General features: G+C 39.1%; 1 protein-coding gene and 1 non-coding gene across 3 annotated transcripts; one reads left to right on the forward strand and one right to left on the reverse strand.

Moving 5' to 3' along the window:
- Nucleotides 1–18,368: 18,368 nt before the first annotated feature.
- Nucleotides 18,369–31,202, forward strand: LOC131251528 (putative disease resistance protein RGA3). Of its 2 annotated transcripts, XM_058252285.1 has the most exons (3): nt 18,369–21,240; nt 29,783–29,845; nt 30,800–31,202. In XM_058252285.1, exons 1-2 carry the CDS (start codon nt 18,440–18,442, stop codon nt 29,820–29,822), a joined length of 2,841 nt encoding a protein of 946 aa, XP_058108268.1. In that variant the 5' UTR covers nt 18,369–18,439; the 3' UTR covers nt 29,823–29,845; nt 30,800–31,202. The 2 variants fall into 2 exon arrangements, with proteins under 2 accessions (XP_058108268.1, XP_058108269.1); XM_058252286.1 differs by lacking the exons at nt 29,783–29,845; nt 30,800–31,202 and adding an exon at nt 23,114–24,547.
- Nucleotides 31,203–49,291: 18,089 nt separating this feature from the next.
- On the reverse strand, nt 49,292–49,398 carry LOC131252370 (small nucleolar RNA R71). Its single transcript, XR_009174394.1, has one exon. It is a non-coding gene; the product is annotated as a small nucleolar RNA R71 (small nucleolar RNA).
- Nucleotides 49,399–62,839: the final 13,441 nt, after the last annotated feature.

Here is a 62,839-nt window from a genome sequence, read left to right on the forward strand (position 1 = left end):
GACGTCAAACCACCATTGCTCCCAAGGCATAGTCCTGACGTAAACATCATTACATAAATCATGCTGGGATCGTACATTGCAATGGACCTTAGGCACGTCCCATTGGGCCTTAAATACGTCAAATGGGCCATATCATATGGGCCTTGTATTCATCAAGTGGGCCACATCACTGGGCCGCACCAATGGGCCTTATGTGCATTGCAATGGACTATAAACTGTGGGCTTTAGAACGTATCAAATGGGCCTAATCTTATGGGCCTTATGTGTATCAAATGGGCCACACCAATGGGCCCCAAATGCACATCAAATGGGCCTTAACACATAGGCCCCAATATGTCTTAATGGGCCTTAAACCATGGGCCCTTAATACCTCAAATGGGCCTTGACCCATGGGCCCATAATACATCAAAGTGGGCCTCAATTATGGGCCATAAGTAATGAAATGGTCCTCCCATGCCAATAAAAAAATATATATATATATAATGTACATACAGTACATATAATATTATATATCATATAATATTATATATATATGTATATATATATATATATATGTATATATATATATATATATATATATAAATATATAAATATACTCACGCACACACCACACCTGCACGCACCACACACGCACGTGCCCATGGGCCCACCGTCCCTGGACGGTGGGGAAAAACACAAACATCAAAGCTGGCCCCACCGTCTGCCTGGACGGTGCCCAAAACACATGCATCATTGTGGGCTCCATGTGGGGCCCACCCTAAAGTTTACATTCCATCCCACCCGTTGATAGGGCCACATAGGCCTAGATGAAGGGTGGACACAAATTTCCACTCGGATCCAAAACTTCTGTGGGCCCAAAAGGAGTTCCAACGGTAGAGTCCCATTTCCCATTGTTTCCTTTGATGTGGGCCACCCGAGTCTTGGATCAGTATGATTTTTGGGGTGGGCCCACGTCAGGTAGTGGCCCACCCTATGAACGGTTTAGATAGCATATAAACACCAAGGTGGGGCCCACGGCTACAGCCCGCCCGCTCGCCCGAGCGCTGGTGCGCAGGCAGCGTCCCTGCTGCCGCCTGACACAGCAGCGTCAGCTGCTGTGTATATTTTTTTTGATTTTTTTTTTTTTTTGAAAATCTAAGAATTTTTATAGGTGGGGTCCGCGTCAAGTGAATCCACTCCGTCCATTGTTCTTCTATGGCTCACTACGAGCAAAACAAGTCCAATATTGGACATGTTCCAACGTACAACCCATTAGGGGAGGTTTCAATGGTGAAAACCACCTTTTGGTATGGTATGGCCCGCCTGAGGGTCTGATGGATCCCACCTCCTGGCTCAACGCTTAAAATCGTCTTAGGAAAGGAATGAACGGCACGGATTTAATACATACATCAAGGTGGGGCCTACATGAGTGGACCACTCCAAGGCCAAAAAAAAATAATATATTTATGTTTTCCCATTTAAACGTCCAGCGTCCAGGGACGCTGGACGGTCTTACCATTTGAGGTGGGCCTGTTCAGGTGGGCCACCACTGATGAGTGGCATGGGCACTATACTTATAAGGTGGGCCCCACTCAAATAAAATACTTACTACATGGTGGGGTCCATTCAAGCAGGCCATACGACCTTATAAAAATAAAATAAAATAAAAATAAAACAAAAAGGGAGAGATATAGAGAGTGAGACCGTGTGATGGAGGGACCCCGGCACTATGGGCCCTCCCTTGCACTAAATCATACATCAAGTGGGTCCCATCTTATGTGGCCCATTAAAATTAAATCCAACGGTGGAGATCCCTTCTCCACCAAATTAAACGGTCTAGATGACCCTAAATATACAAGAAAATAAACATCATGATGGGGTCCATGGAGAATGGCCCCATCATGGAATGATCATGATGATCCAAGTGGGCCATCGGCCACATCTTAGGGTCCAAAGTGAGATCCAAACCATTGATCGGTTGGCCTCACTTGGCCCATCTTAAAAATATGAAAATCTACCCTATCAAGGCACCCACCACTTGATCTTCTTGCTCCCTAGGCCTCCTTAGCTCCTTGTACTACCCTTTGATGGTGGAAGATGGGAAATGGATGGTTGAGATGAGAGATGAAGGGGTGGGAAAGGTGGACCTCACAAATAAAATTTTCTCACCATGGGAAGACCATACGTATGGGACTTGCTATGGGAGAGTTTGAATGAGAGAGAGAGAGACTTGTAAGGGAGAGAGAGAGAGAGAAGGAGATGGGTGATGGAGTGATGGGGGATGGTTTGGGTTGAAAATGGTAAAAAGAGGTATGGTTGTTGTTGAAATTTGGAAAAGAGGAGTGGTGAGGTGGAAAGAAGGGTGGACTTTTGTAAAAGGTGGTGATGGGTTGATGTACTTGAGGTATGGGGTGCTTTGATGGTTGATTGATGGGACTAATAGTAGAGATTCCCTCGAAATCCGCAACGCGCGGTGTTTCTTCGGAATAAACGCTGATCGGCATCTTCTTGCCTGGGTATCGGTTCAGTGCGCAAGTCACGGCGTTGGAACCGTGGCGACGACGCGGTCACTATGATATATCTTTCAGACCAAGCCGACGTCGGTGCACGGGACCTGGCTTAGGATCGTGCGCAAATACCGAATACGGTGCGAAGGTTACCGGAATTTGACCGGAAGGACCGCGGAAGCTAACGGAACAGTACGGATTAGGACACGGGTCTTACAATGGGCCTCACTCAAGAGCTTAATACACATTATGATGGGCCTCACTCATGGGCCACATATACATCAAGTGAGTCGTATCTCATAGGTCTAATATACATCTAATATACATCGCAATGGGCCGCTCACACGGGCCTAATATACATCAAGTCGGGCCTTATCATATGGGCCGAAAATATATCACAATGGGCCACATCCCATGGGCCTCGAATTCATCACAACGGGCCTCGGTGATCGGAATCGGTCTCAATAATCGGCCTCGACAATCAGTACCGATAGTTAGCATCGATAATCGGCACCAACAATCAGCATATAAACGATGGACAGCTGATCAACCATAATATAAAGATCGGCCCATGGCCATGGTTATATCAAATCGGTGAATGGGGCCCACTTATTTGGGTTAACCCACCTATAGAATAATGCAAATGGGCCTAACAAAGCCTACGGGAAGGTCACAATGAGGACATATAACCATCATTGCACGTCAATGTGGACATCTAACCAACATTGCTCCTAAGGAGTAGCCTACATAAGGGATTCATATACAACGTAACGGCCACACATACATCACATTGGGCCTTGAATGCATCGCAAGTGAGCCTCAGATATACTTCACAGGTGGGCCACATACCTGGGCCTAATACACATCACTATAGGCTATATCACATGGGCCTAATATACATCACTATGGGCTACATCACATTGGCCTAATATACATCACTATGGGCTACATCACATGGGCTTTAAATACACAATAGGTGGGCCCTACACTTGGGCCTCAAATATATATAACAGTTGGGCCTCAATGGATGGGCCACAAATATATCAAGATGGCCTAATCACATGGGCCTCATATATATATATACATATATATATATATATATATATATATATATATCGAATAGGCCGCACCAATTGGGCCTTACATACATTGCAATGGGCCATAACCCATGGGCCTTGCATACATCACAATGGGCCTCATAACATGGGCTTTATATGTATTAAAGTGGGCCTTAACAACGGCCTCATACACATCAAAGTGGGCCTCAACAACGGACCTCATACACATCAAGGTGGGCCTCAACAATGGGCCTCATACACATCAAGGTGGGCCTCAACAATGGGCCATAAATATGGCAAGTGGGTCACATCACATGGGCCATATGTATATCAAATGGGCCACACCTAAATATAAGTGGTGATAAGGATTTCCACCATAAAAATTCCCAAGGGTTTAATGGTGGAAATTCAAACCACTGTTTCTTTACGGTGTGGTCCACCTGATCAAAGGTCTGGACACATCACGGTGTGGCCCGCCGTTATGTATTTGAGATCCAATCTATTCATAAGCTAGCATAGAGATAAATGAAGTGAAAACAGTATTAACTTAATTAGAAACTACCATGGCCCTTAGAAGTTTGAACGGTGGATGTCGTTGTCCACTATTTGAATGGTGGGGTCTACCTGAACTTTAGATCTGACTCATCCTTTTTCTCATGCCATAAAATGATCTCGCAAGTGGTTGGACGGTATGGTTACAACACATGCGTCATGGTGGGTCCCACCACCCAAATAGCAGGCCGTGTAGATAAAACACATACATCCCTGTGGGGGGCCTGCCGAGCTCACTGACGTGCAGCCCATTAGTGGACAGCCCACCTGTTTTGGATGGGTCCCATGTAGGCAGAGGTGGATAGCACACGTGCTGCCCTGCTGCATTAAAAGACAGAGGTGGGTCCCACGTAGGGCCCACCCTCACATACCATATCTATATAATATATAATATAATATATATATATATATATATATCATCTCCATTTAACGTCTAGGCCCTTGGATGGCCTGGATGGTCACATACATCAAGGAGGGCCCTGCACGTGGGGTGTGTCCCACCATCCAAGGACGGTGGACGGTTTGGATAGAACACATAGATGATGGCGTGGCCCATCTGGATGGATGGAGGATGGGGGTGGGTCCCATGGACCCCACCGTCAACTCACACTTCTCTGTTAGCCACCTTCATTAGGGAGTCGTACCAAGACCTCACGCTGAAACGAGGTATCTTTCACTCAGTCTGCCACGTGAGCTATGGATGGGTCCCACTATTCGGACGGTTTGGATCTCACGTGGGTCCCACAGAAGTGCTTACATCAATACGGCAGCTAGCAGTTGCTGCTCCAATAGAGCAGGTGGGTCCCACATAGGGCCCACCACCATATGTATATATATTTTCTATAATATAATATTTATATATATGCAAACGTCCAGGCCGTCCAGGCCTGGACAGTTACGTACATCAAGGTGTGCCCCCCCCCCCAAAGACGTGGGCCACAACACATGGTGCACACATATAACATATTATATAATATATAATATTATATTATATAAAAAAAAACCAACTAGGTAGCCAGATAGTACACCCCAGCGTTAGTTTACACTTCACTACTAGCTACACCTCACTGTCATTGCACCCTCCACTGGTGCCTGGACGGACGGTGTGGGTATGCACCTTATCAAGGTGGGTCCCACATGGCCCACCTGTTTTGGGTCAGTTTAATATTTGTGTTTCCCTTTCATCCGGACCTGTGTGAACGCCCGGTCATGCAAGCCCCAAAAAGGGATCAAGGTGGCCCACTATTTGGATGGCATGGGTAAAATACACACATCATAGGTGGGCCATGATCATAGAGAGAGAGAGAGATCGAAGACAATGGAGGAGCCCCGCCACTATGAGCCCCTCTTGAATACAAGCATACATCAAAGTAGGTCGCACCATATGTGGCCCTTAAATCACAAAACAAATAAACAACAAAATAGAAAATGTGGGTCCAAGATCACCCACCGTCCACTCCTTCTTGTTCCCTTGGCTTCATTTGCTCCTTAGCTTCGATCCTAATGGAAGAGATGGGGTTTGGATGGTTGAGATGGGAGATGAGAGGGTAGAAGTGGGCCATACACAAGGTTCTCATGGAGGCTAGAAAATGCTTGGACGTGGGATTATTTTTCTTATGGTTTGGGTTGCTTCGAAAAGAATGGAGAAATAAGAGAGAGAGAAGATCGGATGGAGTAATGGATGGGAGAGAGAGGGATGGGTGGTGTAAGAGTTTGTTGACTTTAGGGGTAGGTTGTGTAAGAAAGGGTATGGGCTTGTGTAAGAACTTTTGACTTTAGGGGTTGCTTGGGGATGGGTGTGAGGTGATGGTGTACTTGACATGTACTTGACCCTTGATGGGATTGATTGATTGATGGATGTGACATTTCGTAGAGATTTTCTTGGGTTTTGCAATGCGCGTTATTTTCCTCAAACTGAACGCGGGCCCACATCTCCTGGCCAGGGTATCGGATCAGTGTGCAAGACACGGTGTTGGAACCTCGGCGACGGTGTGGTCGTAATGGTCCAAGTCTCGGATTGAGTAAACTTAGGTTTGTAGGACTCAGCTTAGAATCACGCGCATGCGTCGGATAAAGGTCAAAGGTTGCCGGAATTCGACCGCAGAAGTTGACGAGACAGTACGAACTAGGATACGAGCCTTACAATTGGGGTGTTGAAGAGGAGATCATTCATCACACCAGATGATAAAATGTCAAGGTCCTTAATGAAAGATTCCAAGTGAAAAGCTAGAGCGGAAGAAGAAGCAACCATGGTGATGATTTAAATAAGGGAAATCGGGAAGTATTTATACTAGTTTAGAGGAGAAAATGAGAAAGTTAAGGCACCAACTTCAGAATTGCTTATGTATCGACTAAGGTCTGTATGCATTAATGAAGATGAAATCATGACTCCTTGTACAATACGCTTTTATGCGATGTGTTGCATGGATAGCTTAGAAGCGTGAGCTAAAGAATATATCTTGATACAACATCAGTCGAGTAGAATTAATGGAGAAGCAAAACGTGGATTAATGGTCAGTTGCGTTTATGATATCAAACAAAAAAACAACGTTGTCGTCACCTTTTCATCAAAGGCAAAGCGATTTGGGGGGCAATGTTGTACCCTGATTCTAGCAAAGCCAATAGGGAAATACCATGTGGCATTGTATAAGAAATAGGAAGTTGATAAAAAAGATCTTCAAATATTTTGAGCACTTTTTAAGTGTTTACAACTGGCGTAAGTTTACCTTTAAATGTCAGGGGATGGTCAACAAAATGTTATGGTCAATATCCAAGAAGTGCAGTCTAGCTATTTAAGATATAAAATGCAACCGGGGTAGTAAAAACAAAACCTTGGTCGACAAGAGTGAATCAAGTAGCAGAGAGGCATTTGGAAGAAGAAAGGTTGCAAAGAGAAACACAACAAGAGAATGATTTAGAAATATGCCTTTCGACTACCGTAACCATTGCAGTAATGGAAGAAGGATTTGGAAGAACAAGCTACCTTAGAACTCTATAAATAGCAGAGGAATTTAACATAACAGGATATCACCTATCTAAAATACAAACCAATAACAATTAATCAAATCTATTAATTTATCTTTTATCTCAGCTTATCCTAGGAATAACGCTAATTCTTAGCTATAATATTTAATTGTAATCTAAGTATATGCTCATATGTTGGATTTATTCTTTATCCAATATCAAGAAGTTCTTTTAAGAGACGCATTCTTGTCGTTGCTCCTATTGATCGATTGTGAGTTTTTCTTTTGTGTGATTTGCACCATATTCTGAAAGTCTATTCTTGTGGAAGGCATAAAGTAGCCCATCTTTGGAGGAAGAACCCCACCCTTTGATTATCGCCTGATTAGTATAAACTTTTGCAAGTGGCTGAGTAAGTGAATGATTTTCTCATAATGTGATCATATATGTTTATATTGGACGTATTTTCTTATTTTGGCGCTTGGGGTCAAAGTTGATTGGTTTGGATCAAGCTGCTGTATCGATTCTGGCACACACACATAATTAAAAACAAACTAAGCAACCAACAATTATGTTCCTGAAAAGTATGGTTATTACACATGCATATTGTCTCCCTACTTGTAATCTGCTTTTATGTAATTTTAACCCTTCATGCTGGAAGTACATTGGTTGGTGTACCACACACCACTGACGTGGATTGTGTTGACGTCACCAAGTTGCATGGGTCCCATCATGAGGTATGAGTTATATCCAAACTGTCCGTCCACTTGGTGAGCTCGTAATAAGGCTTGAGCCAAAAAATAAGACGGATCCAAAAATCAAGTGAACTACATTGTCAAAAGCAGTGAAGGATTGAATGCCTGCCATTGAAACCCTTTTAGGGTTCACAAAATTTTTGGATTGATATAATATTAGTTTTTTCTCTTCATCCAGGTCTGTGTGACCTTATGGACAGATCGGAAGGAAAGTAAACGTTACTGTCGGCCCTATGAATGTTTTAACGGTGAAAATCATTGTCCCCATTGCTATTTGTGTAGTCCACTAAAAATTACTCATTTTTGGGATCAAGATCTAAAATGATCTCGCCAAATGGATGAACGGTGTAGATATGATAAATACATCATTGTGATGCCCATCTAACTTTGATCTCCTTTGAACCGTTCGTACAACTTAAAGCTGGAGGAGCGGTAGCACTCGTCTTCACACGACACGTACCCACACCAGCTAGGTTGCTGGTGTGTGATACACCAGCCAATCCGCTTCCCTTCATGCGTTGGGCCTACTATGAATGGGTCATATTTAAAACATCACCACAGCCAGAATATCTTATAAAATAATTGAAGAACTTAACTAAGAGAGAAATTTCCCCTTGTAAATTTCACTTTTGACCGACCAGCCTAACTAAACCGCGAAAACTTTAGTTTCCATTTCTAAACCTGTGTTGTATAGATTGACTTTTTTAGACGAAAATACCCTTGTTTTTTGGGTTATATTCCTTTCATTAAGTTATACCCCCAAAACCCTTCTTCTTCTCTTTGTTTTTCTTCCTGAAATCTCCAATTATTGTCATTTTGAATCTACAATCTTTCTCAGGGTTCTGTTCATTACTTCAAATTGGTTAACACTGATAAACTTAGAATCTTTCGGGTTTTGTCCATAAGGTTTTCTGCAATCTTTCTAAAGGTTTTATTTTGAAATCGTGTTTCACTTCATTGCACTCTTCTTCTTCTTCTTGAACTCGTGTTTCACTGGAATGACGACTGTGGGAGGTAAGAATGAAGAATGAATGTGTTTTTTCGCAGTAAAATTGACTAGTGAAAATTCATCGAGTACAAGTGAATATTGGCCGAGCACAGGTGAAAATTTACAAGTATAGGTGAATATTGATTGAGTACATGTGCAAATTACATGTGATTAACTGAGTATAGGTGAAAATGCATCGAGTATAGGTGAAAATTCACCGAGTACATGTGCAAATTCACCGAGTACATGTGCAAATTCATCGAGTACATGTGAAATTTCACTGAGTATAGGTGAATATTGACCGAGTATAGTTGAAAATTTACTGAGTATAGCTAAATATTGACTGAGTTCTCTCTTATGGTATGCTCTTATTGCGTAATGATTCGTTGCGAATATTTTGACGTGTTTGTTATCAGTTAGTGGCTACGAGAATCATTGTATGCTCTTATGATGGGGAGTTAATATGTGAAAATAATAGATACAAGTATATGGGTGGAAAGTAAAAAAAGTATTGCTTTGAGTGTTTGGACTACATATGAGGAGCTTCTATTTAAAATGTACAAGATTATTAAGATTATATTGAAGGATTATGATATTATGATTAAAGTATTGTGCTTATGCTTAAACTAATCAACCCCTCCATCAGAAATCAATGACGACGAAGATGTAAGAGTGTTCTTGGTAACATAGTCGGAGCATCTAAATACATACATACCTTTAATCATAGACACAGTGAAACGCATTAATGAGATAATACACGAAGACCATGTCGGTTGTAGTGGTGTCGAACATGATGTCATCATTGAACATGATGCCCCTGCAATTACAGCTGGATATTCATCTGAAGAATGTGGTGTTAGCAGGGCAGCTGACCTTAACCTGAAATGTGAATATATGACATTACCTTTACGAGTATGTCTAAACGACATTCCACCGCCCGAGCCATCTTAAACATCAAACCTCATGACAAGTTAAGTTATTATGCCTTTTGAGGATGTAAATTTGTGTTAAGAGTGTGGTGTTAGCTCGACGGCTGACCTTAACCTCAAATATAAATATATGGCATCACCTTTATCTACAAGAATACACATGCCTTCATCCTCCACCACCGGTGTAACAACTTAAAATTTTATGGTTGCTTAAATTAAATTAAATTTTTTTAAGGGATGAAATTAGTTGCAACCACCCTCACCATTATTTTATCCATCTTATCCGAGGATCCGATGGACTATCATTTCTTCATGAGAGCGGACTTTCCATCCGATCATAAAGAAATAAAAAAGAAAAATTAAGAGAGAAAAGATAGGGGAGAGAGATAGATAAAGGGCAAGAAAGGCTTGCAAGGTTAGTATTTAATTTAATTTAAATTTTTTTAAATTTATGTTTTTATGCTTTGGACCTGCATGATGGACGGTGTGGATTTACCATGGGTGCAATGCATGTGCACATATATCAATAAGTGCATACCTGCACAATGCACCTTGGAGCACCTAATACATGTAAACAAATAATAAAATCAAGCACGTAAAGACTTGTTTGATTTTACTTTTAAATTTTTTTATTTTTTTTAAGGAGCTTTTCATATATGAGCGGCCAATTACATTTGGGGTCCCCCGGGAGAAAAAGAACCTTGGGGACGCCTATTGTAGGATTAGGAAAGAAAACTACGCACTATACAAAAAGAAAGGAGGTAAAACAGAAACTCATCTTCGGCTTCTCTCTACACGCGAACCTTCCCTAATGGAGCCGAGCCCAACCTTGTCTAGGAAAAGCATACCTCTCACCTTGGCCGGAAGGTTTCCTTGCTACAAAAAGAGCTCCCGACCCTGCACCAAACTTCTCGTCCGAGCCATCTGGTTAGCCACGGTATTCGCTTCTCTGAAAATATGTTGGAACTTAAAATTGCCATGACGCCGAATGTGGTTATCCTCTAGATCCAATACCCCCATTTGCAGCCTGGTTCAGCGAAACCAGAGAAGAAATTTACCACTAGTTGCGAATCCGATTCTACAATCACATTCTTAAAGCCTCGACCTATACATAGCTCCATACCATCAAAAATTCGATTTTACTTAAATTACATGTTAGGCTTATTATTGCATGTGAGGCCTGATCAATTCGGTCCATTAGATTTTTTATGACCAAAATATGACAAACCTCTAAAAATTAGGCTAAATCAACATTTGAGTGGGCCATAATATTCAAAATAGAATTCATGGTACATTCACCGTTGGAAGATCAATCAGGGAACTAATGAACAACTCAGATCTCAGATAGAAAGTTAGGAGGGACTGAGATAAGGAAGGTATAACTTTTAATGGTGGAAGAACGGTCAGTATTGTTCATGATGGTTTGATCCACTAGAATAACGAATCTACCTCTTTTTTTACCAGTGTCCTAAAACTATGTTGGTAAAATGGTGAATGGGATAGATTTTATGCACATATATTATGTGTGGACCATTTTAAAAAAAATAATATAATATAAAATAGGTGTAAAAACACTTCAGCGTGTAAAAGTGAAGTTGATCTATTTACGGTACTAAGATTAATTCGGAGGGGTAGGCCTTCTATGCGGGGTTGTCTTGATGTAAGTGGTAAATCCATACCATCTATTGATGTTGTCACTTAATAAGAGATTTAGAGTTGAAAAATTTATTCGAAAGAAAACTCAAGTGGACCACAATGCCTTAAGCAGTGAAAATTAAATGGCTACCATTGAGTGTTTATGTGGGCCACAAAAGTATTGTTTTGAGGGGATTTTTGAGCTCACCCTTTATGTGAGGATTACCTATCTCACCCATGGCTTAGATTATTATAGGACCCATTCAAAAAAATAAATAAATAAATAAATAAACACAAATAAAAAGTTTGATTCTAGCATTGAAACCAAGTGCGGTTTCTAAAGTTGAACACCATCTTGGGTCATCAGATTGTGGACCCACAGTACTGATATATGTATTGCATCTACTCCATCCTTTTGATTTGGAAGGCTACTTTGGGCTAGGAGTGTAAATTTAGGACATATCCAAAAATTTTGCGGCCCATATAGTAAGAAAACAATGGTGGTCATACAATAATCTTTCAAGTTATTGCGGCTCCTACAGATTTCAGATTGGATTGAAATTTCTTCCCAATGGTCAATACAGTGGTGGTAGCCATGTAATCAGTGCAGATCATTGTAGTAGGACCCATATAAAAAACGTGTGTTAAATGTATGCATAATCGAATATGTATATACCATACGGATACATGTTAAAACTTATCTAAGTTACATGCATGTTTAGGATAAAACATTCATATACTAGAATATGTATCATCATAGCATGTTATTACAAGATCCAAGTCATCCATTTGGTTGGTCATCTTATAAAATATCTAGCCTACCCTTTTTGGCTGGGATAGATAAAATAAACCCTATCCATTATGTACATTACCTTGTAAAACCTAAGCATCACTCTCATGTATGACTTTAGTAATCAAAACAAATAAGGGACTTTATGAACTTGATATTTTTTTAATATTATGATGTACTACATATGAATTATAACTATTCTCTGATCTGCTCTGGCAGATTTCTCCCTAAATTATCAAGTGAGTATTCCCAACATGTTTCCGTTCCATATGATTAAAATAAACTATCGTGTTGATATGATTAATTGTATTATAATTTCTGATGTATTAAACATTTGTGCATTACATCGTTAACACTCTTGTACACATATCTAGGGGACAACCCATTGTACTCACTAGAAGCCTACTATATGTGGAAGCCTGCCCAATGGGGGGATGTGGGCCTTGTCTATGCCTACCGATGGTAGAAGCCTGCCGAGTTTAGATGCGGGTTTTCAATATCTAACTCAAGCAAGTGGATGGTTTCTATTTATACCCACTTGATGCATCATCAATACCATTTACAATATTCACATTCATTATATTATTTGCATTGTATTTCTAATTTTTATGCTTTACTTATGTGTATTATTTTAATTGTATCATGCACGAACGATGATGAGTTCACTCATTGGGCTTGGCCAACTAACGGTTTATTGATGGAAAAACCGTACAGATGGAATTGAAGCAGATACAACGATACAAGAGCAAGAGCATGAAGCCAAACCAGTGGATGATCCACAGGAACAGTGGCCGTATTTAACTGGAGACGAGCTTACTTAGCTGAATCAGTAGAATAATTAAATGGGACACACGTTTCATATTATTATTTTATTTCTGTTTTATAAGTTTTGAATAACTTGATGATTCTAAGGACTTAATCAAAGGCTCAATTTGGTGAACAAAAATATTTTAGCTTGTATTCTTATGAATGTGTCATGGTGAATGTTTGTGAATGGATTAAGTTTATATGAATCTATTGATGAATGTTAATTAGAACATAGAATTTAGATTATATTATGCCTCTGTTAAATAATGTGACTCATTGATTTAATTACACTAAGTGTACGAGTCTTAGACCATAACTCAGGTCGGAGGGTGCACACTCAGTACCTGACTTTCGAGGCGTGACAACTAGTGACAAATGTGTACGTCTAAGTGACATTCCACTGCCCAATTTGCCTCGAATGTCAAATTTCATGACTGGTCAAGTTAATGTGCCTTTTTGAGGATAACACATTCATCAATGCATATCTGTCAAAATATTTGGATTCATTGGATGACTCGATTGAGATAACCGTTGGACAAACGTTCAAGGATAAAAGTCAGTGCCATTATGTTTTAAACCAATTTGTAATTCACAGAAACTTCCAATATATGGTCATGTACTCATCATCTAAGAGATTCACCATTGTGTGTTTCAAAGATAATTTTGAATGGAGGGTTCATGTATCTAGGGTAAATGATGCAGAAATATTCAAGACAAGGACTTACATGTCTAAACACACATGTGGCATGTCTTGGATGAAGAGTGTCACCGACAAGCAAATAGTAAGTTAGCCAATAAGTTGGTTATTAGTCATATTGAACAGTGCATGGGATTGAGACCAAGTGACATTATATTGGTTATGCATGAGAAATATAATATTTTTATTAGTTATAAGAAGGCGTGGTAGGCTAAGGAGATCGCAATCAAGCACGTAATATGATCTTATGAAGACTCTTGTAATGAACTCCCAATCTATTTGCATGAGCTGAGGCCAACCCAGGGACGGTAACTGATGTGCTTGTTAACCTACAAACGAGCAGGTTTGAGAGATGTTTTGTTGCTCTCGAACAGTGCATTAGAGGTTTTCAAAAGTTTTTCTGGAGGGTGTTGGCCATTGACGGGACCTGCCTAAAAGGTAAATACAAAGGTGTTCTATTTGTGGTTATAACCTTGGATGGATACAATCATATCATAACAGTAGCATTTGATATTGGAGAATTAGAAAACAGTAGCAGTTGGAATTGATTCCTTACCCACCTCAATTGTACGTTAGGGTATCTTTCGGGTCTTGTCATTATATCTGACCGACATAAATATTTAATGAAATAAGTCTCTGAAGTCTTTCGATATGCAATCCATGACTACTGTGCGTACCATATCTATAAAAACTTGGTTGACACATTTAAACACAAGTCGTTGGAAAAGTATTATTGGCGAGCTGTAAGGACATGTAAAAAGACTGCATTTGAAAAGTTAATACACGATATTGAAATGACTAATCCCCCAATACATGCATTGTTGACAGAAATAGGATACGAAAGATGTGCATCTTTGCATTTCCAGTAAAAAGATTTAATTTGGTGACTTTTAACATATTGGAGTGTGTTAATACTTTGTTCAAAGAAGCAAGAGAATACCTATGACCATTGTATGCATGGGGAGTTTGTGTCAAAGTGTTGCCTTATTTAGGTGTTATTTTAGCATATACCGCTCCTCGTTCTAAGCAACGCAAAATTACCGGATGCATATCGAATGAAAATTTGCATATCGAGGGGCAAAATCACTGTGATTTCTGACAAGTGGTAAATGAAGGTAGGATCCAACTGAAGAGTGGCTAGGATGTTGTACGTGCGGGAAGCAGATTGGCTGGTGTACCACACATCAACTATATGCTGCTGTAGGTTCGTTTCGTGCGAGGACGAACACTGATGCCCCTCTAGCTCCAAGTTGTACGGTTCAAAGGAGATCAAAGTTACACCGCCCCATAGTGATGTATTTATTATATCTATACCGTTCATCTATTTTCATAGATCATTTTAGAGTATTATCCAAAAGAATGAATCATTTCCAAAGATCATCTGGACCACACCAACAATTCACAGGGCCCACTATAATGTTTATTTTCCATCCAATCTGTTCATAAGGTCACAAAGACCTGAATGAAGAGGAAAAATAAATTTCATATTGATCCAAAACTTCTGTGACTCCAGAAAGGGTTTCAATGGTAGACATTAAATCCCCCACTGCTTTTTGCAGTGTGGTCCACTTGATGGTTAGATCTGTCTTACTTTTTCTCTTAAGCCTTAAGACAAGCTCGCAGAATGGATGGACGGTTTGGATATAATACATACCTCGTGATCAGATCCACATATGACGTCAATACAGCAACTATAGAGCTGGTGTGAGGTACACCAGCCAATCCGTTCCCGTTTCCGTGCGTGTGAGTAGAGGTGGGCATTTTGAACCCGATCCGGTGGATCCGACCCGATCCGACCCGACTCGGTACCGTTCCGAACAGAACCGACAGCTTAGATCAGCCTGATCGAGTCTGTCAACCCAGATCCGATAGTATTTCGGGTCAGGTTCGGATAGAGGTTGATCCGGACAGATCCGACCCGAATACCCGAACCGAAAGGATCCGGCCCGAACCGATCAGACCCGACCTGAAGCCTAAAAATAGTAGATTGTAACCTTGCCTTTGAATCAGATGATGATCAGGCCCATCTGCTTGCATCTGCTTGCATACACGTGCCCGATTGGCATGTGCAAAGGTCGAGTAGCATTTATGATTTTTTCCGCTGAAAACCCATCCTTTCGTCGGACGTAAATCAGTCCGTATTACTGCACCTCAGCTACACTAGCCTCAAGCTAGGTGGCTAGTCCGTGTGCGAGGGACGGATTGGTTGCTCCCCTAGTCGGTGCTTTGTGGGCCTCACCATGATGTATGTGTTTCATCCATTCCGTTCATACATTTTTACAAAATATTTTATGGATTCATAAAAAAAATGATAGGTATGTAAATCTTAGGTGGACCACATAACAAGAAAACAATAATAATTGAATATCTACCATTAAAATTTTAAAATCCTTCTAAGGTCCACTCTTCTGTTTATTTGACATCCAATTTGTTGATTAGGTCATAAAGACCCAGATGGATGGAAAAAATAAATATCAGCTAGATCTAAAACTTTTAAGCCCAAAACGTTTTTAATGGTTAACGTTTATTTAACAGTGTTTCCTTTAATGTGATCCACTTAAGATTTAGATATATCTCATTTTTTTTTTTTTCATTTCGTAAAATGATCTATAAAAATAGATAGAAGGCATGGATGAAACACATACATCATGGTGGGGCCCACAGAGCACCGACCAACAGCCAATGGCCGGTGGCACCGTGGCAGGGGGAGTAGCCAATCCGTTTCCGTGCAAGGACGGGACTGACGCTCCTCGAGCTCCGAGTTGTACGAACGGTTCAAAGGAGATTAAAGGTATATGGGCCCCACAATGATGTATTTATTATATCGGCACCGTTCATATATTTTTAGAGATCATCTTAGGGTATTATCTAAAAAATTATTAATATCCAAAGATCATGCGGACCACACCACAAGTAGCAGCAGCGAATGATTTTCACCATTAAATATTTCATGTGGTCTACTTGATAGTTAGATCTGTCTTATTTTTCATCATAAGCCTTATGACGATCTTACCAAATAGATGGACGGTTTAGATATAACACATACCCCATGATAAGACCCACATAACTTGTTAAATTCATTACAGCAAGTCCTCACCCACTGTATATATAAAAAAACGACATCAGAGTTCTTTCATGCACTGCACGTTAATATACATGTTCGGTAAAAACATAAGCATAGTAATGGATAGTTTTTGTATAGCTATGTGGGGCCCACCTTGATGTATATGTTTTATCTAAGCCGTTTATCCATTTTGACATATCAATTAAGGCATTGAGAAAAAAAATAACATATATTAAAGGTTGAAGTGGGCCACATTATATGAAAAATTAAATTAAATTTATACGGATCCGAATCATACCTAACTCGATCAGACTCGGTTTCTTTGACCGAGTTGGACTCTGTTCGGGTCAGACAAATTATGCATCGGATCTGTTCGGGTCAGGTGACCCGGATTTGATTCCGGATCTGATCGAGTCCGGGTCAAACCATGGCCATATCGGATCTGATCGGGTTGAACCTAATCCGCTCCGATCCGGACCGATGCCCACCTCTACGTGTGAGCTGCATGTATGGTGATTCTGATCATTTAATAATTAGCTCGGCTACTAGCGTTTTGCCCCATGGTGTCAAATCTCGTTCCCTACGAGATTTTCAGAACTTGAGTATTTTCTCGGGATATTATTGAAAATTTTAGAAGAAAAAAAATCTTCTAAAATTTATAAGTAAATCTAAAATTTAATTACATGTTTTTATAACAATTTCCTTAATGTTTTTACTAATCTTTTAGTTAATATCATGATAAAAATGCAATATTTTAAAATATTCTGAGATTTATCGGTTAATGCATTTATTGTGATATTATTACGATATTTTAAAAATCTCGTAGATATTTGTCATGCTGTTTTGCACCGATCTGCTTCTTTCTCCCCCGTGACTTTTCTTCGAAATCGGTTTGGGCCCCACATTGAATGTATGCAGTCTATCCACACCATTCATCCATTTTTCCATCTAATTTAAGGGGTTGAGCCAAAAATTGAAGCATATCCAAAGATCAAGTGCTATGGCAACGGTAGATGTTCAAGTCAAATGTTTACTGTGGTGTGGTACATTTGAACATTGTATATGCCTAATTTTTTGTCCTCAACAGCTAAAATTAACTACTAAAATGTATGGACGGATCGGATAAAATACATAAATCATGGTGGACCTCACAGAGTTTACTCAGTAAGCTAAGCGTGGTGAGTTACTCACCACGCAATCCGCTTCCCATTTGTACGGGGCTTGACCATTCCTCGTGTGTACGTCAATATGCAGTTCTGAATTTCCGATGATCATATATCTATCATCAGAACAAACTTCTTTTTAGCTTTCTTCCTTTCACCCTCTAAATTCTTTTCTCATGGCCGATGGACTTGTTCCATCGGTTCTTGGTTCCCTGAATTCCATCCTCCTCTCCGAGCCAGGATCCGTGTTGTCCTGTCGCCAAGAGCTACAAGACCTTTCTAGTTCATTCAAAGCCATTCAAGCCGTTCTTCGCGATGCTGAGAGGAAACGGAGAAAGGAAGAAGCTCTGAGTGACTGGCTGGAGAAGATCAAAGATGTGGCCTACGACGTTGAAGACTTGCTGGACCAGTGCAAAGCCGAATCCATCAGACATGACAATGAAGAGAGCAGAATCCCACCTTTTGCAAAGCGGGTATGCAACTCTGTCTTGCGCACTCTTAATGTCGATGAAACAGTCGATGAACTGGGCTTTCATGTTAAATTGGGCATTGAGATGGGTCGTAGATTAAAAAATGTTAGAGAAAGGCTCAATTCTGTATGTAGTGAGAAGTCTAACTTTCATTTGGAAGAGAGCATAGATAGCAAGATGGAGATGGTGGAGAGAAAAACTAGTTCCTTGGTTGATGAAACGGAGATTATTGGTAGGACTCCAGATAAGGAAAGGATCATACGCTGGTTGTTAAATGATATTAATCATGTCAGTAATGACATTCCCGTCATTTCTATAATTGGTTTAGGGGGAGTAGGAAAGACTGCTCTCGCTCAATTAATATACAATGACCAGCGAGTTATTGGGCACTTCTCGAAAATGATGTGGGTCCATGTTTCAGATAATTTTAATGAGACTAAGATTTGTAATGCAATTATTGAAGCGGTGGAGGGTCGGCCTCCTGATTTCTTGGAATGGCAAATGGTGCAAAATCATCTACGGAATGTCTTGAAAGGAGAGCAATATTTTCTTGTGCTTGATGACATCTGGAATGAAGATGAAGACAAGTGGGATAAATTGAGGCTTCCTTTGAAAGATGGGGATATTGGAAGTAGAATTTTGATCACCACTCGCAATGAAACCGTCGTAAAAACTATGCGAGCTACGAAGTGGCATGAACTGGCACCCCTATTAGAAAGCGATTCTTGGTCATTGTTCAGTCACATTGCTTTTCGGGAAAGAAAAACAGAGGAATGTGCAGAGTTTGAAGAAATTGGCAAAGAAATTGCAAGAAAGTGTGACAGAATACCTCTTATTTTAAAGAGAATAGCAAATGTGTTGCGTTTCCAGAGGACGAAAAGGGAGTGGGAGCTTGTGTTGGAGAGCGAAACATGGGATTTTCCAAATGTTACGAGAGGCATTGTACTAGACCTTCAATTAAGCTATGAAAATATGCCCCCATACTTGAAGCGTTGCTTTGCCTTTTGTTCTGTATTTCCAAAGGATCATGTTATAGAGAGGGAGACATTAATCAAGTTGTGGATGGCCCAGGGCTTTCTTCCAGAAGAAAGTGCAGCGATGGAATGTATAGGCGATGGGTATTTTTACGATTTACTAGGGCGATCCTTGTTTGATGCTCCAATTACAGATTCCTTTGGCAATATCATGCACTGTAAGATGATGGATATTGTTCATGACTTCTTCCAAACTGTCATGAGAGAATGCTATATCATGAACAAGAAATTTTCCAAAAACATCCCCCTGCATGTGCGCCATGTCTCATTGAAATGCAGTAAAAAGTTATCTTCAATTCCGGGAAACTTGTGCAAAGCCAAGAATCTGCGCACGCTCCTGTTCATTGGGTGGTCAAGATTCACTGTGCTCACTGTGCTGCCTGATGATTTTTTTGAAAATTTCAGGTGCCTCAGAGCATTAGATTTGAGTGGTACAAAATGTTCTCATCTTCCAGAGTCCTTGAAGAAGTTGAAACTTTTAAGATACCTTAACTTATCTGCCACTGAAGTTGCGTCGCTGCCTGATTTCATATGCGGACTATATTTGTTGCAAACCTTGAAACTTAATGCGTGCGGCAAACTGACTGAACTTCCCAAAGAGATGTGGAAACTTGCGAGGCTAAGACATCTGGAAATTGAAAATACCCGGAAATTGCAGGCTTTACCCCATTGGATTGGGAGATTAGAAACTTCCCTTAGAACATTGTCAAAGTTTATTGTTGGGGAAGGGATAGAATGCAGGATTGGGGAACTTAAAAACCTCAATCTCCTCCAAGGAAAGTTAGCAATATACCATTTGGAGAGGGTGTTAAATGAGGGTGACGCCAAGGAAGCAGAACTAATGAATAAGAAACACCTTCGCCGTTTGGAATTGTATTTTGTTTCCCGGCTCAAGAGACTGAAAAAATTGCCTCGAGATTCACGGATCATGATTTTGGAAAAGATCGATGAGGGCGTGTTGGAAGGCCTTCGGCCCCATACAGATCTAGAAGAGCTGAATATATCAGGTTACATGGGATTGAAATTCCCAGGATGGATGGAAGATGCATCGTTGTCCAACCTAGTTAATGTGACTCTTCGTGACTGCCATGACTGCATAAAACTACCAGCACTTGGGACACTACCATCCCTTAAATACCTTACCATAGTAAAAATGGCTAAGGTGGAATTCATCAGTCCGGAGTTCTACGGGAAGAACGATAGTGGAGATGTAACAGGTGCAGCTGCAGCATTCCCCAACTTGGAGACACTCGTTTTGGATGGAATGTATTCTTTGAGGGAGTGGGTTGGAAGTGAAGATGGAGGAATGCCTTCTCTCCTTGAACTACGTATTGCAAATTGCCCCATGTTAATGAAAGTGCCCTTATTCCTTCATGGTAAATTGTGGAAAGTAGATATTGAATTACCAAGCAAATACTGGACATCGTGCATTTCAGAATCTGTCGAGTGTTTGATTGTAGACGGCATCAGTGGCAGTCTTATGTCCTTCAGAAACAACATTGAGCCCTACATCAGAGACATCGATATGATCCACCTGCCGTTATCTTGGAACCTCAAGTACCTGGTGATTAAAAACTCACCATACTTTGAGTTTCCCGTTGGGATACAAAAACTCCCTGGGCTCCAGATACTCCACGTTACAGACTGCTTGAGACTGACACATCTGCCTAAAGAGCTCAAAGACCTCCGTAACCTTCGTCAACTGAAGGTCAAGTGCTGTCCGAATTTAGAACATTGGTGTAAAAAATATGCTGAGGACGATCAGCAACTAGCAATGTCACACATCCCTAATATCTGGATCGGTAACCGAGAGATCAAGCGAGATGGGCAAGATATCGCTGGACATGCAAGGTAAGAGTCATTTGCTTCTCTTTTCGAGTCCTGCCACGTGATTCCTGCATTGCACCTGTACTTTGCCCCCACACGTCAAAATATGGCCACTTCCGTGCATATCCGATCCGGTCATCAGGTTCGCCAAAGTATCTAGGCATGAAAAATGATTGCCATTTTCTTTCTTCTCTATTTCTGGGCTCCGCACCCAGATTCCATCAAAACTCTCTATTTGTTGCGCCCTTTTCTAGCCTCACCAGCACCTTTCCACGATGAACCAACATGCGGCCAAGCTGTCAAAATGACATGCGGGTAGAACGACCCAGCCATGTGTCAGGTGGGACGACACACCGTCTGAAGTACCTGGCCAAAACCCTGGTTGCTCGATTATTGGGAAAGACACACGTTTACATAAGTTACGTTCAACTACAAACAAACCTTTGGAACTACATTTCCATGGCATTTCTAAATGTGTGACACAACGATGGGGATTGTACTGAGTAACTCAGCACAGGATAGCTTACTGACTAAATTCTGTGATGCCCACCATGATGTCTTTATCCATGCTATCTATCTGCTTTTTGAAATAGTTTAAGGGCATTAGCACAAAATTGAAGCATATTCAAAGCTCAAGTAAACCACACCATAGGAAATGATAGGAATTGAACGTCTACCTTTGAAATTTTCCACAGAAGTTTTTGATCGATTCAAGATAACATTTGTGTTTTCCCTTTCTAACCGCTTTTGTCAGATTGTAGCAGAGTCCATCACAACATTAGCAACAATATCAACATTACCAACTACAGTATATCTAATCAAATGACATAAACTACCCATTAACTTTCCTTTTGCCACTACCATTGCTCACTTTGCAATTTCCAATCGACTCCTTTCATCCAAAATTTTATACTCATCTCATTTTCTTTTCTTGTTTTCGCTTGCACGCATGCACGCACCACACTGTAGTGGGATTTCACCACCTATGGGTACTCAAACCCTTGACCTAGTGTTAAAACTCTTGTGAGTCTACTACTGGTGCAAGAGTAAGGACCTGGTGGTCATCTTCATCGAACTTTCGCAATGACAAAAGACTATTCTATAGGTTCGGTATGTACCACACATTAGAAATTGTATGTGTGATACTATCAAATATAGTAATTCTGACATCTATAATCCTCACAATTTTATACCTATTATCACCAATGTCAGCCATCATATGATTGATATGTATGAAACTGATCTCTATATGGAGTCATAGACAACGAAGTGCCTGCATCTAAGATCCATGATGGCTCAGATTCTCTCGTGAAATCACTGCCAATAACACTCCCGTATTCTTAAATGAATTGTCTTTCTTAACAAGATTTCCTCAGGAACCCATTGAATCTTATGTTTGATCCTATGAATTAGGTTGGTAATTTTCATGATTTACTTTTTTAAGTCTACAATTTCTGCGCAAGTGGCCATTTTTTCTGCGATTCTAACACATACCCATTTTGTACCTTTTGACTTGGATCTTGTGTGATTTTTTCCATCGTACTCTTTTGATCGGTAGATAGTCTTCTAACCAGTATGGCATCACCAACAGATTCTACATCCATTTTTTTACAAGATTCTTCAGTAAACAATATGTATATGAATGACTCCATAGTAAGATCCAGACCGTTGCTGAAATTCATAATCAAACCATCCCACAATTCTGGCATTGAATAGAGTAGAAGTGCGACATTCTCTTCATCATCAATCTTCACATTGATCGCCTCCAATTTACTAATCAGAGTATTAAACCCATTAAAGTATTTTTGTAAAGAAGTTCATTCCTTCATTTTCAAGTAGTATAATTGCCATTGAAGAAATATCTTGTTTGACATTGATTTCGTAATTTTTCTCAAAGACCTTTTGCGGTGGTTTGATCAAACACATTGAACAAAATTGAAGTATCTAATGCAAGAAGAAGGTTTGCCATGGCTAATTGATTTTTCTCCTCAAATTATCTTATTTTTCATTTCTTCATGCTTCTTTTCCCTTTCTTGAATCACAATTGCACATCTTTCCTTCACTAATTGCAAAACAAATGGCAACATAAATCTCATGCTAAAAGATTTCTCAACCTTTAACTCTGATACCAATTGTTGCGGAAAAATACCTGCACATGATTAATGTAAGCGAAGTTAAAACACAAAAGAAAATGTCTAAAGAAAAGCGAGAAAAAAATATGACGCATAAGAATTTACATAGTTCAACAATATACCCACTCTACTGAAAATGTTGATGGGCCTAGTAGATTTAATGCCCACTCTCCCCCATGTATTACTTGGTTAGTTTTAGACACGCCCACTGTGCGACTATGCTTTATCAGGCCAACATACTGTACGATGCTAGCTATTCCATGTCAACCACCCAAGGAAATTGACAAGGGGGTGAATGTGATGAGGTTGATCATCGTCTTCTTCAAGGGGATAACTACTCCAAATCCACGAAGCTTCAAGACTCTTTACAGAGATTCCTCGAATCCACGAGGAAAAATAAGAAAATAGAAATAAATTCTAAGAAATTCAAGATTGATTGATTGATTTATAATAAAAAAGAATTTACAACCCTTTAAATAGTGATACCAAACCTTGGAAGAAGTTTCCGAATCAAACTCCCTAAAATTCATAATTACCAAAAATAGTAAAATTCTAACTCTAATAAAATCCTAATTCCATTAAAAAATTTTAATGCCTAATTTCTAAAAATAAAATTTTCAAATAAACTTATGCTAGAAGAGTCCTAGCTGATTACAAATTATTTTAAAAAAAAAAGAAGAAAATCTAAAAGTCTAAAAATAAGAAATTAATAATAAAATTTTAGAAACTACTAAAAATAGTTTTTTTTCCATAAATTTTCGTTTTTGAGTTGAAACCGTGCTTTTTTTGGTGAAACAGACAGACACGACCCACGGTTTACTTCAGATGGCCCTTTTCAGTAAAGATTGATAAGTTGTGCGCCCCGTAACTATAGCCAGATCAAAAGTTAATTATGGTCAATTTATGGTTCACCTTATTTTGATCCAATCATGCTAGGAATATATTTATGCCACTTTCTATATCAAAAACTTGAACGGAATGGATGACTCCGATAAGTAGTATACTTACATAAATACAAAATATGCTCAAATTCATTCCAAAGTTATTTCCTACTAAGTCTACTCTTGCCCCACGTCTTAAGATGCCACTTGTGTGCATTGGCCGGTCATCATAAGCACGTCTACTACTATGACAACGCATGTTGAAAAAATGTAGATGCTTGCCATGTTGGTACTAATGGGGTAAGCAAGCATATCATCTCTCCTCTTATATATAATGTGTTAAGAAGTGGAGCCATCTAGGGCCACGCACGACCGGTCGTGGAGCCCACTCGACCGGTCGTGACCAGTCGTAGTCTGGCACGACTCGAACTCAGCGAGCATCAATTTTTAGGTCTGAGGTGCTCAACAGGTCGTGGGCCATGTACGACCGATAGTGGGATCCGCTCAACCGGTCGTGCAGTCCACTCGACTGGTCGTGGTTACGCAGATTCGTTTCCGAATCTGATGCAGACTATGGATTTCTGTGTCGCCTTTCACAAGAGTGCGAAAGGAAAGTTGTCAAAACTATAAATTGGGGTCCCTAGGGCTATTGTAGGGTTAATATGAATATTATGATATATTTTTAAGGTGTGGGCAAGAGATTTTCTCTGTACTTCCAAGGGAGAGGTTACTATATTGCCTGTAATCTTCGTTCTTCATAGTGGAAGTTTGCATCCGTAGTTTTTTTTACCCTAGATTGGGATTTTTCTACGTATATCTTGTCTTGTAGTTTGTTTAGATTACTTTGATCTGCTTCTAGTTTATATTTCTTCTTGTTTATCATTTGTGGGTGAGGCCTAAGATTGGATCTAGGCTCACTGCGTTGTTGGCGTGCTGCCCAACAACTGATATCAGAGCTATTGGTTTAGTTCTATTGGGAGCGATGACGGAAGAAAGGAAAACTAGAATTGAGAAGTTTGATGGTTCAAACTTTGCCTTCTGGAAGATGCAGATGGGGGATTATCTGTATCAGAAGGACCTCTATATTCCTCTAGGAGGAAAAGAGAAGAAACTAGAAAAGATGACAGATGATGAATGGTTTTTTACTTGATAGAAAGGCTTTAAGAATGATCCGACTCTCTTTGTCTAAGAGCGTCGCCTTCAATATATCCAAGGTAAAAACTACAAAAGAATTAATGGAAGCCCTAGCCATCATGTATGAAAAACCCTCTGCGTCCAACAAGGTTCATCTTATGAAACAGCTATTCGACATGAAGATGTCAGATGGCGGGAGCGTGGCTGAACATCTAAACGAGTTCAATACAGTCACGAGCCAGTTGAAATCCGTTGGCATTGTTTTTTGAGGATAAGGTCAGGGCGTTATTAATCTTATCCAATTTTCCAGACAGTTGGGATGGTTTGGTGATTGTTGTGAGCAATTCTTCAAGGTCTACAAAGCTAAAATTTGATGATGTGGGCGGTCTAATTCTTAGCGAAGAATCTAGAAGAAATGCATCAGGAATTTCAAGGGATTCAGGGAATGCTCTAAACGTTGAAGGAAGAGGAAGATCGCTGAACAAAGGAGGCAATAAACACGGGCGTTCTAAGTCGAGGAATAAGCCGAAAGACAAAGACGGGTGTTGGCATTGCGGAAAAAAGGGCACATAAAACGTGATTGCAAGGCGCTCAAGAAACAAGAAGGAAACTCTCAAGGTGGGAAGGATTCAGTGAATCTATCTGAGGAGAGTGACACAGGGGCATTGATCTTGTCTCTTGATGCGAGGAATGAGTCTTGGGTCATAAACTCAGGTGTTTCATTTCATGTCATTTCATGTAAGGAAGTTCTGCGTGATTATGTGTCAAGTAACTTTGGGAAAGTCTACCTGGGTGATGATGAGCCGTGCAGTATTGTTGGAAAGGGAGACGTTTATATAAATCAGAAAGACGGAACGACGTTGAAATTGAAAGATGTTAGACATGTACCGAGTTTGAGAAGGAATTTGATCTCAGTGGGGCAGTTGGCCGATACCGGCTATATGATGTCATTTACCAGTGATTCTTGGAATATCACAAAAGGTGCCTTGGTGATATCTCGAGGCAAGAAGGAAGGTACTTTGTATGTGACTTCAGGTTCATATAGTTCACTCGCAGTCGCATCAACCAGAGTGAATGGGCAGTTATGGCATTAGAGGTTGGGACATATGAGTGAGAAATGGATGAAAGTGCTATTTTCAAAAGGGAAGTTACTAGGGCTGAAGTCTATTGACTTGGAATTCTACGAAGACTGCGTGTATGACAAGCAGAAGAGGGTAAGTTTCAAGAAGACAGGACGCGCTCTAAAGACGTATCTTTTGGAGCTTATACACATTGATGTGTGGGGACCGGCACAGGTATTATCTCTTGGTGACTCACGTTATTTTGTTTCCTTTATTGATGATGCTAGTAGGAAACTGTGGGTTTATTTCTTAAAACATAAATCTGATGTATTTGATGTATTTAAGAAGTGAAAAGCTATGGTAGAAAATGAGACAGGTAAAACAGTAAAGTGTCTCAGATCTGATAATGGGGGACAGTACTGTGATAAGAGTTTTGAAGAGCATTATACTGCAAATGGAATCAAACATCAGAAAATGATTCCAAGGACACCACAGCAGAACGGTGTGGCTGAGTGCATTAACAGGACCATCCTTGAGAGCGCCAGGAGCATGTGGTTACAGGCAGGGTTGCCCAAGACTTTTTGGGTAAATGCTGTCAATACCGCCACATATCTCATCAATAGAAGTCCCTCAACACCATTGGATGGTGGGCTACCAGAAGAAATGTGGACTGGGAAAGAAGTGAACCTTTCACATCTCAGAGTGTTCGGTTGCACTTCATAAGTCACATTAATGTAGAGCACAGAAACAAGCTGGATGCGAAATCCAGGAGGTGCACGTTTATAGGCTACAGGCAGCATGATTTTGCTTATAGGTTTTGGGATGTAGAAAACAGAAAAATCATCAGAAGCAAGGACGTAGTCTTCAATGAAAAAGTGATGCATAAGGACAGTGTGTAGGAAAATAAGGCCGAAAAAAAGGAATTCGTAGAGATAGAAGAGTTACCAGACACGGGTGTTACAGTGCCACAGGATGATCATACACACGACCATTATGAGGCAGAGCCGCATACACTGGTTGTGAGGAGGTCTACTCGGGAGAGGAGACCCACGGTCCGATACTCATCCTCCTTACATTATCTACTGCTGACAGATAATTGTGAGCCAGAGTGTTTTGAAGAGGCGTTACAGTCAGATACATGAGTTAAGTGGGAGCAGGCCATGGATGATGAGATGGACTCTCTTGAGTCTAATCATACATGGGAGCTAGTCATTCTACCCAATGGTAAGAAAGCTCTTCATAACAAGTGGGTTTACAGACTGAAGGAGGAGCACGATGGTTCGAAACGGTACAAGGCTAGATTGGTTGTAAAAGGGTTTCAACAAAAGGCAGGTATCGATTTCACTGAAATATTTTCACATGTGGTGAAAATGTCTACAATTCACATGGTCTTGAGTATAGTAGCTATAGAAGACTTACATCTAGAGCAGTTAAATGTTAAGACAACCTTTCTTCATGGGGACCTTGAAGAAGAGATATACATGCATCAGCCAACAGGATACATAGCACCAGGTAAGGAGAACAAGGTGTGCAGACTAAAGAATAATCTATATGGCCTAAAGCAGGCCACGAGGCAGTGGTACAAGAAGTTTGACATTTTATGTCGGGAAACAGTTTCAAGAGATGTCATGCAGACCACTGTTGTTACTTGAAGAATTTTGATACGTCGTACATCATCCTTCTTCTGTACGTTGATGATATACTTGTGGCTAGTTCAAGCATGAAGGACATTTCAGATCTCAAAAGACAACTGTCTAGAGAATTTGTCATGAAAGATTTAGGAGCTGCAAAACAAATCCTAGGCATGAGGATAAAGCGTGACAGGAAAAATAAGAAATTAGTTGTCATAGGCAGAGTACATAGACAAGGTACTTGATCGATTCAATATGGGAGGTACTAAGCCGGTTAGCACTCCATTAGTCAACTACTTCAAGCTATCTAAGGAGCAAGGAGCAAAGACGTAGGAGGAACGGGACTACATAGCTAAAGTCCCATACATGTCAGCTATTGGGAGTCTCATGTATGCTATGGTGAGCACGAGGTCAGACATTGCTCAAGCAATGAGAGTTGTTAGCAGGTTCATGAACAACCCCGAGAAGGAACATTGGGAAGCTGTGAAGTGGATCCTTAGATACCTAGTAGGTACTAAGGATGTAGGGCTATGCTATGGTGGAAGGGAAATCAAGCTACAAGGCTACGTGGATTCAGATTTGATAAGAGATATCGACAGCAGAAGAAGCACTACAGGTTATGTTTTTTCTCTGGGTAGTGCTGCAGTCAGTTGGGTCTCTCAATTAAAGAAGATAGTATCTATCAGTACGACGGAAGAAAAACATGTTGCGGCTGCAGAAGCGTGCAAGGAGATGGTGTGAATGCAAGGTTTTATGGAGGAGTTGGGTAAGAAGCAAGAAGATTGCAAGCTGTACAGTGATAGTCAGAGTGCAATACACTTGGCTAAGAATTCAGCCTTTCATTCAAGGACTAAGCATATTGCCATCAGATATCACTTCATACGTTCGTTACTGGAAAATGGATCGATTGCTCTGGAGAAGATTCATACAAGTGAGAATCCTGCGGATATGCTAACCAAGGCGGTCATACGGGAGAAGCTGAAGCTCTGTTCAACTTTGATTGGTCTTCAGGCTTGAAGACGGGGAGGTGGTGCACTCCGGATGAAAAAGATAAAGGTTTATGGCGATATGTCTCCAAGTGGGAGATTGTTGAGAAGTGGAGCTACATCTGGGGCCGCACACGACCGGTCGTGGCCCATGCTCGACCGGTCGTGGAGCCCACTCGACCGGTCGTGACCAGTCGTAGTCTGGCATGACTCGAACTCCAGTGAGCATCAGTTTTTGGGTCCGAGGTGCTCGACCGATCGTGGGCCATGCACGACCAGTCGTGGGGTGCAGTACGCTCGACTGATCGTGGTTACACAGATTCGTTTCCGAATCTGATGCGGACTGCGGATTTCTGTGTTGCCTTTCGCAAGGGTGTGAAAGGAAAGTTGTCAAAACTATAAATTGGGGTCCCTAGGGCTATTCTAGGATTAAGGTGAATATTGGGATATATTTCTAAGGTGTGGGCAAGGGATTTTCTCTGTACTTTCAAGGGAGAGGTTAGTATATTGCCTTGTAATTTTCGTTCTACATAGTGGAAGTTTGCATCCGTGGTTTTTTTTTTACCCTAGTTGGGGTTTTTCCACGTATATCTTGTCTTGTGGTTTGTTTGAATTGCTTTGATCTGTTTCTAGTTTATATTTCTTCTTGTTTATCATTTGTAGGTGAGGCCTGAGATTGGATCTAGGCTCACTGTATTGTTGGCGTGCTGCGCAACATAATGCGTAACTCCTTTATTTTAGTTCCACGAGGAGCAGTGGCAGAATGACGCATCGGGCCTGAAGGATTTGATTGTGGTGTAAGAGGTATGGAACGATCTGACCATGTGTAGGACATCTAGTCATGTATGGAATGCGACATATCATCTTGGAGCATTTGACAAAAAAAAAAAGCAGGCTGTTTGGTTATCAGGTTACCGGACTTTTTTCTTTTTCTAAAGCAGTGGACAGCCTATTTTAATTAATTTATTTCTTTCAATGTTTGTTTAGTTACCGGCCATTGTTTCTCAAAATAGGTGGGCTGCCTGGTAATTAAACAGCCTGAGTATTTGATCAAATGCTTTGGGGATCCACCAACTACATTGAGTATATTGTTCCTGGAGCAACTATTAGTGGGTCTACTATTAGAAAATATCTGTTATAAAGTGCTGACATCGCGACAGTGTGATTGGGTTCCGAAAACAAATTTCATATATCCATTGAGGTCTTCTCTCCACAGAAGCTGTACGAGTGCATTTGTTATTGCCCGGTCTCCCATGAAAAGTGATCAAAGCCCTTCATCACAAGGTCTTTCTAACGGAAAATTTCTAGTCTGTCGATCACAATCTAATCACAATGTCACGGTCCTCATTCTTGCCCCGGTGGTAGACTCAACAGGAGTTTCAACACTTGATCAGGGGTTCGAGTACCCGGAGGTGGACAGCGTGGGTGTGTGTTCGTGAAAAAATAAAAAATGAAAAAAAATCACAATGTCACGGATACTCTGTTATCTACGTGGTCTTGCCATGGAATGGCTGGATGCAACATCCCTCTCATATATATATATATATAAGAGGAAGAAAAACAGAGAGAGAACGAAGAAAACAGAGGAGAAGAGAGAGAAGAAGACGGGGCTTACGCATTATTGATCTAGACCTTGACTACGGGCTTACTGTCACTGCACTCAGTGTTCTAAAGAGGCTCATCCTCTTGATTTGTGATTGATTTATGCTGGTCACCATGTTTTTATGTTTTAGCTCCTTATTCAATCCCATTGTGCAGTTGCTGATATCAATCTACACCATCCATCAAATGATACTCCTCTTTCAATCAACACTGATGCCCGAAAGTCATAACAGTCGGTAAGCTGTGGCTGAAGGTAGAGCAACCATAGAGGTTTGTTACCACACTTCTCCCACGTTTATTTTGGATTTCAAGGCATGTATGCCAATGTGTGTTGGTGTGAAACTCTTTAACTCCAAGGACAGTATACTTTGGATTTTTAAGGCATGTAATAGTGTGAAACTCTCAACTTCAAAGACTTGTGGCTAAAGGTGGAGCAGCCATAGATGTTTGTTTCCACACTTCTCTCTCATGTATTTTGAATTTCAAGGCATGTATGCCAATGTGTGTTAGTGTGAAACTCTTCAACTCCGATGACAGTATACTTTGGATTTTTAAGGCATGTAATGGTGTGAAATTCTCTACTAAAAGGACAATAAGGACTGTAATATTTGTGTGGTGTGGATTTTTTATTTGGATGTTAAGGCATGTGTCAATGTGTCTTCATGTTTTGTAATGCAATCTGTTGTGTGCCAAGAACTATAAAACATGTTAAAAAATAAACATGTCTTGAAATGCTAATGTTATATGCCATGAACTGAAAAACAGGTTCAGAAATGAAGAGGAGGTTACCTGGCTCTAGCAAGCTAATAAACTGATTTCAATCAACCAAGACATCAAGATGTGCCATGATGTACTACTTGAGCTTGCAAAATTGGATTTCACACCAATTGAATAGTTCTCTTATGATGTTTTGAGATTATTGTGTTCTTTTGCTTAGATGATTTCTGTGCAAATTCAGTATTCCATCTGGAGTTGGTTATGAGTGTAGTTTTCTATATAACTGTTAAAAGAAAATCAATTTCCCCCTATTTTTTGTTGACTCAAACAGAAGAAGCCATCTCATGGTGAGTATTTATATATGTTCTCCATCCTTTTGGCACCAATACACTTTGTAAAATCATTCTGTTTCTTTTATTTTTACAGGTGGTCACTTGGTCATTATATTTGTAGTGTAAGAGTTCCTATCATACCTTTTAGTAAATTTGCCTATCTTGCTTCATATTTGTAGTGTTATAAGTCTTAGGCTCCATTTGGTCATCACATCAATCTTTATGAATATAATTTTTTCTCAAACCAAATGGAGCTTAAGCCCTTTTTTAACTCCGCCAATGCAACTTCTTGCATTGCCGGTCCCAAGCCCGGGTAAAGGAGGAGGGAGAAGGGCGTCAAGGTGAGTTGTGTCATTTTCTTCCATTTTCTTTTACATACAATGTTAATGCATATTTCTAATGTTTTGACTATACTTCACTTTGACGTATGTTTTTCTTTTGTGTTTTGTATGATCAAGTTCAGGGGTATTACTTTCCTTGAAAATGAGCAAAGTAAGATCATAAAGGACTTCTGAAATGTGGAAGGTATCTGATAATTAGTATCTTGTATGTTGCAAACTTTTCAGTGCAACTGCCACATAGGAACATTTATAAGTTTGCTACTGTGTGCAGGTAGGTTGGCCTTCACATTTAATCAACCAAATCTGCCCACACTGCAAACAGCTCTTAATGTTTTAATTGAAACAAGAAACAGATGAATATGTGCATGCATGCGTGTTTATAGAAATGTTTTAATTGAGATTTGTGCCAAGGATTTAGATTGGAGAGGTGAATTGTGGGACCCATGCCAATCTGGCACATTTGTAGGAGATATGGCTCATTTATTAGAGGGAGCTTAAAATAAACATACTTCTGCTCATCAAGTAGGCCACATGTGCAAATTGGATATTAGCCATTGGTGATTTTCTATCTGACAATTCCTTTTTGTTGTAGATCTGTGGTCCCCTTGATGATGTATTTATGGTTGGCCCATCTAATGAATGAATTGGATTAGATCTCATACATTTTGTACCAAGTTGGCATGTACATGTGTGGCTGAAATTCATTTCTTGGGTCTCTTCTTAGGGTCCATGAATGATGGGCAGTGGCAGGAATTGATTTTGTCAAGTCCAATGAGATATTGGAATTTAATTATGAGAAATAATTATAATGGCTGTAGCAATCTTGGCATGAAAGTAAGTAGGTAAGGATGATGGTTTTCTAATTACTCATCACAAGAAATAGCTGTTTTTTTTTTTGTTTTTTTTTTATTAGACAAAAAAATGATTCCCTATTGGTTGTATTCCCGGCAGGTGTTGTTTCAACCCTTTTCTCTGCTCATTGGTGCAGGCAAGTTGCAAGTTCCTAATATTTGCACATCACCAGTCTATGATCAACTCAATACACTAGTTTCTTCTTGTAAGATCATTCAATTCTCGATTTCTTCCTTCAATATCTTTTCACCTTTAAAAAAAATTTTTAAAAAAAATTAAAATTAAAAAAAAAAAGAAAAAAAAAAACAAAAGAAAAAAGACATCATCTCATCCTCAAACATTAACTTTTTCAGAAAAAGAAAATGGGTTGTATTCGAATCGATGGTACTACTCCATCCTTGTTAGCAGCCGATTTCAGCCCGGGCCGGATTAGGTATGGCCCTGGCCTCACCCAAGATGGTGGGACCCTTACCGTGGGCTATACCATATATATATATGTGTGTGTGTGTGTGTGTGTGTGTGTGTGTGTGTGTGTGTGTGAAAAAATGGTGATTGAACACCCCACCATTAAAAACTTCCTAGGGCCTACTTAGAGCCACTTACCTTCTAATTCAAATTACATTCAACTGCTAAATAGGGCTTTAATTAGATTATAATTTTGAATAGATTATAATTTTTATTCAAATTACATTCAACTGCTATACTTTCTTTTTGCTATCTTGTTTTGTAGGATTTAGGCAGGATGAATGGGAGCTGGATCGATGGATTTTCTTTCTTCATTCAACTTATTATTGTAAATATTATTTTAATATTTATTTTTAGGGCTGGCTAATGAATGGGCTATGGACAAGCTCAGCTAGTTTGATAGATCTTAAGAACCCGCAAATCCTCATTACAGGCCCATCATGAAAGGGATCATCTGATTGATGGAAGGGATATCTAACATAGATCAGTGGGGCCCATAGCTTGACCTCATAGGAAATCTCTCTCTCTCTCTGTTGTGCCATTTTGACGATTTCACAGGATCGTAACACATTTTAATTTCAACCATGATTTTTTTTTTTTCAGCATGAGCATAACTAAGTTATATATCTGCAGACTCTACCCATGTGGGCCTTGCTTTTCCTGGAGTCGTCGGATCATGGCAAAGAGAATGCAAGGTCACTCTGGCTTCTTTTTTTTTTGTTATTTTTTATTTTTATTTAACATGCTCTTGTGAGTGATTTAACCCATGAAATGAAGTGGGTCGATGGGCATGCATTACGCCACATAACGACCGTGGAATGGAATGGGATCACTGTAGAATGAAGATCATCACCCTTTGATATTTGGCCTTTCTCTCTCTTGAGTTTTCACCACTAATGTATATTTCTTCTGAGAATGTTCAGATCTTTGAATATTGGATATCCACCATCCCTAGCGAAGCCCATTATTTCAACACTTTGGATCATCAGACCTTGGGCCTTACATTCACATAATCTGAATCTTGATTATCAAACCTTGCGTCACATAATCCGAATCTTGATTGACAGACCATATACACTACAAAGCTTTCAAGATTAAGCTTAACCTACAGCCCTATGTGTGGGGCCCACTGTGATGTATGCATGACATCCAAATTACAGGTATAAAATAAATATGTAAAAAAAAAAGGTTTTAATCAAATATACTAGCATATACCCGCATTTCAGTAGACATTTACTAGCGCTTATCGGGGATTTCCCGGCGTTTTGAGAAAGCGCCCATAAAAGTATATAAACCGCGGGCAAATGTTACATTAGGTGGCGCCCAGCACAACTGCCAGTAAAAGTTTTACTAGCTATTTTCTCAGTCTTTTACCGGCACTTTTCTGACTGTTGATAAAAGTTTCACCAACAGTTTTCTCGGTCTTTACCAGCGGCTTTAACCGCCAGCAAAAGACGGTTTTCTTATAGTGTGTACTGCTTGAGCTTGCAAAATTGGATTTCGATATGTTGCAATTGATGCACCAGAGTGCGTTAATGGATATTTCATGGTAAGATTTTCATAATCTTTTAGTAACGTAATTGGGAAGAAGTAGATCCCAGCTTGTTTGGACATAGAAAAGGTAAAAGAACAAAAATGGGTTCCTATCATTGGCAAGAAAAAGAAAGGGCCTAATAGCCTCTTCATTGGAAATATTCCCTTCAATTTCTCACCAAATGGCTTGGAAGTCATGTTTGTGCATTCTGGCAAGATTATCGAGATCTTCATCCCAAGGAACCTGTGCACTGGAAAGAGTCGAGGGTCTCAATTTGGCATTCATCTCCAAATTCTTTCCTCATACCATTTTAATTACCACAAGTTAGAGAAGGTATCGTTTGCTAAGAACAGGGATCTTCACAATGCCACATTGTTGAGCAAGCTGAAAGTGTGGAATCCTTCAATGGTGGGCACTATATGCAACCCTTGGATTAGGATCTTTGCCATTCCAGCCCATGTTTGATGTGAATCAGTGATTATTGATATCAGTTTGATGTTTGGTTTGGGGGTGGATCTCAATATTGGCAAGCTTGATGGATCTTTCATGATGTATGCTCGAATGAGAGTTGAGGGACTTGCCTTCCCCATCTTTGCCCAACTAAAATGTTTTTCTTGTGTCAATCAAGAGAAGCCCACAACTCTTCCCCATCTTTGCCCAACTAAAATGTGTTTCTTGTGTCAATCAAGAGAAGCCCACAACTATAAATCCTGGCTCTACGGTCTTGGAGGTACAGAATTTATAGGTCATGGGGACCTAATCGTTTGGCCACATGTACAGGGTCCTTGCATGATTGATAGGTTGTGCGTCCTGTAATAATACTCAGATCAAAAGTTATGATCAATTTATAGTCCACATTCTTTTGGTCCAACCATGCTAGGAATGTGTCAGTGACACGTCCTACATCAAATCGTGGACTTCGATTGGAAAGGACTTGGAACCAATCCTACCTAAAGTTTATCTTCCCGAGTACGGGTACTCTAATCTCTTGTTAAATTTTAAATAATTTTTAAATAATAAATATAGGATTTTGCTAACATCTTCACCTTCATGCGGATGTTAGCGACGCCCGAAAACTTTTGAATGACATGTGGGATATCTAATGGCTAATTTGAACAGTCCATATTTGCATACCACAAGGGAGAAATCATGGTACAAAAATCATGCCAATTGGACAATCTTAAGAATCCGATCAATAGCATGGAAAGAGATAATCAAGATTAAGCACAAAAACAAATAGGTATGATCATCATCTTGAAATATCTATCCAATATATCCCACTTTGTATTGCTTATGATTTCAAGTAACACTTTGGTTTGATGATTCTAACCATGCATTCTATGGCTTGTAAAATACAAACAGTTCTAATAATTAGCCACATGTATAGGGCCAAGATGATATGATCATCGTAATTCTTCCACCATGGCTTTAAAGAAAAGTATTTTATACTATCTCCCCATGTGAGGAGGCAATAGAGCCCATATTTATGGTTTCAAAGCCAACGTACATGAAATCATACTTGTATTCCAAATTATCATTGTTCTAGAGTATGCTTATACCAACACTATGTAGTAGTAGAAATTGCCGAACTACATAAATGTATTTGTATTGTGGATTGTTACTTATCTCTCTCCTTTATTGATCTTGCAGCCAGAATCAGGCAAGTCATCTTCCCTATAACTCAAGGACTCGCCTAATACACTCTAATTCTCGCTTGTGCATTCAAACTATCTTAGCTTCTTATGATTGATAAGCTTATTTTAGCTATTTATTAATGTTAAGTGCCTTGCACTCGTTTATTCATACGAATCATGGCTTTATTTATGTCATAACTTAGGATTATTCCCTCTGGAATATAACTAAGAGCTTGTATTATATCACGGCCTAGAATGTAATATGAGATTGCTTGGAAGGTAATTGTCCTAATGGACTGGAAAATAAATGTTAAGGTTGACTAAAAAGTAAATGTTTTGGCTAGAATTAAAAAGCGCTCCCGTTAGGGGGATGTTACTTTAATTGACTGGAATGGGCTTACTATGGCAATGGTTGACTCCTGTTAGGGGGAGGAAATTGGACAGGGATTTAGCTCTCCCTAAGGGCATTTGCCAGAGCCGGTCGATGGCTCCCATTAGTGGAAGAAAATTGAACTGAATTATAGGCTTCTGTGGAAGGAGGATATTGGAAATGTATTTGGCTCCCGTTAAGGGGAGTTGGGTGAAATTGGTTAACTGTGTGCATGGTGGGGTTCGGAGGGTTGATGCATAGGTTGAGTGATTCCATTGGCATGCTAGGAGCTGTGGATGTGGCTTCAGCTTGAAGAAAGCAAGCCATGAGATTTTCAAGCCTTTGTAGGCTGACGGCCATGTCGACCAAAGAGGGGATAGTGGTAAGTTGAGTGGTTGGAAACCTGGGTCAGTCAGGAGGAGGTGAAGGGCTTGGAAAGTCTTCCTAGACAAACATGGCAGCTTGTGCATGAGTGCGCATGATACTTTGAAAGTTCGACACAGATTTTGAGGGATGTCAGACCCTTCAGACAGTTTTTAGGCTCAATTGTGAAGGAATGGCTTTTCACTTTTAGTTCTTCTCACCTTGCTTTCTTCCCCATTGTTTTTCTTTTCTTCTTCTTCTTGTTCTTCTTTTTTCTATTTTTTTTTTTAAATACTTTTCAATATAATAAATAAATACAAATGGAAATTACAAACAAGAACATAAATGGAGGATCAATATACATTAGAATAATGAAAAGTAAAGGAAAGAAAGCAAATGAGAACAATATTCACCAGTGTATAAAGGAAATGCATGAAAGTAACTAGGATCAGTATTCACTGCAGTGTCAACGGATTAGTTAGTAAAGAGCCAGTATTCATGGGAATGTTAGTTAATAACATATGAAAGTAAAACAAGACCGATATTAACTAGAAGGGCAACATGCTAAAATTATATATTCCCCGAAAATGTCATAAAATTTTGTATTTCAAGTTGGACCTTGGCCAATGGCTAAGATATCTCTAGTGGAATCAATATTTTGTGAATGCCACTTGTGTAACCACAGTCGTTTTCACTTATACTTACAAATTTAACAAATCGGGTATGAATTGATGTATAGATGTGTTTGATTATTGGAGTCTCCATCAACTAAATGAAGATTAGAATTGAGTTTGAACCAATGGATGGTCATCGAAAAACCCAGTCCTAAACCCTAAGGGGGTGTATGGCGCATGGCATTGGGAAGGATTGGGTGGGATGGGATTCAAAAAACATAATTATTACACATGGTAGGGATTGTCCCCTGATACCATGGGATAAGCTTAATTCCATGTTATGTTTGTAATACAGTGGTACATTGAATGGATATACCCACCATCATTTGAAACTATTGAGAATAACACATATGTGTTATATCCAAACCGTTCATTTGTTTTGTAACATCATTTTATGGCATGGGCCTAAAAATGTGGCAGATCCAAAACTTATGTGGCCCCAAAGAAGTTTTCAACGGTAGGTATTCAATCCCCGCTGCTTTCTATGGTGGGGTCCCTTGAGCTTTAGATCTACCTGATTTTTTGGCCCATGATCTAAAATGATCTCGAAAAATGGGTGGACGGTGTGGATATAGCCCACACATCATGGTGGGACCTACACAACTTGCTAACATTGAGTGGAATTGGCACGGTACCCAATGCAATTGCATCTGATCTAATTCTATTCTTTTCCATTCTTCCCAAGCATTGAGTGGAATTGGCACAGGACAAATGTAATTCCATCCCACTTAATCCCATCTAATACCATGTGTCAAACGCCCCCTAAGTGAAATGAAGAGCTAGCGATGTCCTAGAGGGGGGTGAATAGGACAATGCCAAATGATTGAAATAAATGTAGAATATATAAATATTACAAAAAAAATCTCAATCGCCCGAGTATTGAAACCTTGATTCCAAATAATTCGTAGAACAACTTTTACTTAAAATATTAGGCAAGACAACCTTATTTCGCGAATGTCTTTAAAATCAATCTTTCAAACTAGCAAGAGAATATATAAAAAGATTACAATATTCACCACAAGAATGAAATAATAAATAACATCCAATTACCCAAAAAATAAAGCATTCACCACACGGCATAAGGGGTTATAGTGGTTTGGTGCTTAAAACAGCCACACCTACTCCACTCTCAAAATTATTACCCTCGTAATTTTGGCTTTCACTATTAAAAGTTTTCACATGGACACCTTAACAACCTAATACAATTCCTCGTGATTTTCATAGGCTATCTTAGACAAAACCTCACTGATATTTTCACAGGCTATCTTAGACATAACCTCAAAAGAAAACAGTAAATGTACTTATCTTCAAATGTAGAAGACGTGGCAGAAGCTTGTGGCAGAAGGACTTCTTTCTTGAACGTATATGCTGCAGTGTTCAATCAAACAGAAGAATCTGGGGTTCTATTGATTTTAAAAATGAAAAATCCAAATGCTACTTGATTCAATTCTCTTAGATCTTAAAGAAGAGTATAGTTTACCTTCTTAGAATAAGATTAAAACGATCTAGAGATAAGGGAATTGGATAAGCTATAAAATAAATTTTATAAATACCACACTGATAGCTTTGCCGAAGACTTAAACTTCTCTCTCTTGCAGAAGAATTATATTAAATTTCGTTATTAATTAGAATGAGAGAAAGCCTCAATTTATAAGCAAAGATGTTACAACTTCAGCTAGCCTAAGATTAGCTTCAGCTGGCCGAAGTTTAGATTCGTTCCAACAACACTCAAATTCTGTTGTATAAGATTTATCTAAAATTCGGTTGGCGCAAGGATAAATTCGGCCGGCCGAATTTGCCACTCGGCTAGCCAAATTCCTGCAAAATCCAATTATTTGTGTTGCTGGAATTTCACTCGAACTTTCTCAGGCTAGCCAAATTTCAAGCTTAGGCTAGCAGAATTTTCAACAGAAGTAGCTATTTTACTCAGGCTTGAAGTTGGGTTGGCCAAGGAAGTTAGGCTGGCCGAACCAGAAGTTAGGCTGGCCAAATTCTATACAAAAAATGTTAATAAAAATCCATGATAGAGAATTTTTAAAAGCATATATTCTTAAGGTCTTTCTAGGGTTATATCACCTGTATTTTAACAAATATCTAAATCACCTTGTCTTGAACTTTGACTCTACGTTGTCTTGAATACGGACGACGATTTCTTTTGAGAAGATGTACCGATCTTGATATGATCATAAGCCGATCTTGAGCTGATCTTCAGGTATGTAGAGTAGTTGTGATTTCATACTTGTGTTTCTACCTTGAAGCGCTTTTACCTTACGAAATTTGACAATCTATGTGTGCTTAACATAATAGCACTTACAATCTTTCTCTTTGTCAATTTCATGACAAAACACACAACATTACACAATAATACATCCATTAACAAGATCAACTATGCATGCACAACCTTTAATAATCTTGAAGCTTCCATGTGTGAGTATCCTTATAATATTTGTAGCCATCTGTGATGCTCAAGTGATACCCCCCCTACGAAATACAACATATAGTATGCAAACAAAAATTGTATACATTCCATTCATTCATTCCATATGCATTCCATTCATTCCATATGCCGCCATTTACTCACACACCAAACACCAATTTCTCCCCCATTTTGTCACAAGTCGACAAAGGAAGAATCGGATGACATGAGAGATAAATATCAAGGCAAAGTAGATAAGATAAATGTTAGTAAGCAAGAATATCAGTAAGAAGGAATATCAATAAGCAAGAATAACAAGGAGAATAATACTGTTTAAGATAGTGTATGAAGTATCAAGCAAATCAACTCATACAACTATAATATAAGGAAATCATCCAAAATATCACAAATATCCAAAATATTTAGAATATCCAACCAAACAAAATATCCAAAGTAAACTAACCATCATAAGTAAAGAAGATAAACTAATCAAGCTCAATCCGACCCAGAAGAAGATAGTGCAGGCATCGAAGGATCATTAAGCCTCAAACTCCGATTGATGCGATAGAAGTACTTTTTCTTGTACTTCATTGTAGACTGTTGGGTTTGGACCAATGAAGCCTATGATACATGTAGAGCCTCAACCTTCTCCTCTAATGCAGATTACCTCTCATCAAATTAAGAGGGATGATAGTCAGAATTAGCTTGATCATCAGAATCTTCTAAGTCATTGAATATGTCATCCATGGTTGTGTCTCCTGCCGCCGGTGGTTCTTCTTCTCCTTTTCTTTGCTCAGGAAGGGGAGTGAAGTTCATCATATTCAAATTTGAGTTGTTGAAAGGGAGTTCGGATTCTAGTGCTTCAAACGTAGGGACTTGGACATTGTAATGAAAAGTAACACTCAACATAAGATGTCCAAAAGGAATCGACCCATGCTTGGGATGTAAGTGAAATTGAATAATGATGTAGCAAATCAAGGAGGTAGACAAATACCAATACCCGAAATAACAACATGGATGACTCTAAGCATAAAGGGAGTGAGATCAGTCTTATTCCCCGCTCTGCAATACACATTGGATGTGAAGATGCAATGTAAGACGTGGTATTTAGGAAATAGTTTGTTTGAGAGTAAGGCATTACCAGATCGCCATTCAGTATTGAAACCACACAATGTTCTTGTAATAGTTTTCTTTTTCAGAGTTAGACATTTTCTCTGAAAGTGCGATGATTGGAATTCCATCATCTGCAATGTCTATGTCCATTAAAGCAGATATGATAGAAGGCGTAATTGTGAGTGTTTCTTCTACAAATTGAATAAAGAAGGAAAAATTCTTAAGAGAAACATCACAAATAGAGGCATACATGCCTTGCACTACGGACCGGTAAGTCGTTCCACCCCAATTCAAAATACATTCCCATCCAACCTAAAAAAGAATTGGAACTAGACCAAAAAGAGCAATATGGTCTAGATTTACTATTTTTTCAATGATAATGTCCCTTATGCGAAAATCTCGGACAATTTTCGGATCATCATCCGGTGAACGTATGGTCCGAAAACCAAGAGGATAGGATCTAGAAGATGAACCAGCTCTTGATTTACGTACTGATTTTTTAGCTCGACATTCCATTATAAATGCATAAGAGAAATTATAAGAAAAATGCAAGGAAGAAAGTATATCAACTTTTGATGAAAAATCCGACAAGAAAAGGGTTCAAATTGATGAAGAACTACTTAAACTAGCAAATCTAGTGAAGGACAACCAAAATCTATGAGGAAATTGAAATAAAATTACTTACAAGAGATTTTGGTTGATGAGTTGGTCGAATGGGGCACCGACTAGTCGAGGAAGAAGATGTGGAGTGAAAATAAATTGAGAGTTTTTTCCCTTTTGAGCAAACCCGTGCGAAGCATGTGCTCAGCTGGCCGAAAAATCTCAAAATTTTTAATTTTTTAATTTTTATTAATATTTTATTTTCCATTTTACTTTTCATGCATTTCATAATTACAAATAAGCATAAAATTTAATGCAAAGAAAAGAATAATTAATTAACAATATACAATCTAATATTATGCTTCAGATTTGAAAAGTTAACATTGCCAAGCAGCTTATCTGCAAGTTGCTTCTCAGCTTGAATGTATTCCTGCATGATAGTTTATCTTCAACTAATTCTCGAATATAATGGTATCGTATGTCAATATGTTTTGTACAAGAATGTTGAATTAGATTTTTAGAGATATTTATTGCACTAGAATTATCTCAATATATTGTCATCGTATCTTGTGTAATTCCATAGTCAACTAGCATTCTTTTCATCTATATTAGCTGAGTGCAAGTATTTCCTATAGTAATATATTCAGTCTTTGTAGTAGATAGAGATTTAGAATTTTGTTTCTTACTGAGCCATGATTCTAAGTAGTTTTCAACATAGAAACAACCACCGCTAGTAGATTTTCTATCATCGACCTACCCAGTCTGCATCTGTCTAACCTGCGATTTGAATAGACGTATCATGTAGATACCATAAGCCTAAGTTTGTAGTACTTGCGACATATCTGATTATCTGTCTGACTGCAGATAAGTGAGATTCTTTCGAATCAAATTGATATGTAGCACATATTCTAACACTAAATGCAATATTAAGTCTACTAACAGTTAAATACAGAAGACTACCGATCATACTACGATATAGTTGAGAGTCTACACTTTTACTTTGATTCATCTTTTGAGAGTTTAAGAATTGTACTCATTAGAGTGTTGAAATTCTTACCATTCTTAAAGCCAAACCTTTTTACAAAGTTCAATGCATATTTGGTTTGTAAGATGAACATATCATCTTCAAGTTGTTTGACTTGTAATCCAAGGAAATATTTTAGTTCGCCGACCATACTCATTTCAAACTTGGATTTCATTAGATCTGCAAAATCAGTAGATAACTTAGCACATGTAGATCCATAAATAATATCATCAACATAAATTTGAACAATCAGGATATTATCATTATACTTCTTGACAAATAAGGTTTTGTCAACACTACCCACAACAAAATTATGACTGAGTAAAAATTTAGTCAACTTTTCATATCATGCTCTGGGAACTTGTTTTAAACGATGAAAAGTATTTTTAAGACGGTGAACATGATTGGGAAGTTTGGTATATTCAAAACCCTTTAATTGTTCAATATAGACTTCCTCATTTAGATCACGGTTTAGAAAAACATTTTTTACATCCATTTGATAAAATTTGAATTTTTATGGCATGTAATGGAAATAAATAATCTAATTGGTTCAAGGCATGCAACTAGTGCAAAAGTTTCATCGTAATCAATACCTTCTATCTGAGTATAACTTTGTACAACCATTCGTGCCTTATTTCTGATAATGTTTCCCATTTCATCAATTTTATTTTTAAAAATCCACTTGGTTCCAATCACATGTTTGTCAGTAAGTCTGAAAACCTACATCATTTCTAATAAATTGATCTAATTCATCTTGCATGGCATTTATCCAACTTTCATCAGCGAGCGCTTCATTTACATTACTTGGTTCAATTTGGGAAGTAAAGCAGACATTATTACATATATTTTCTAGTTGTCTTCTTGTCTGAGTGCCAGTGTGAGGGTTACCAAGTATTTGATTAGTCGGATGGTCTTTGACTAACCTTAACTCAGTATTGTCTGATTTAGAAGAAGAGTTAGGTACATTAATCAAATTGACATCATCATCATCTTGATCAAGACTGGGTGTGATCTATCGATCATCTATCACAACATTTATAGATTCTTGTATAACCCCAGTTCTTTTGTTAAGAACACGGTATGCCCGACTATTTAGGGCATAACATAGAAATATTCTCTCATCGCTTTTGGCTTCAAATTTTCTCAAGTTTTCACGATCACGTAAAATAAAGCATTTGCTTCCGAAAGTTTGAAAATATTTAACAGTGGGCTTTTTGTTAAATCATAGTTCATAAGCTGTTTTGTTTTTAGCTTTTCTAATATAAACACGATTAATTATATAGCATGCAGTACTAATAGCTTCAACCCATAAAGTTTTAGGTAGGTTCATGCTATTTAGCATTGCATTAGCCATTTCTTATAGAATTCTATTTTTTCTTTCAGCAACCCCATTTTGCTGAGGTGTTTTTGGAGCAAAAAATTCATACAATATACCATGATCATTGCAGTATTTTTCAAAATTGTTATTTTCAAATTCAATACCATGATCACTTCTAATTATGATTACAGATAACTCTTTTTTTAGTCTGAATGCATTTTATAAGCTTTCTGACTTCATCAAGAATATCTGATTTTTCTCTTAGAAAGGCTACCTAAGAATATCTAGTGTAGTCATTAACTATAACTAGAAAATATTTCCTTCCACATCTACTCTCCATTCTACCTAGTCCGACTAAATCCATATTGAGAAGTTCAAGAGATCTAGTCGTGGCTAAAGAGTTCACTTTCTTGTAACTTCTCCTAACTTGTTTGCCTATTTGACATACGCCACAAATTTTTTCTATCTTTTTCAGTTTGGGTAAGCCACGTAAGTGATCTCTTTTGCTCAATTTATATAAATCTCTATAATTTACATATCCAAGATGTTGATGCCATAGTTCAGTCTCGTATGTTTGGACCATGTAACACGAATGATTTGTTAAGCAAGAGTTATCAATTATATAATAATTTTTAGAAGTTTTGTGACCATTTAATATTACATTTCCTTTCTCATTTATTATCTCACATCCATGATTTGAAAATTTTACGCTATGTTTATTATCACAGATTTGAGATATGCTTAGAAGATTATGTTTTAATCCTTCAACATATAGAACATTTTCAAAGAGAGGTAAGTTAGGAAGTTGAACATTACCTTGGTCAATAATCTTGCAGTTGCTTCCATCTCCGAATGTAACTGAGCCGCCATTTATTTGGTTGATGTTTAAGAGAATAGCGTTATCACCTGTCATGTGTCTCGAACATCTACTATCTAGGTACCATCTTGAATGGTTACTTGCTTTAAAAGCTATGTGGATTACAAGACACTTAACCTTTAGAACCCATTTCATTATGGTTATATGTTTAGGAGGATCTCTTAATTCTTGCTGAGTTTGGGAGTTGGGATTTCTCTTGTTTCTATATACTCCAGTTTTACCAGAGTTGCATTTCAATAGCTCTTTAAGCAAGTCCACTATTTTCTCAACTAAAGAAGGATTTTTGTTATCATTCCTTTAATGTTTATAGTATTTGGCAGCTCGATCCCATCAAAATTTCAAGGAAAATCAAGTTTGGTTGCTGGAAAATTGGGTGTAATTCTTAATCCCATCGAAGCTCAGTTCGATGCCATTGAAGCCAATTCGACGACATCAAAATTATCAACAATTTTATGATAAACTCACTGGACTGTTCTGGATGATTCTCAATTCCATTGAACACATGTTTGATGACATCGAAGCTAGTTCAATGTCATCGAAGGACTAGCAATCTCATTGAAGACTTACACGGTGCGCGATGGGACACTTTCCAAATTCAAATCCAACTCGCCGACTAGACTTCGATGGCATCGAAGTCCCATCAAAGGTGCCATCAAAGCGGTCTAAAGCTGTATAAACTAGAGTCGATTTTCGCAAGGCCTATATAATGGAGTTCTTTGAGGCATTCTAAGCACGAATTAGAGTTAGAGGAGTAGAGTAAAGGGTGTAACAACTTCCAAGGAGTTCTGTTGAGGGTCAAATATTGTATATTAGACTCCAGTTATTGCATGATTTTATGAACATAATATTGTTCAATGCCATATTTTAATCGTGTTTATGCCGCAAGATGAATTTAGGAGCCTATACTGAAAAAGGGTACTAAAAGTATGGATTTAATGCTCAGAAATCATCAAGGCAAGGGACGGACTTCAGGGGACTGAGATCGACGATTTTACATGGCCGAGATTCAAGAAAATCATGTTCGTCACACTAAAGAAGCTTGAAAAGTCAGTCAGAATACAAGATCACAGGGTTCCCACCATCCGTTGGGCTCGAAACTTCATATATGGCCTGAGGACCATAAATTAACCGTACACGTCAAAATTTAGACATTGGATCAGTGTTTAAGTAACCTGATGGACAAAATCAGACAATAACCATTAAGAAAGCATCTTGGACATCCTTGAGAGATCGGGACCCAAATTGAACCGATGGAAAGAGCATGAAAAACAGTGGATATTCGTCAAATTTCACTTCTTTTAGATGGTGCGGTAGGGAGAAACGAACCACATACGTTTATAGAAGGGAGAGTGAGAAATTTGTAAATAACCAAAACTCTATATGCATGCACGTAAGTAAGAAGAGGTTTGCTTCAACGTTCAGTATTGACTCATCACAGGTGGATGGTGTGGCCCACTTAGAGTTCGGATTTACTTCATACTTTGACCCATGAGCTTACACATTACTGAGAAAATAATGAGCGGAGTAGATCTCCGAAATGTCATCAAAAGTGGGCCCCACCTAGTTTTTGAACAAAACTTTTCAAAAGCTGTCTTCTAGCGCAAAACGTCCAGGGACGAACTTGCTTACAGTTGGGTGTTGACATTGGGCCCTACCCATCATCCATTTCAATGATCGGGACCGTCCATTGTGTCTAAAGGGGGGGCGTGACCGTCACCTAGGTGTCTATTTTGTCCCATGAAAGCATTGTAGGTACATGAAGTCTCAAATGTAAGATTGAACGGCAGAGTCTTTGCTGCAAAATCAATCACGTGGGCCACCACGAATCTGATCTAAAACTGATCAAGCCTGACTGGTTTTTCGAGGGAAAACAAATGGACGGCGTGGATTTCTTTGATAAGTCAGATTATGGGCCCACCAATCATCACCGATGCGTAAGAGTTTCTAGGAATTTCTATTGCGTAAACAGAGTGGGTTTCCGACTCTGTTACAACAACCACTCCCACCGACTGCTATTACTTATAAAAGGTGACGAGAGAGAAAGAGAAGGCATTCAATTTTCCAGGGACGTGGGCAGAGGCAGAGAAAGAGTAGAGTAATATTTATTTAGTTTTTTTTCTGTTTCTTTTTAGTATTTCTTTTAAGATGTTGAGCCTAATCATGTTGGGCTAAACCTCTTAGCTAGGGCTAAGAGGTGAAGCTTGTAACATAATTGGGACATTTGCTTGGCTTTGATTTATGTTTTATTGAACTCTTATGGATTCTAGTTATTTATGAAAGTATATTTTTAGTTTTTAACGGTTTGTTGTGACTCAAATTACAATGGATCTGCGATAGCTTTAAGTATGTTTTTTCCATTATTGAGATTGTGAAATTAGTAAGACCTGTTGTTCACCATCGTCCCATGGGCATGGTAGGGTGACGGAATCCTTCCTAACTTGCATAATTCTCTCATGATTGGCTGAAAGATTGGTAAATTGTTGTTGTTTGCCATAGTCTCTTGGGCATGGTTAGGTGACGTAATCACTTCCAAATCTTCACCACTCTTATATATTGATGATTAGATCCATGAGAAGTTTAGAGATCTAACAAATCTCTTCTTATCAACTGGATAGGATAGGACTCTAATTCCAGTTGTATCCCTGAATCAATACAAGGTAGCTTTCCAATTGTTATAAGTGGATCCTTGGCACCCTAGTTCCCATCTTTATTTTCACAAGTTTTAGAGTAATACTTCACCATTATTCCCTCATATTCACTTGATTTAGATTTCATCTTAGTCTAGTTCTAGTTCTAGTTAGTTTCAGATTACGTATAGGTTTCAGTTCCCGTGGATTCGACCTCGGTCTCACCGAGTCTATTACTACATCACAACCCTATACTTGGGGAGTGAATGAACAAGTTTTTGGCGCCGTTGCCGGAGATTGACGGTTACGTTTTTCTGAGATTAACTAGTTTTAGGATTAGTTTAAGATTAGGATTTTCTAATTTTAAGTTAGAATTTTCTCTGTTTTTAAAAACTAATCTATTTTCCTGTTTTATAGGACCTTGACATACACATTTTAAATTGGTAATATCTTTCTAATTTTCTAGTCTTTCTGTTTTCTATTTTATATTAGGTTTTATCTTTAGAAACTTTCTAATTCTAGGATTTCTTCAAATTTAGAAACTAATTGTCTTTCTATTTTAGGTTTAAAATTTTCCTAATTTATTTTTAGAAACTTTCTATTTTTCCTTTTAGAAAATTTTCTTTTTTTAGAAACTAGTTTACTTTAGGATCTCCTGCTATTTCTAGACTTTGTATCTGTAGAAATTAACTTGGTTTGTTTTGTTTTGCAGGTTCTTAATTTAGGACTTCTAATTTGGTAACTTCCTTCCAACTCTTTTCTCTTATTTTCTAAATTTGTATTTCTTCCTTTCTTTTAGATATAGGTTTAGAATTTGAATTGAGGGTTGCGAGTGTTTTATGCCCAAGTGGGTTCGTGACAACACTCTACGTTTCGTGGAGGATTGGTTGAGGGGTTATCTATCCATCGCAGGATTAGACACCACTTGAGATTCTCAGAGTTAATTGAGGTTATGGCCACAAATCAACCTCTTCTACCCCAACCTAGGGTGGAGGACATCCAAGATAAGAATGAGGTGCATCAAGCACCCCCACCTCGTACTTTACGAGATTATTTACAACAGGCGGGGGTGAGTATGTCCTCATGCATGATTTTTTTCCAAAAATACGGGACACATGAATATCAAGCCAGGGGTGATTCAACTCCTTCCAAAGTTTCATGGGCTTGAATCTGAAAATATGTATCTACACTTGAAAGAGTTTGATGAAATCATAGCCACTTTATACTTTCCTAACGTGTCTGAGGACACAGTCAGGCTGAAACTCTTTCTCTTTTCTTTGAAAGAGAAAGCTAAGACGTGGTTACATTCACTACGTCCCCGATCTATTGGCACATGGAATGACATGACAAGGGAGTTCATAAAGAAATTTTTTTCATATCACAAAACGAACACCCTTAGAAAGTCAATTATGAACTTCGCCCAAAAGGAGGATGAAACATTCTTCCAATGTTGGAAGCGGTTCAAGGACCTTGTCAGCTCATGCCCGCAACACGGATTTGAAACGTGGCACATTACATACTTTTTCTATGATGGACTAACATCTTCCACGTGTCAATTGGTCGAGACAATGTGCAATGGAGAATTTATTAATAAAAATGTCGATGATGTGTGGGATTACTTGGATAGACTTGCTGAAAACACACAAACATGGGACATATACCCAAAATCAAATACCACTTCTAGGCCCACTCAATCAAAGGAAATGGGCGGAGTGTAACTTATAAAAGAGGATGATGATCTCAATTCTAAAGTGGCTAATCTCATAAAAAAATTCGAGGCCATGGGATCAAGGAAGGACAAGGGTAAGGAAGTTGTTTGCGGTATTTGTGATTGTAACAGTCACACAACTGAAAATTGTCCAACTATATCTGCCTTTCAAGAGGTACTGATTGAGCAATCTAATGCTGTAAATAACTATCAAAGACCTTTCAATGGACCTACCTCTAATACGTACAATCCTGGTGGGAAAAATCATCCAAATTTTAGTTGGAGGAATGGACAAACTGATACCCCTCAAGGTTTCTTTAATTAGACTTCACAACAACAACAAGAGAAACCTCAAGAGGATCTGATTTTAAAACATTTTGAAAAGCAAGATCAATTCAATCAGAATATGCTACAAGTCTTGCAAGACCTTAACAAAACATTACAATGACTTAAGGCTGAAAACAGGATTGGGAATAAGGGGAGCCTCCCAACTTAACCTCTTCTCAAACCAAAGCTACAATATGAAGTTGGCAACCCAAGCTCTTCAAATCAAATGAAGCACGCTAAATCCATCACCACTCTTAAGAGTGGGAAGATTATTGATAAAACCCTTCCGGTTAGGCTTGAAAAGCCTCAAGAGTCAGAAGAGGACAACAATGATGGATCTAGTGATGCCCAACAAAAATTAGAACTGGAACTTCTAGAGAAGCCAGTTGCTCCATTTCCCCAACGGTTGGTTGCACTAAAACCTCTCTCTAACTCTCAGGATATTCTAGAGGTGTTGAAACAAGTGAAAGTCAACATTCCTCTACTTGATGTCATAAAATAAATACCTTTATATGCCAAATTCCTGAAAGACCTATGCATGACCAAACGATGACAGAGTATTCAAAAGAAGATCTTCTTGACTGAGAAAGTGAGTGCCATCCTGAAGCAAGACGTGCCGCAGAAATTCAAAGATCCCGGTAGCCCAACCATATCAGGTGTAATCGGGGACTATCGAATTGATCATGCACTTCTTGACTTAGGAGCGAGGGTCAATTTGATTCCCTACTCGGTATACAAACATTTAGGCTTGGGTGAATTAAAACCCACCCTAACCACAATACAACTTGTTGATCGTTCTATTCGTGTACCAAGAGGGATAATTGAGGATGTGTTGGTCAAAGTCGATAGATTTTACTATCCTGTAGATTTTATCATCCTGGACACCGAACCCATCAATAACATGAGCTCTCAGATTCCCGTTATTCTTGGTCACCCAGTCCTTGCCACTTCAAATGCAATTATCAATTGCAGGAATGGTGTCATGACTATGTTTTTTGGAAATATGACATTGGAGTCAAACATCTTTTTCAATAATTGCAGAAACTCAGAGGATGATGACGATTTCTACGATATTAACATGATTGATTCTTTCGTGGAAGATAGAACGCCTCTGAGCTTATCCTCTGGCCCTCTAGAGACGTGCCTAACACACTCCCATGACTTGGATGATGACATAATTAGGGAGACGTGTGCCTTGCTTGATACTAGGCCGGTACTTGAAGTTAACCAGTGGAGGCCACAATTTGAAGAATTGCCCCAAATTGATGTCGTGCCTCTGTCGTCTAACCTCAAGCCACCGAAGGTTGACCTAAAACCTTTACCCTCTGATTTAGAATATGCCTATTTAGGTCAAGAAGAGACATACCCAGTGGTGATTTCATCTCACCTTGAGAACAAACAAGAGAGTATGTTCATTTCTACTCTCAAAGAAGATAAAGGAGTTATTGAACATATCATCACAGATCTCGATAGGATGAATGAACTCCTTTCAACTGAATGTTTCGACTCTTTAGATGATTATTTGGCACATTTTGCAGATTCAAACGATCCCATGATACAAGAAATAGTGGATGCCTCGTAAGACAATACCTCGGTAGTTGTCACGGACCGAGAGAACCCTTATTTTGAAGTACCTCCTCCCTCAGATCCTGAATGGTTACCATTAATGGAGGAGGAGCTGAAAATTGAACTAAATAGTGAAACTTCGGCATGTGTTGAGACTATACCACCTACTACAAATTTTTCTGAATTTCATTTACTTGTAGTCTCTGATTCATCATGGTGTACTAATTTCAAAATTTTTTCTGCCACAGGTGAATCGTATATACTTTGGACACTTCAGACGATTAAAAGAAAACTTTATGCTGAGGTCCCTCAATTTCTCTGAACATTCACGTTCCAGGACATCCAAGCCTACTGCAAAACAGGCTTTTGGATGATCTTGTTGAAAAATCTTCTGAGAAATTTACCAAGATACTGGCTGACGGAAGAACCTAGATGCATGATTGAGTAGATTTTTGGTGCTTTCACAGTTGAGGATTAAAATTTACTGCTTTCATAGGACTAGGGTAGTTTGCTTTATGCTGTTCTAGGATAGACGGTTTTATGCCATTAGGTTAGTTTGCTTTATACATTGTTTTATGATAGTTTGCTTTTGTTGGTTTCTCTCTTGTGCTAACCCGGTCTTATGTTGATATTTTTGAAAAGCCTCTCAATTCTTTTGTCCAGGTATTATCTTTCCATCACTCCTCTGTTACTTTCATTGTCCCATATGCATTGCATGCTTATTTCTTTTACATTGAGGACAATGTAGATTTTAGGTTGGGGGTGGGAGATTAAGTTACCTAATCAATATTTTTTTGGTCTTGAGCACAAAAATTGTGAAAATTTTTAATTTTTCTGGAATTTCTTGTGAATTCAAAGTGATTTTGATGGCCATCTAGGGCTCTTAGAATTTCAAGATACATGATGTTGGTAATTTATGACTCTTGGATTCCGTATCTGTTAGATTTCACAGTTAGGTTTGAATTGTTAATCCAGAATTAGAAGTTGTAAACTTTGAGTGAGTTGTGATTTCACATGTCACATCTCGCGTTCACATTAAGGTTTCAGTTTGATATTGAAGGGTTAACTTGGTAATCACTAAGCATGTAAGGAACCAGCCTGGAAAATTTGCCCATCAAGATCAATAAAAAAAAAAGAAAAAAAAGAAAAAAAAGAAGAAACCTTTGGAAAGGGTGGGGCGAATACTCTTCACTATAGGTTTGCTCCCTATAAGGGTAGATTTAATTCCCCATGAGTGATATGTGAAAATGGTTGGGTGTACGATCTTCACCATAGGTTTGCTCCCTATAGGTGAGGATTTGATTTCCCTCCTTGGCATAATTTTAATGGAAAAATCAAAAGTTGGTAGAAAAAAAAATGATCTGTGAGGCACATTTTAGTTTAGGTTTTTGGTGTCCTGAATGCTCTTGTTGGTTATCAATGATATCATGAGATAGAGAAGTGAACCTTAATGATAAGCCGAGATTACACTATACACTCATAGATCATAATGTTTAGAATTTTTTCTAATTACAGGATTAATACTTTGATCTTGATTATGAAATTTACCGTGCGCTTAGTCTAGGAGAAAGTAATGCCCAATATTCATGAATCCTAGAATTCTATTGATTGGATTGTTGTTCAAAAATCACTCGAGTTTATAAAAATTGTCCAGTAATTCTCAACTTATTTTTCGCATACTTTGCTCGGGACTAGGAAAATGCTGGTTGGGAGTTGTGTTGAGGGTCAAATATTGCATATTAGACCCCAGTTATTGCATGATTTTACGAACATAATATTGTTCAATGCCATATTTTAATCGTGTTTGTGCTGCAAGATGAATTTAGGAGCCTAGACTGAAAAAGGGTGCTAAAAGCATGGATTTAATGCTCAGGAATCATCAAGGCAAGGGACGGACTCCAGGGGACCGAGATCGACGATTTTACATGGCCGAGATTCAAGAAAATCATGTTCGTCACACTAAAGAGGCTTGAAAAGTCAGTCAGAATACAAGATCACAGGGTTCCCACCATCCGTTGGGCTCGAAACTTCATATATGGCCTGAGGACCATAAATTAACCGTACACGTCAAAATTCAGACCTTGGATCAGTGTTTAAGTAACCCGATGGACAAAATCAGACAATAACCATTAAGAAAGCATCTTGGACATCCTTGGGAGATCGGGACCCAAATTGAACCGATGGAAAGAGCATGAAAAACAGTGGATATTCGTCAAATTTCACTTCTTTTGGACGGTGCGGTAGGGAGAAACGAACCACATACGTCTATAGAAGGGAGAGTGGCAAATTTGTAAATAACCAAAACTCTATATGCATGTAAGTAAGAAGAGGTTTGCTTCAACGTTCGGTATTGACTCATCACAGGTGGATGGTGTGGCCCACTTAGAGTTCGGATTTACTTCATACTTTGACCCATGGGCTTACACATTACTGAGAAAATAATGAGCGGAGTAGATCTCTGAAAATGTCATCAAAAGTGGGCCCCACCTAGTTTTTGAACAAAACTTTCCAAAAGTTGTCTTCTAGTGCAAAACGTCCAGGGACGGACGTGCTTGCAGTTGGGTGTTGACATTGGGCCCTACCCATCATCCATTTCAATGATCGGGACTGTCCATTATGTCTAGAGGGGGGGTGTGACAGTCACCTAGGTGTCCGTTTTGTCCCATGAAAGCATTGTAGGTACATGAAGTCTCAAATGTAAGATTGAACGGCAGAGTCTTTACTGCAAAATCAATCACGTGGGCCACCACGAATCTGATCTAAAACTGATCAAGCCTGACTGGTTTTTCGAGGGAAAACAAATGGACGGCGTGGATTTCTTTGATAAGTCAGATTATGGGCCCACCAATCATCACCGATGCGTAAGAGTTTCTAGAAATTTCTGTTGCGTAAACAGAGTGGGTTTTCGACTCTGTTACAGCAAACACTCCCACCGACTGCTATTACTTATAAAAGGTGATGAGAGAGAAAGAGAAGGCATTCAATTTTCCAGGGACGTGGGCAGAGGCAGAGAAAGAGTAGAGTAATATTTATTTAAATTTTTTTCTGTTTCTTTTAGTGTTTCTTTTAAGATGTTGAGCCTAATCATGTTGGGCTAAACCTCTTAGCTAGGGTTAAGACATAATTGAGACATTTGCTTGGCTTTGATTCATGTTTTATTGAACTCTTATGGATTCTAATTATTTATGAAAGTATATTTTTAGTTTTTAACGGTTTGTTGTGACTCAAATTACAATGGATCTGCAATAGCTTTAAGTATGTTTTTTCCATTATTGAGATTGTGAAATTAGTAAGACCTGTTGTTCACCATCATCCCATGGGCATGGTAGGGTGACGGAATCCTTCTTAACTTTTACAATTCTCTCATGATTGGCTGTGAGATTGATAAATTGTTGTTGTTTGTCATAGTCTCTTGGGCATGGTTAGGTGATGTAATCACTTCCAAATCTTCACCACTTTTATCTATTGATGATTAGATCCATGAGAAGTTCAGAGATCTAACAAATCTCTTCTTATCAACTGGATAGGATAGGACTCTAATTCCAGTTGTATCCCTGAATCAATACAAGGTAGCTTTCCAATTGTTATAAGTGGATCCTTGGCACCCTAGTTCCCACCTTTATTTTTACAAGTTTTAGAGTAATACTTCACCCTTATTCCCTCATATTCACTTGATTTAGATTTCATCTTAGTCTAGTTCTAGTTCTAGTTAGTTTCAGATTGCGTACAGGTTTCAGTTCCCGTGGATTCGACCTCGGTCTCACCGAGTTTATTACTACATCACAACCCTATACTTGGGGTGTGAACAAGTTCTTTCTTCTTCTCTAATTAGTTTATCATATTTTCTTTAAGAGTTTTTATAATGCCTCAGGTTTTCAGAACCCGAGTATATGACTCAATTTCCAAAAACCCAATTGTTAACCTTTAAATATAACAAAGTCCCACGTATATTTTCTTTTTCTTTTTCAGAGTTGACAGTTTTGCAGAAGAGCAACAAATCAAGCATAAAGGAAATTGTATATTCATTCAAATTGTATGAGCAGTTGCCCAAAATAACTTATACAAACCAATGTCTCTATACTATCAAATACAGGAAATATACAATTTAACATATGAGAAATAATAAAATGCATATAAAGTTGAGCCACAAGATCGCGTAACTACACTGGCAGATCCAGTCATGCACCCTTGGTAAGTGTACCCTGCTCTTCATCAATCTTGACATGGATATTATTTAAACCACCTACACTACCTGTATGATTATATATTCGATGAATGAGTGGTTAGCTCAGTGTGAATTCCCCTCAAGATTACACACTACCGCATTAGTTAAGCATAGTTGTAAACAAAAAGGCATTCAAAACAATACACGATGCAGTCTTATTAAATGTATAGATGCATGAGTGTACATCAACTGGGGATGCGTATCCAGTTGGCTTTTAGGCAAAACCCGTGCATGTGGCGGGTCACCAACGAAAGTACATCCCGTACATGCGCAGTGTCAAACTCACTAAAAGTGGGCCGATAATCGATGGCCTGGGAGCGAGCGAAACGATACCACAACCAAAGTCTAAAGGCATGTGCTACAACATCTAGAATTAGCCACCCGTCATCACCCGTATGCTATAAATGCATGATTAGCGTAACCATTATTATTTCATTTACAACCAACAGATTTAAGATAGTTCAAAGGTCACTACGGGGAGCTTATCACCCAGCGTAGGCCGACAACTCGGGCATAAGTCTCATACCACCATCCCCAGCTCATGAGACTCCAACATTGGGATGTTTAATGGAACATCATCGATTAGAGGCCAATCATAGTTTGTCTAGTAGAACTTACCATCGCATGGTTATATAAAAATAATATATCGAACCTACATAGGGCAAATACCAAAACTAAGCCACATAGGATAGATATTAAAATTAAGCCACATAGAGCGAATATCAAATCGAAGCCACATAGGGAAAATGTGAAATCAAATGCGATAAAAAAGACCATCCTCAAAAGCTACTTAGACACAACAACCCATGGATGGTAGGCTCACATCAATATTCCATTTAACCCATCATTCAAGTAACCACTAAGTCGAAGGTCCATTATAATTATGAACAATCCCAAGTCTGGATGTACATTTGTAAGTGAAGTTTTCTCATGATGTACCAATTCAAGTTTCACAAGCAATCCACAAGCATGAGAAAATATAAGAGTGCAACATATAGATGTTCATGTAGGATAAATATTAAGCAAGTAATTTAGCATTCAATCCCAACAACTATCACATGTGATTATAAGATAAGGATATCAATTATCAACCAAAATTAAAGTAAAAACTATTACTTAAGCTAATAGGAAAATAGAAAGCTCAAGTGGAAGAAATCATCACCTTATGACCCGGTTCGCTAAATAATGTCGTTAGGGAGCGCGCGCACCTTAAGAATCAAATCCTACCATGAATTGCAAACTGCATGGTTAGATCAAAGTTTACAAACTATTTATGATTACGTTTAACATTAGGATCTTATTTATGTTATTTAGTGGACTTTTACCTACCATCCAACCTAATGTTTGGATTTTGGAAAATATAAGATTTATAGTTATAACGTCTAAGTAGATAATTAAATCTAAATTTCCACACAAGGGGGTAGAGAGTTTATACCTTAGAGGGAGTTGGATGCGGCCCAATGCAATGTCCATTGAGTTAACTCAAGAGGGCGAGTAGGATTAACTACCCGATTCAACCGAGTCAGCTTCTTCTCTTATTTCTCTCTCTTTCTCTCTCTTCTTTCTTCCTTTTCTTCCTCTCTCTCTCTATCTCTCTCTCTCTCTCTCTCTCTCTCTCTCCCTGCTGGAACTCCAGGCAGGCCTGGACCAAGCCCAAGCATAACCCAACCCAGCTAGACTTGGTTTCAACTGAGTTGACTCGGCAATGACTCAGGACTCAAACTCCCTCTCCTCTTCTTTCTTTCTCTTCCCTTCTCCCTCTTAGATCGTTCAGGGCTGCACCAACTAGAGTAGAGGTCGGGTGGTGACTTAGGGATGAGACTTAGTCACACCCGCGAGTTGACTCAGCAGCGTCATGGGCTCGAGTCAAGTCACCTAGACGATGCTTCTCTCCCTCTCATCCTTCTCTCCTCCTGATGGACTAGCTAGGCCCGCACTTAACTGAACCTGGATACAAGTTAGACCCATCCGAACCGGACTGACCATGCCCTGACTCAAACTCAGTGAATCGAGTCCAGTCGATCTGGCAGCGAGTGCAGTGCGACCCATGCTCGCACTCACTCTCTCAAACTCTATCTTCTTCTTTCATCTGCTTCTTCTTCCTCTTTTCTTCCAGCTAAAATGTCCAGCAATGGAGGTCAGGCCTAGCCCAGACACAACCAGTTCAAGCCGAGACTCATCCTGACTCGTGCGGGGGTGCGACATTGCACAGTGAGCAGCGGCTCGACCTCCTCATCTTCTTCTCCTTCTCTTCTTCATGTTCCTCTCTCTCTCTCTCTCTCTCTCTCTAGATTTTCATGGGGTCCAGACTCGACCAGACGTCGCCCCACACTCAAGACGGCTCAGTGCAGCTTCAAACGAGGAAGATGATGGTTGCTAATGGCAGAATCTCTTCGGTTGCTTCTCCCTTCAATCTGAAGGTGTCAAATGATTCGTACGGGCTTAGAGGAGCTCGTGGAATGGGGAGTTTGAAGTTCCATGGAGGTTTGAGTGGTGGGTCTTGAGAAGGAAGGTGGCTGCCGTTTTTCGAGCGCAGCCTCCGAAAATGGAGAATGAGCCCCTGTTGCTCAATGCTCTTGTGCATATAACGAACCCTAGCTCCCTCCTGATCCGTTGGATTGAAACCAAACTGTCCGGATTTGTTCTGGCTGAAATCGCCTCTAAGTACGGCTAGTAAGGAAAAACCATCCGTTGTTTTTCCATTGTCGCGACGAGAGAAACCCTAGCTGGGAGGGTTGCGATGTAACCAAGTGGAGGGCTGAGATCGCACGAATCTCCCTCATGGGGATCGGCAGCTTGGCAGTGCAACAGAATGCCATTTCTGGAAAGTGTTGTGTGTGTTGAACCTGGTTTCACTGGAGATCGTGTTCACGCGCATGTATTCCAACATGCGAGATGGGTTGGGTTTTGGTAGGGCCCAAGCCCTGAACATGATGGATGGTTCAGATCATCTGGCAGGGCAGCAAAGGTGGGCCCCATCTTAACCAAATAGAAGCAGTCCGTTTTAAACGGCTGCAGGTGAGAAATTGAAAGGGAAGAAGAGAATTTCCTCCTTCGGAAATATCGGGTCAAACTCGGTTTGACCAGATCTCTGGTCTGGTGCACCGCAGGTGCACCACCCTTGAAACACACACGCAGAGGGTGTGGGGCCCACAGTAATGTTCTGTACCATCCCCTCCGTCCATTCACTTTGGAGGACCTGAGCAAGGCCTTTGACTAAAGACCCGGTGGATCCAAAGCTTAGATGGGCCACACTTTCTAAACACGGTTATTTTACAATTTATGAAGATCTGACGGTCAGATCGATTCCAAATATGATCATTGATGATTCCTAGGATTCTCAGCCTAGCTTAGGTGAAATTCATCAACAAGCTAAGTTTAGTGATCAAGTGGCCTAATCATAATGATTAAGTGATGTATCGCCTATGGGAGTTCCAAATGCTAGAGGATCGATGGATCTATTAATTCGGGTCTTAGTATTCAAGGTGGTCGGTCTGGCCTAAAATAGTTTTCTCTAACGATGTGGTGGTCCATATCGAATAATAATAGATTGATCGCTTAATATATAGGTGGGGATTTCATTCAACGGTTGGATGTTTCCAAGTTTAATCATTGCTGACAAAGGTTCCTAAGGCGTGTTTAAGTGAAGTCCTAGGATAGATCTAATGTCCAGATAATTGAGTAGTGTGTCCCAAGTGTTGTAGGCCCTGATAAATGGTGGATCTTGCGACCTACGGTTCAGAATTAATGATAACCTAATGGCTAACTTATTCAATTAAGTGACTATTCGTCCCATCAGAGTCGTGGATTTGATGTGTGGTGATTGATCCAACGTTTCTCTAATGATGTAGTGGTTCATTTTGAAAATCAATAGATGAAGGTTATACTGAAGGGTTAGATTGATGAATAATTAAGTAGACAGGCTGACCTTGATGTTGATTGCATGGTCGGCCTTATTGTATGTTTATGATGAAGATTGTTTGTATTGATTTAGGGCCTAACTCAATTTGGGGTATTTTAGGTGCGATATCATGCACCTCGATTGTGAGTTGAATGATCATTAATGGTATAATCTCATGCTGAGAAGTCCAAGGTCATTCAAGGGCAGGTTGATCTCGAATGAGCCGGTTAAGATGGGCGAATCGTGGGTAGCAAGCGATGTATGAATTATAGATTATGTGTTCTTACACGTGCTTGTACTAAATTTGATTTAAGTGGTAACACCCGAGTACTCGAAAGTACGCGGTGTTACAGTTTTAGCTTAATCACGTCTTTAGTTAGCTAATCTCTTAGTTAGATCTAAGAGGTGAAGCTTGTAGTTTATTTTAATATTTTTTTTTTACCTTGATTTAAGTTGTTTGATCTTCATGTTGGATATTTCATAGTTTATGATTTAATTAAAAAGGTATTTTTAGATTTACCTTGATCTATCGTCAATCCAGGCACGGTAGATGCTTGGAAACTTCATAAATGCTTATCACCAAAAACTTGAGCAAAGATTATGGACTATGTAGCTTTTTCGTTCCATATACGGTAATAATATTACTATAGATTTAATCCGTAGTTAAAACCTAACTAAAACGTAATCTCCATGGGACCTTATTAGAGACCAACGATGCTTAAGGGGCTCCATGGGGCCCATTACAATATATGTGTTTTATCTAATCCGTCCATTAATTTTGAAATATTATTTCAGTGAATGAACCCAAAAAGTAGAAAAATCAAAAGTCTAAGGGGATCACACCATAAGAAACAATGAAAAGTAAATTTATATTGTTAATGTATGGTGTGGTCCACCCATATCTTCGATCTGACTCATTTTTTGAATCAACCTTAAAAATTGAGCCTTTAAAATGAATGGACGGAGTGGATGAATGGACGGAGTGGATAATTAACCTACACAACGGCGGGCCCCACTAGTCCTAAAATAAATCAAGATGGTGACGTGAAACTCAATCCCGTCCGCGCTCCTGTCCCGCGCGCAAATTCCCAAAACCAAAACCCGCTCTCTCTCTCTCTCTCTCTCTCTCTCTCGTACTCACCCTCTCTCTCGCCCTCTCTCGATCTCACGCGCTCCCTCACCCTCTCGCTGTCTCTCAGCTCCATTTCCCTCTCTCTGTTTCCCAACCTCTCTGTCTTTCTCGGTAGGGTTTTCAAAACCCCCTTTCGTTGCAAAGTCACCATTGATCTGTGAGCACGTCCTGTGCTAGGGTTTTCGAAACCCCTTTCATCCAACCCTCGTCACTGCCCCGACTCATCCACCAGCCGCAGCCCTCGTGACCACAGCCTTCGTCCGCAGCCACCGCCCCTGTTCGTGTCTGCTTGATCCTCCAAGGAGTCCCAGCTGGTTAGAAGTTCCAGGCATTTAACAATCATCTGATTGCAATTTCTTCTTTGCTCAGGTGTGTGATGATAGATCTATTTTTGTATAGAATTTCTTTGCAAGGAAAAAAAATGTCAACAATTTCCCTCCGTTTGCATGCCAGATGCTTGTCAAAATGCCAATCCCAAGGAAGGGAGTATTCAAGCCAAGCAAAAATCGCACCAATTGGCTGGTTCGTATCTTCCAATCAATGGCCTATAATGGATGATGAGGAATCAGAATTGTTCTGGTTAGCAGAACAGGATTCGTGTAGCCAACTCCAACTAGTAGTGATGTAGCTTTAGACGATGAAGAGCATTTACAGACAAAAGGTCCAATCACATTGATCCGAACCAGCTATTGCTATGTCCGGTACTATGATTTGTGCCTTTGGCACTTAGCAAACTAGATTTCTAAGATGTCTTCTTTTCTAAACTGAAAACACAAATACTAGCCTGGTTCAAAATTTGTATGTCCTCATGAATGTTTCAATGGTGGGTGTTCAATCTCCATTTTTGTTTTTTCCTATTATGTGGCTTACTTGCGTTTTGTATCTGCTCCATCAGCTAGATATCATCCTGATTAGGAACTCAAATGGACATTCATCAGTATGATATAAGTATCCGTTCTTCCATTGTTTCTATTATTGTTTTTTTAGTCTAGTATATTAATCAGTAATGATTTTTCTGACTACTCTTGTTGATGAGGATGATGTTCAAGGTGGTCCTAGGTCCTTTTACAAGCATTTCCATATATACATTATATAATTCGGCATATCTATGCATCAATCTCTCTTTCATAACAATGTTCGCCGACATGTGTTGCAGAAGATGTTGTCACTTTATGGGACCCAGACACAAATGTTCTTGTAGCTGTAATTAGAGATACTCTTACAGTGATTGTCTGAATATCATTATCTAATTGTGTTGTGTGTGTAAAGAAGACATTTGCTAGCATTATACCAAAGAAAGTTGTATAAACTTCTCGCAGAAGGTATGTCAATTCACTCTCACTTATCTCATGATTCTTTTTTTCAATACGCTACAACTTTCCATGTCTTACACCTGTGTATGTTTATTCCTTCTCTTTCACCTTTGTATGTTGGTTGTTCTTTCTTTCTTATTCTGGATCATTGCTGAAAAATGATTGATGGTTATCATACACATTAATTTGACGTGGAAGATTATGGAAAGAGTTGAGGCCTTGGTGCAAATCAAGAGTGCCATAGAAAAAGGTTCATTTTTTAGTGTTTTTTTTTTTTTCATGCAGAATTCTCTGTTTTCATTGATGATTTCATTGAATTGAAGTTGGGTTTCTTTGGAAATTGGTTTAGGATCTGTTTGATAGTATTTTGATGTTTGTTGAGTTGAATTCTTGAAGAAACGATGACCAAGAAAAGGAGGCGTGTGATTGATAAACAGCCCGATGGCAGTAGTGGAGGTGATTCGAGTGGAATCCATGATCTTGAAACACAACTCAAGCTTTATGGCACGGATTCCAAAGAACTCAAGTGGATTTTTCTTTTCTTTTCCTTTTTTCCTTTCTTTCTGGAAGATGACTCTGAAATCGCATTTGGTTGTTTTGTTTCTTTGAATTTGGCTCTCCAATGCTAGAAAACGGTAACTTTCATCTTGGGTTTTTAAATTCTTAGGGCCTCAACTGCAGAAATTCAAAACCCAAATCCAATTTTTGATTTTTGGATTCAAAATTGTTTGGCATTTAGAGAGCCAAAGTTTCTATGGCCTAAACAT

Source organism: Magnolia sinica, chromosome 7 (assembly GCF_029962835.1).
Source record: "Magnolia sinica isolate HGM2019 chromosome 7, MsV1, whole genome shotgun sequence".
Classification (NCBI taxonomy): Eukaryota; Viridiplantae; Streptophyta; class Magnoliopsida; order Magnoliales; family Magnoliaceae; genus Magnolia; species Magnolia sinica.

Coding starts and splice junctions, on each gene's coding strand:
- LOC131251528 (XM_058252285.1), top strand. CDS start 18,440: ATGGGTCGTAGATTAAAAAATGTTAGAGAAAGGCTCAATTCTGTATGT. Junction 21,241..29,782: donor GATATCGCTGGACATGCAAG/GTAAGAGTCATT, acceptor CCTTTATTTTAG/TTCCACGAGGAGCAGTGGCA.